The 72089-nt window shown below is 40.0% G+C and overlaps 2 protein-coding genes and 1 long non-coding RNA gene across 10 annotated transcripts in view; 1 reads left to right on the plus strand and 2 right to left on the minus strand.

The window, feature by feature from the left end:
- Nucleotides 1-1642: 1642 nt before the first annotated feature.
- Nucleotides 1643-48550, minus strand: N4BP2 (NEDD4 binding protein 2). Of its 7 annotated transcripts, none has more exons than XM_082051403.1 (21): nt 48198-48548; nt 41503-41617; nt 41073-41246; nt 38248-38365; nt 35646-35984; nt 32623-33850; nt 31661-31785; nt 30367-30455; nt 28536-28612; nt 26461-26616; nt 19532-21861; nt 18090-18175; nt 17320-17362; nt 16094-16338; nt 15831-15854; nt 14545-14663; nt 11755-11893; nt 11464-11649; nt 9088-9256; nt 7183-7306; nt 1643-6364 (listed from the first exon to the last, which is right to left on the minus strand). In XM_082051403.1, the coding sequence occupies exons 5-21, from the start codon at nt 35860-35862 to the stop codon at nt 6319-6321; spliced, it is 5403 nt and encodes a 1800-aa protein (XP_081907529.1). In that variant the 5' UTR covers nt 35863-35984; nt 38248-38365; nt 41073-41246; nt 41503-41617; nt 48198-48548; the 3' UTR covers nt 1643-6318. The 7 variants fall into 7 exon arrangements, 6 of the variants coding, with proteins under 6 accessions (XP_081907529.1, XP_081907530.1, XP_081907527.1 ...); XM_082051404.1 differs by having other exon boundaries at nt 38236-38365; XM_082051401.1 differs by lacking the exon at nt 38248-38365 and adding an exon at nt 39606-39726.
- A 9827-nt stretch (nt 48551-58377) lies between these two features.
- On the minus strand, nt 58378-65419 carry LOC309438644. Its single transcript, XR_014183836.1, has 2 exons — nt 65283-65419; nt 58378-60542 (listed from the first exon to the last, which is right to left on the minus strand). It is a non-coding gene; the product is annotated as an uncharacterized lncRNA (long non-coding RNA).
- Nucleotides 65420-65493: 74 nt separating this feature from the next.
- Nucleotides 65494-72089, plus strand: part of PDS5A (PDS5 cohesin associated factor A) — a 78786-nt gene continuing 72190 nt past the window's right edge. For both annotated transcript variants that reach the window (XM_082050305.1, XM_082050306.1), the window contains exons 1-2: nt 65494-65669; nt 66453-66623. In XM_082050305.1, coding sequence (XP_081906431.1) covers nt 65643-65669; nt 66453-66623 — 198 coding nt within the window. In that variant the 5' untranslated portion in view covers nt 65494-65642. The remainder of the gene's footprint in view (nt 65670-66452; nt 66624-72089) is intronic.

Consider the following 72089-nt stretch of genomic DNA (forward strand, 5'->3'; position numbering starts at 1 on the left):
AGCACAGAGCAGCAAGTATATTTTGAAAACAAACTCCACCCATCTGTAAAGAAGAGAAAAAGGTCACCAAAACAATACTCTGAATACAGTATTCTCCCTCTGAGGAACAAACGAACAGCACGTGATGTGTAACAACATCCTTTAGCGCATGTCACACAGACAAACAACAGCTCCAGTAAGAGCACAGTAAAAGCTGGTGCCACCATCACTCCATGCCATTGGCAAGGGCACCACCTATTGTCGAGCTACCCAATGCATTCCACCAGCAGACACAACATTTCATTATACTTCAATGATTTGAGCTAAAAATTTCTGTTTGCCTCAAGCAAAATTTTGATTTTTACCACACTTCAGTTTTCAGCCTCAAAGTTCAAACCATTTCCATAAGTGAGGACAGACTATGTGGGCAGTGAGGCACTGGAACAGGCTCCCAGAGAAGCTGTGGATGCCCCATGCCTGGGAAGTGTTCAAGGCCAAGGTGGACAGGGCTCTGAGCAACCTGGTCTGGTGGAAGGTGTCCCTGCCCATGGCGGGCAGCTGGAATTAGATGGCCTTTAAGGTCCCTTCCAACCCAGCACACAAAGGAAATAAGGGAATGAACTGAAACAGAAGCTGGTGAATCAGGATGGGCTGTTTTAGCCAGGGCAGGAGATAAGCTGGGTTTCCATGTTGAGAGAAGGCAAGTTCATTAGCAGTACCTCCACTTAAAAACATGCCAATCTGAGAGACTAATCCCCACACTGCCAGAGCAGGAGGTCCCTGTCAGGAGCACACAACTAACCAGACATTCACTAACTCTGTGGTCTAGTAGCTGTGGCTCAGAATCAGCCAGGTCAGATCTAAGCCAGCATCTGCCAAGTTTTCATGTATTCCCAAAACCTGTTTTCCCTGCTCTCTTGAACAGCTTATTAGTCAGGGCTTTGCGGTGCAAATGCACAAACCTGGCTTGGTTCAGCAGTCTATCCAAGCTACAAGGCAATGAAGTCATAGGAGTGACTACAGGAGTTCACTGGGTCAAAGCCAGCTGTCCTTAACCTGAGCTAATAATAAAATGTCCTGGACTCCAGCCAGCACTTTGCTCTCAGGTGTCTTTCCACACTTCCAGGAATATGGCACAGGAATATCTGCACTTGACCTGCAGAGAGCAGGCTTGGGAAAAGCCAGGCTTACTAGCTCTGAATCCACAGCGATACAGTGATTGTGCTTGCTCAGGATCCAACCTGTCTCTGCCCTGGACCTAAAGGGTCTCGATAAATGAGGTCTATCCAGAACAATCTATCCCTCCCCAAACTCTCATCTTTACAGTGGTCTTACCTGCCCCTCCCCTTGACATACACCACTGCCCTCGCTCTCCCACAAAATAAGCAAGGCCTGAACAGCATTTCTTCAGGCCAAAAAAAAAAAAATCTGAAATCATGACCCTCATTTTCAGTAATGTGAGCATTCAGCTCCCACTCACAACACTTAAAATCAGGCCACAAATCTGTTCCTTTTTACGCCTGCAGATGGTTGCTTCATCTCTCTACAGATGGTAACCTGAAGTCAAGGCAAGTGGCTTTCATGCATAACTCCAAGACTAGTATTTGACAAAATCTGATACAAGCTGAAATGCAGTCTTCCAAGGAAAGACAGAAGGCTGTAATTGTGGCAAAAATCCTTTATTAAACTATATTCATAAATTCCTTTTCACATTAGAAATTCTAAATGCAAATTACAAAACTGTATTTCAGTAAAAAAAATTATAGTTAACAGCAAAATTACAACTTTATACAAATAAAAAAATCATTTCTTATTTTAATTTAAAAATAGACATTGATATCTTTCCAATGTACTGGTCCTAACAGATTTTACAATGGGTAGCTGCAATACTAAGTCTTTTCACATGCATATTCACATATAATCATGTAATCCTCTGCACAGTTTATTTAGCTGAAATAGCATGAACACTTGAGCTTTGGCTGGGTTTGTGGTTTGTTTTTTTAAGAGAACACGATACTTGGGAATTGTTTTAAGTCAATGAACTCTTCTTTGTTACAGTGTTCATGCTCTGTCCTCTACTCAGCTCTGCAAAGAGGGCAGTGTTATTCTGGAAATGTGAACTGCATCTGAAGACATAAGCATCACTAATGTCAAGTCTATGTATAATTTCTCATATTACATTTATGATGATCCTTCTTTGCTATTACCAACAACGAAATTATTCTCTTGTCTACCCACCACATTTTGTGGCAAGATTAAATAACAATTCGGTTCCATTTCGCCTCCTCAAGTAAAACCTTCTAGAATACATGTTCTGTTAAGCATGTAAAGATCTTCCCTGACATTGTACATATTCACAACAGTGATGTCCCGAATGTTCTAGGTTATGACTAGAGCATCTGGACATTGTTTAAATGGGGATTCCCAAATCACAATGTTTTCCAACAGCCACAAAAAAAATGCCAGTTAAACTCTGCCTGAAGTGTCCTTCAACAGGCCTACAAAAACATTGTTTAAATAAAATTGTATCACATCCTATCAAAAGCAAAAGCCAAAGTCATTGAAGTATTATCAAGGTATTTTGAAGTATTTTTTTAAATATCACTTTTGCCCTACTACTCTCACAACCAACTGAAATATATTTTTAAACACATTACTTAGGAGAACAACTTGTGTCATTGCACCTCTGGGGCTTATTTTTTTTTACTGTAAGATTACTCGTCAATGCCAGCACAAGCATTAATTTTTTTATTTTAAAAAGATATAATTTTCCTAAATTCTAAATTGGGTTAAATGTTTTGTAAACAAGAAACCCAAAGTCACATATTAAAGGCTACCAGTCATCACAACCACATGCTGTTGAAGAATAGAATAAAAAGTGGTACACAAAATAGGTATTTTAACAGTCGCACATTATTTTAGAGTGCTGGTGGCAATACTGCTAAGTGCTACTTTAATTCAAAGTATAAGATGATACAGAATTTACAGAATACCTCAGGATTCTCACTGATGTAACTGCAAAAGACATCAGGAAAGCTGGAAGTTCAAAAATGTAACCTACTTTGAAATACCATTTTGAAACAGTTATATTTTATATAATTAATCCCACTATATGTTATAAAAACAGTCAAAGAAATACAATATGTCCAGTTTTTTTTTTTTTCTGGACAGTTTGGCAAGCAGCTGAAGGCATGGAGATCCTTACTAATTAAAATCTACTTCTGTGCACTGATCTTCTGCTCCATTCTGTATCCAACTCAGCACAGCTTCTCAGCACATGCTTAAGCTCCTATGAAAGAAAAAGGCTGAGCTCGTATTCTCTGTGAGCTGGAGCTGCAATGCCTCACCCGGAGTTGCGGAAGCTGACAGAGGCTCTGTCGCTAACTTGAGTAAAAGCAAGATCAGTTCTGCCCATGTTGTGATTTCAAAACCTCATATTTCATCAAAGTTCAGCCTGTAATCAAACTAACTTACACTAGGCAAATGATCAACCTATAACCGGACAGGGTATTCTGAGTACCTTAGTGAAGCTCAACATCTACCCAAAAGGACAATGGAGAGATGGAGAAAGAACACTCCAGATTGCTCTTAAGCTACATACTCCTCTGCTGACTTTGACAGACTGGACAAAAACTCTCCTAGTAAGGGATGGAGCTGAGGTCTGAACATCTTGTATGCATTTATCCAAATAGGACTAAGAGATGAAAAAGTGATATGGGACAACATTGAAGCTCAGTGGGAAGAACTTCTTTTCTGAAGAGTCCTAGCCTCCTTCCAGATGCTGTTTATGCACTTTTTTTTTCTTTAATCTTTTTTTGTCCCCCTGATCTTGCATTTTTAGGTTGCAGTGGCAATTTTGAAAGAGGTTCAGGAAGTGGTGACTTCAAGAATACCCCTGAGCACACTGATGAGGGCATTTTCTGGGGAAGCAAGAGTCAAGCACAATCCTCGCCTCCTTGCTAAGCCATAAGAAGGCAAAAAGCTGCGTTTCTCATCTCCAGGGTAAACTTGTCAACAACTAGATTACGACGAACAGATGGGCAAGACAACAACTTTTTCTGCATGTCTTTTGAACTGAAATCTAAGCTGCCTTTGTCCATGTCAGGAATGGTGTGAACACACTGAGCAAATCAGGCTCCCTCCCAAAACAACCAGAAGTGTTGGCACTTCTCCGTTTACCAGCACATCAGTGTAGGGCTTGGACACCCAGCAGCTCAACACACAACTCTTCTGAGCAGACACTGGGACCTTTCCTGAGCCAACCATCAGGGACTACACTTTGAAGAGCTGCACCTCCATTTGTGATAACTAAGGAAAACCTGCTCAGGAGCAGGAGCAAGTTCCTTGGTCCAAAAGAAAGATCGTAGCTCCACTGAGGGAATTCTAGCATCTGCAACCCTGGACAGCTGATAGTCTGAACTGCTGTCACAAGTCCAAGTGCCTAAACGACATCTCGGTCCATTTTAGGCACTGTCAGCAGAGGACAGAGCATGAGCTTCACTGCACAGGACACTGTGCAGTGCTGGTGCTATTTGGGGAGCAGAGAGCTTCCGTATTTCACCCACTGGTTACCAGAGCAGCCCAGGGAGAAAGACAAAGAGAAGTGACACAATTCAGATTAACTAAGTACCCACAAAAAATATAAAACTTACTATGACAGTCTATTATTCCAACAAGAGTCCCTTTCATTAAGTATTATTCAATCTCTTTTTCTACCAGAAATCACCATGAAAAGATTATTGTATCTGTTGAAGCATGACAAACTCATTTTTAAGTCTACCGTACACTACATTCACTATGTATATATTACAGTCAATGTGGATACTCAGGAAACATCATGTCTTTCAGTTTGTCAGCAACTTACACAGATACATTTTCAAGTGAAACCTATTTCTGTGCACAGCTTTTCTCACAGAAGTTCCTTCCTTATTACTACCCATGCACACAAATGGCAGAACTTGCACAAACGTATGGATTCATACACAAATTTTATGTGCATACGGCTCCTTAACTGTAAAAGTGGTTTAAAATGAAAAAAACGACCCCTTACTCCTTAACCTATCAATATTATTCCTAATACACAACTCATACATGTTCTGAAAAAGCCTCACAAAAAAAATCATGCCTTTCAAGAGGCAAAGATGTAAATAAAAGTAGTAAAGCATTCTAGAAGATATTTCTATTTAAAAATGTTCTGATTGCTTACTGGAAACACTTGCCAAAGTTCAGATGTTTAGATTTAATTGAGGGGATTGGTTTGTTGTCATTTTGTATTTTTACACAGATGTTTCTCGATGCTGATGCAACACCACCACCAACAGAATAACTTTTGTACTCCCAGACGTTCCAGTTAGGCAATTACTACTGTAGTATTAGCATTCACTTTGATGTTAAAATATATTTTAAATGTCTCACAGACAATCATATTCTCTGCAAGGAAATCGCTGAGTACAATATACACAGAATGAAGACACCTCACCATTAGACACCTGTAACGTGAAATAGTACTTAATTTGCTCCATTTAAAGATCTATAAAGGAAGAAACACTTTTAGTCAAGTCGATGTTGAAAAAAGGGCATCTCCTGCAACATAACAGTGTTGGATATGTGTTACTAGAGATTGAACTACAGCATAGTCATTTTGCCTTTAATAGATCACAGGAAGTCTGCAAAATTACCGAACACACAGCTGGTCTTAATGCACAGTCCTTTATATGCAACTTCCATCAATATGGAGATAAATTTTGAATGGAGTAAGAACAAACTGGTTAACCCATCATAAAATAACGACTAAAAGGACATCAGACTTCTGAAGAAACCTGGAAATATTTAGCAGCACTCAGCTGTAACTGGATTTGAAATATCAGTAGTTGCCCAGTTCCCACCTCTCCTGTGCTCTTCTGTAGGGTTTAGCACAAAGTTCTGAATGACAAAATAACTCTGTACAAGGTAACATGTTCTAAAAGCACAGAACCCACAACAATTAAAATGTGTGAGGGTCAAAAGACATAAACTGGGTATGCTGAGGAGACACTTATATTTAAAAATTGTACCTTAAGCTCCTTTTAGAAATCATATACTGCTTAGCAGAATTCTTAATCTGCACTTCTGAGACTTCAGATCCTGTAGGTGTCTTCTTTTTGCAGGTTAAAAAAAAATGATCCATTCCACACAAAAATTTTCTTGGAAATAAACTGATAAAACCACTTGTAAATTGAGACAATTTCTAATAAAATATTGTCCTTTAAAATGGATTACAAAATACTATTGCAGTTGTCCAAAATGTTTTCAGTTGTCACCTGACACCTCAGTTTCCATATTCCTCTTCTCGACAAGTCTTCAATTCAGCATGACTTTCAGGCAGCCTGGTTTTATTTCTGTGAACCTGTGGAACGAGGGAAAAAAAATGAAGCTTGAACATGAAAGCTATTGTGCAATGTCATCTCCTTCAGCCCTCATCAAACATACAGAAAGTGATAAGGTTCTCAGTCAAGTATGTGTGCATGTGAGGGTCAGGAAATCACCACCATGTCCTCTGGATGTGACAGGGAAGGAGGATTTTACGGGATCTGGAGAGGTGAAGAGCTGGAAACAGCAGGAACCAAGAAGAAGGTTAAGAGAAGAAAAAAAAAGCTGCCCAATATGCTCCTCTCTTCCTCCTCCCATTTCATTCCCTCTTCTTTCAGAACAGATGTTTGCCCTTGTCTTCCATAGAAAGTAAGAAGGAAATAGGAAATGAAATCTTTGCTATTTCTGAGTCCGACCTTCACAACCACCTTCATAGACCCCTGTAAAGAAAAAGCAGCGAACACACGGATGCCAGCCCGGACTGGCTAAACTGCTGTCCCACATAAGCCAAGCGCTAAAGCAGGTATCGGAGACCGGTAAAAAGCCAGATTAACAACTTTTCACAGTAAATCTAGCAACCTTGAATGGAAATATGTAATTAAACTATGTTAGGTAAGTTTAATCCATAGTGTTTTCATGTATCTCAGAGGAAATGATCTAATATTTAATAGGTGTCCCATATAAGATGGTTTTATGTCACACAGCCGCATTTATGAAACAGCAGACCTACTATGATCTGAAACAGCAGATCTGCCTTAATCTTTTTAGGACTTGAACAGTACTCTAACTTCAATTTTCAGTTAGTTACATGTGGGTTAAGAAAAAAATGTATCAGTAACAAAAATCTAAACTCACCTGAAGTTGTGGCTGGTGAGGTATCTGATAGCTGCTGGTCTGATGCGAGCAACTCCTCCCTGACTATGGCTTCCTCTTCCCGTGATAACATAGAGATAGGGTTTACCACCAGTCTGCTGATGCTCTGTAACAGCATGGATTGTAACGGTTAAAATTGTCCCTTGGCAGACACTCAGCCTTCAGAATACTCTTTCCATCCATTCTTCTGAAAACCCTCACTTAGTGATTTAGAACTTTGCTTTCCCATGCTGGCTATGCATCTTCTACATAAACATAGCCCTTCTTCCCCTCTTCTGAAACAGACATTCTGAAAAAATGCAGTCAAGCTTCTTAAATCCAGATTGCTATATGCATGTTGTGATCATCACAAAAACTTTCTAATTTCATAGCAGCTTTACTGTTTCTATCATATAATCTCCACTTGGAATTTACACTCTCTGATATAAATTAAAATTGTGGAATTAAAAGAGGTAGGTGTAATTTAGTTAATTTTTAAATGACACTTCTATTAGTTTCAAATCTTAAATCAATGCGAATAAAAGAGATAACATTTTATTGGATAAAGAAAGGAAGAAGGAGGAAAATATAAGTCCACACAGTCTTCACTTTTATGTCACACTTCCGTGGACTAACTTCTGCTATTTTGGAGCACGAGAATCAACACATCACGTGAGATTTATTAAGGCATCCAGCCCTGATAACAAAATAAATTGCTGCTCTCCCAGAGATCACAGCAACCTAAATTGATCAAGTTTGAAAAAATATAAATTCAGCTGGATTCTCACAAGCCAAGATTCACCACTTTGAGATTATCAGTTCACGTGGCATCTTTTTTCAACTACCCTCTCTCTTCCTTGTGTTTTATATTAGTTTACTGTTAATTCTGCCAGCACTAAGTGCCTGGTATTGATTCCTTTCCCATGTATGCACACTGAAATAAATTGTTTTTGAGATTCAGGTGAATGGACTGACCAGAGAACCCTGATCATTGCTCCAGGACTCCTGATTTAAGTGCAGCTCAGGAAATTCAGCTCAAAAAAGCATTAGGTTACAGCTTAAAAGTACACAAATGTCATTTTAGGAATAGCACAAGATAATGCAATTTAATTATCTTTGATGTATATTGAAAGAAAAGGGTTATCTAAGGCCCCACTGAACACTTGTTTCTATCATGTGGAGTAGGTGTTTCAAAAAATTAGGTTTGTGCAGTGGTACCTTGTGTAAGAAATATTTTTATAAAAGCATTTTCAGTGTGCTTAGATGTATGGGTAAACTAATAATGCAGAAAATGTATCTTTTTAAAGCAATAACACTCATGAAATACTTGACCACTTCACTGGGGGAAAAAACAAGCCCTCAAGCAAAACTGTGCAGAATAACCTTTATGGAAGCAGCAGTATTCTGATCTCAAGAGATCGTGTTGACAAATCAATATTGAAGTTACTGACAGCTCAAAATCACACTACTTCATGTAGAAGTTGAAGACAATATAATCACTGTGGTTAGAATTCCAACATAACGATTTTTCTTTAAAGATTAAAACAGCAACATAGTTCTGACAAAAGAATGCAAAGATGACACCAATGTTTGAATTACGACCTGCGTAAAAAATGCCAGGAAGGACAGACCAAGTCTTCAATAAAAGAATAAAAAGATACAACAGAAGGAAAAGGAAGATTTACAAACACGGGGGAGGCAAGACAGAAAGCAAAAGGAATCATTGCTGTGTCAAAAGAAAAACAATTCCCTGGGGGAACCTCGAAAATAAAACAACACAAAAGTCAGTTGTTTTTACAGGTTATCGAATTACATTAATTCCCTCTGATATTGCCATATATTGTGATTTCTTAGTAGAAGATTAGGAGAATAACTTTTAGGAGGCAGAAATTATTAGCTTATTCCTACCTTCACTTTTTTCTTGCAGCACTCTGGACAAGTGAGCCACAGCTTCTTCCACGTGGAGACCATGCAGATCCAACACGTTCATGGGCAGCAAGGAAGTATTTGCTCTCTCAAAGATTTGCACAGCAGCAGCATGGTTGGCTTCTTTCATCTTCTGCTCATGAAGGCGACCCTTTATTCATAAGCACAGCAACTATTACATGCCGAGACACAATCTAAGCTCCACACTGGTTGCTGGGTTCAAAATGCCAGTACCGGCAGGGCGCTTTTAGCTCACAGTTTGAAGCGGTAAAATCTACAGTCACAACAGAACTTCTGGAAGAGGCTCAGTGAGACCTACTCACAAGGAGGTTTCATGAAATCTGTTCTTAGAAAATTACTCAAAGCTGGCCCGAAGAAGAAATCATAATAAAAGCCTTACAAGAAACAAAAAAAGCCAGAAAAGGCACAAAACCGTAAAGCCTTTACATAAGCTAGAATGTTACTCTTCATGCTGATTCTCAGACCTATTATCCTAACAACAGAATTTTACTTTCTGAAAGGATTTTGCTAAAAATACAGTGAAAGAATTCCAGAGAAACTGCCCAATGGCCCAGGAAAAACCTGCTGAATGTTGAGATTAATCCTTCTGAAGTCTTTCCCTAAAAATCAGACAAGCCAAGGGCAAACTCCTACCTTTTTTTTCTTTTTTAAATAGTTGCTCATTATATCTGCTAATATTTTTGACAGATCTTTTATGACTGACAAGGTCAATAGAGTTGCTATTGGAATTATGGGCAAGGAGCAATACAGGGTTATTCATATTATACAGTCAAGTACCAAATACTTCCCATGAAACTTGCAGTGATAGTATCTGAGAGAATGAAGCAACAAATCATATCTTCAAAGTTCTGTAGGTACAGTCTGAAAAGAAACTGAAGACTTAACTCCAGGTATTGAACTGACAAGGGCTCAAGAGAACAGAATTGAGTGTCTGTCTTACACTTTCTTAAAATGGATCATCTGAAGTGTATTAGTGTCAGACTAGACACCAGCCCCGTAACTTTCACTTGCAGAGGATTCCCAAGATAGACTAAGGCCACCAAGCATAAAATATGTTTCATGAATACAAGTAGCTCAGTTTGCCTTTTTATTACCTAAAAGAAAATATATAATACATTTCCAGATTGTACTTGTCATAGCTAAGCACAAGATAGCACTTGAAATTGCATTTCTATTTAAAATCATGCAGACCTTCGGTTAGAATCTCTCCAAACTTCAAGAATATATAAACAAAGAACATTAAAAGTTCATTATAAAGACCAATAATCAATATTTCCTACATACATAGCAACAGTCTAAATGTTTAGAGTGATACATTTTACCAGCTGTGTGGAAGCTTTAAGATAATAAACAAATTCAAGTGATTCGCTATTACATTTTTGTTCTGTCAAAATGCAATTCATAGTTCAGAATTAAATGCTTCCATAATGTAACTTCTTACTGAATTTTATATGCTATTAGATCAGGCAAAAGCTACAGCCTTTGAAGATACTTGTAACAGAATTTTTAGGAGTGGTCTGAGTGAAGTTTGAACAGAAGGGTCTCGTGTGAAGGCACCAAGAAACTAATGTACAGGAAGGGTTACAAGAACAGTTGATACTTATAATCAAGAATATGAACAACAGTAACCAAATTGCTATATACCAAGAAACGCGCTTGAATCAAGACCAGAGCACACAAGACTGGTCAGCAGCAGATCTACACTCCAAAACCAGACAGATGGCAAAAAGCACAGCATACCACACCATCTGTGTCCCAACCCAAGACAGACTGTAGCCATAAAGATAGTCAGAATAGGAAGCAAGGGCAGCAGGCAGAAATCTTGCCCAAGATTTATGGAGGATGAAGCCAGCAAGATTCTGAGGCAAAAGATCACATCTTAATACCTTTCTGACTCCTAAAAAGTACACAAGGCGTGTCAAAAAAACAGTTAATCACCAATTACGAGGAACCCAAGGGACATCCAGATGATTTGAAAACTGCTATTTGCTGCTGTCTATGTCACACACAAGTGAACCTGGCCAGACCACAGGGACACATTTTGGTGCTTACAAGATGTGGATTCAAGAGTGAGAAAATGAGCACATGTGACTCAGCACTAATTATCATCTTTCCTGAGGGCTCACACTACGTTTGGTTACATTAGATTCCTGTTATCAGTATCATTACTAGTGAAAGGGAGTTTACTTGTGATTCTCAATACAACACTTATGTAGGGAACAGTAAACAAATTCATTAATATCAACTCTAGCAGGCACAATGTTTTTCTTATCACTTCCAAATCAGTATTTAAGTACCTCTCTAAATTCAGGCAAAAAGCACAATATTTATGTTTACCTGATGTGCATAAAATGCTGCCACAGACTTCATACCCATGCGATAGGCCTCCCCAGCCTTCTTCAAACATTCCTTTCTCTTTTGCTGGTGACAAAAAGCTTCTGCTCTGAAATCATTATATTGTGGATACTCAAATTCTTGAAATATTTCACTCAAAGGATCATCTTCTTCCTTACTTTTTTTTGCCTGTAGGAATTCACAATGTTGAAGCTAAGCGTGCATTGTATGGTGCTTTCGTTAACATAGCTTTGCATGTGTTTGTAACTACTATTTAAAAAAAAATAGAGATACCTTCTTCTCCCGGTTCTTTGCAGCACTGTAGGAAGAAGCAATTTCATTTTGCTGAACACTCTCTTGAGCTACAACTGTTTTTACAGGATCTGCCTCCAGAACACAGTTCAGAAACTGTTCAGTTTGTTCTAAAGAGTAGCTGTAAAGATATAAGTAAGATCTGTGATTTTACAAATACATTAACAGCTGCTACATTTATTCAAACCTTGATATTGTTACAGAAATAGATTACAATGGAAATAGAGCACTGAAATGGAATTTTCCAATTTATAACAAAATGGCTTGCAGACTCACTGTACTGTACTATTGGCATCAACACACATGTAGTCTTGGTTGACTGAAACATAATTGAGGGGGCACTTGCATATTAAAAGGACAATGAAACAGTAAATTGCATCCTACCTTAGTCAGACATTTGTTTAGAATTAAACACTGCTTTGGGGACTGGATAAGTTCACAGAATCACAGAACATTAGGGATTGGAAGGGACCTCGAAAGATCATCCAGTCCAATCCCCCTGCCAGAGCAGGAACACCTAGATGAGGCTACACAGGAAGGTGTCCAGGTGGGTTTTTAATATCTCCAGAGTACGAGACTCCACAACCTCCCTGGGCAGCCTGTTCCAGTGCTCTGTCACCCTTACTAAGAAGAAATTCCTTCACATATTTCAGTGGAACCTCCTGTGTTCCAGTTTGTGCCCACTGCCCCTTGTCCTATCATTGGTTGTCACTAAGAAGAGCCTGACTCCATCCTCATGACACTCACCCTTTACATATTTATAAACATTAATGAGGTCACCCCTCAGTCTCCTCCAAGCTAAAGAGACCCAGGTCCCTCAGGCTTTCCTCATACAGGAGATGCTCCACTCCCTTAATCATCTTTGTGCCTCTGCGCTGGACTCTCTCCAGCAGTTCTCTGTCCTTCTTGAACTGGATGCAATATTGCAGATGCAGTCTCACAAGGGCAGAGTAGAGGGGGAGGAGAACCTCTCTCGACCTACTAACCACCCCCCTTCTAATACACCCCAGGGTGCCATTGGCCTTCCTGGCCACAAGGGCACAGTGCTGGCTCATGGTCATCCTGCTGTCCACCATGACCCCCAGGTCCCTTTCCCCTACGCTGCTCTCTAATAGGTTGTTCCCCAACTTATACTGGAACCTGGGGTTGTTCCTACCCAGATGTAAGACTCGACACTTGCCCTTGTTATATTTCATTAAATTTTTCCCCGCCCAACTCTCCAGCCTGTCCAGGTCCCGCTGGATGGCAGCACAGCCTTCTGGTGTGCCAGCCACTCCTCCCAGCTTGGTGTAATCAGCAAACTTGCTGATAGTGCACCCTATTCCCTCATCCAAGTCATTGATGAATATATTGAATAATAGTGGCCCCAGTACTGACCCTTGAGGCAGATACAGGCCTCCAACCAGACTCTGCCCCCATTGACCACAACTCTCTACATCCTCCGACAACAGCCTTGTAATCTTCCCAAGTGGCCAGCCGCTCCTTCCATGAGCTGTAAACTCTCCTCTTCCACTTGAGCTTATCCTGTTTAACCACACAGGTCTCTTGGCTCCCTTCCTTGACTACCTACGTGTCCGGATGCTCTGAACTTGAGCTTGGAAGAAGCAGTCCCTGAATATTAACCAACTACCTTGGGCCCCTTTACCTTCAGGTACCCCTTCCCATGGGACTTCCCCTAGCAATTGCTTGAAAAGGCCAAAGTTGGCCCTACCGAAGTCCAGGGTTGTGATTCTGCTTGGTATTCTGTTCCTGCCACACGAGATACTGAACTCCACCATTTCATGGTTAAATCTTCTCTGGTTAAGGTTATATGGTACAAACTAGTTTAAAACTAGCTCAGTTTTCTGCAACCATTATGTAGGAAAATCCTTGTATTTCCAGTCAAGCTTTGTTATTAAATTTAATGAAATAACAACAGGACATTGGTTGCCATCAGATTTCTAATAAGCACTCTTTCTTCTTTATTCTTTTTGCTGTTCAGTAAGCAGAAAAGAGGAAGACTGATCAAAAGCACAAGTAGATTTTTGGAAAGGCAGCACCATGAAGAGAATTTAGAATGTGAAAAACAAGAGACGGTGAAGTGTTTGAGCTACAGAGGTGGATGAAGGCTGCATTTTAAGCATCCCACAAGGAAAGGTTTTGATTACAACCTGGACAAGCAGAAAGACTGACAAACAGGTATGCAAACCCGTATGCAGAGACATTCAATTGACCAAGGACGAAAAAAGAAGCTTCTCTTGAAAAAAAGTTCAGTTCTCAGGAACTTGAATTTAAGAAGGTAGCCACATACTCCAGAAATATAATGCAGAAAAGAGAATGTCAGCAGGAAGAGATGGAGAGAAGGCTCATTCCTTCAGAGCTGCTGTGGTAACCAGGAAAACACTCAGAGCTAACAGCAGGTGATGGTAGTTTTCCTCTTGGGCAGATGCCATTTTCTGTAAACCCACTATTACCACCTCCACTAATTTCTTCCACTTGATTTAAACCTCAGCTCTAGAACAACAGTCAGTCAGAGGTCAACAATGAGAGACATTCTTCTCCCAATGAGAGAAACTGTCTACTCCCCAAAAAATAAACAAATCTACACATAGAGTTTTTATGCCCTTTTTGATTTTAAGACTGTCTAGTTTTGCCTTTATTTAGATCTATAAAAAGTGTGCTAGTTTGGAAAAAGCCATTCTTTAGCAGTACCTTAACTCTTTAAGACTGTAACTGTGCACTACAGAGTATTAGTGAATACCATTTTTACTAAGAACTTCAAAGATTTCTTACTTGTTGTCCTTGAAGACATCCATTAAGAAACTTTGATTAATAGTTGGAAACATCTCAAAAAGTTGCTTCTCCTTTAGTTTAGTGGCACAGTCTTTTCTAGCCATAGAAGGAACACGATTCTAGCCAGAAGACAAAGGAAAAATATTACACGCCCTTGATTAGAACAAAATATGGTAACGGTGGATCAAATCCAACTTTACTGTTATTTGTTAATATTTCAAAAAATATCTACTCAGTAGATACGCAGCCACAGCAATGACAACATGGCAGTACTAGCCTGCCACACTGATTTGATGAGAATAAAGGAGGGACAGGTGAGTTGTATTACACACCACTGCAATGCTCTGCAGCCATTTGAAGTGACTCAGCTGGAGCTCCCTCATAACTTGGATAAAGCAAAACGAGAATTTTTTTAGCAGGTATTTAAGTTTTGAAATGCATTCCCTGCCAGCCTATCTAGTCCAAAGTTAAGCTTGTGCAAAGTCCACCTTCTACTCTACTTTGAGGGCCCGGGATTGAAACAACATTTTTTTAATGAACAGGGTAAACAATTTTGTTTTGGTGCATCATCTGAAGCTGTACTGTAAGAAGTACTCATATTTGTGAAGTCCTGCTGAGAAGAAAACAAAATTGTAGTGCAGAATGATACTGGACTCATCATTCCAACATTCAGATTAAAAAAGGCAGTCAAACCAAAGCCAAGCTCCATTAATCCAAACTAAAAATAAAGCTGCAGACATAACAGTTGTTATTATCAGTAAGCCACATACATGCAGTTGAGAGAAAGAATCCACAAGCCATTCTTTCAAAGTGCAGGCTAATCCACCCAACTTCTTATGTCAGTAGAAACAAAGCTCCTCTTTTTAAGACAGCTACTTATCAGAGAGAATTACAAATAAAAACGCCTGTTCTGAACAACTGTCAGGCAGTAGAGGGCAATATTATGCACATGCTAACCAGGCTGGGTATGGGGGCTGTGTAGAAGACACAGAATTCATAAAAATCTTTTTAAAAATTACTGTTTTCTGACAAGTAGGTAAAGAAACCTGTTTCAGATGAAACTCAAGTACTTCTTTTAATGTCTCCTCTCTTAGGAATGTTGTGGGTTCTCCTTACAAAAAATATTAAAATCAGTTCAATCCACATCTAAACAAACACGCCATGGAGCTATGTAAGAACTTTTTTTGATATAATTTTCCCCAAAATAAAAGGTGTGGGAATCACACTGATAATCTTGTTTTTAGGTGAGCAATCAAAAACCATTTCAACCAAACACAAATGCTAACCTGTATAGTGAAATGCACCGCGATCTGTTTGTGAAACAATCAAAATATTACATTTTGAAATGAGATATATATTTTTTAAACAGAAACATCTACCACAAGCAAACTCCTGTATCACAGTAATCAACAATACTAATTGGCATGCATGTGTCTCATGAATTCAGGCTGTAATCAGCAACACAAAAATGAGTCATCCAGATAAGATATATTCTGCTTTACTAACAGTAAAGAATTTAAACTGCATAAAAAACAGGTGTTATCCATACCAGATCCTGTTTCTCCTGCATAGCTATTTCTTCGGAAATTATTTGTCTGAGAGAAACTTTCTGAATCTGAGCATTCCAGTGATCCATAAAAGGAAAAACATCTGATGTTGCTGGTTGTTTAGTCTGTATGTCATTAGACGACCCTGAAACCCAGCTCATTTTTTTCTTCTGTATTTTACCATCTGCATTCTGAGATAACAGCATTTCTGAGTCATCAGTATCTATCTGCTGAATCACAGTAGGACCTTCAAAAGCAATGAAAATGAGGTGACAAATAGAACAATTATTAGGTTATTTATACAAGCAGTCAAAATAATGCAGAAGTTTTTTTCAACCTAGATGGTTTGAGTTTTGCTAAAACAATGTTATTGAGGCTAAACCAGAAAACAACACATTGTTTTCACTTTCCTCACTTCTATTTTCCAAAGACTATCTGATATTCTTTATCTATTTTGTAAAACAAAAGCAGAACCATCAGACTCCCTCACCAAATTTTCAAGTGCCAAGACGTATCTTACAGCCGTAAACTACCTTACACATAGGTTAAGTGGGGAGGTTTGTTTGCTTTCGTAAGAGAATTATTGACTCATGATGATATGCTTACCTGCATTTCCTCTACAACTTAAGGGCAGATGCTTAACAATCTGTTGTTACACTTTTATGAGTTAAAGCTGGGTGATGGTGTGGACTGCTAGTGTGGTTCTACTGTAGAGGGACATTTCTTCTGGGAGCTGAATGAAAACTAGATTGCTAGTGATTTTAACACCTTTGAAACAATATGCTACAATCAATTCCTCTGACAAGGACAACGAAGTGTGAATGTTGTATTCCTGACCTTCTTCCCTCACCTGCCAAAATTTTATTCTGCTGGTAATTCTCTGGCTGCACCTTTTCTTTCCATAGAGATGACAGGAGTCCTACGAAAGAGCTGCCTGATCCACCCAGAGCTTCTATTTAAGTTTTCTGAAGTACACAAAATGAAAGGCTTTTTGATTGCATCTACCTGGGACTAGTGCTTCTGCTTATAATTAACTTATTTTCCCCCACAGCTCTGTAAGACAATGGTAAATGGAAGCAATGGCAATAAATAAAAGCTTAGCTTAATAAATGAATCCATCATTTTTCAATAGATGGTGTACTTGCAACCTTGCTAAAGTTTCAAAGAATTAAATATTTTTATAATGAGAATTAGGTATTTTTACAATGTAGAGAAATACATAACGTACCTTCTGCAGACAACTTACACCATTCATCTCTCCTCTGACGTTTCTAAATAAAACAGTAAAACCACAAACGTTATAAGCAAGCTATACATTTTGCAGTGAAACTTCACAAGTGTTAACTTCTAAGCAAACCAGTTTCAAAATAATGTTTCACAGCATTTCTCAAAGATTGGATATTTTAAAATAAATATATTTAAGAAAAATAATGATGAACTAAAGTTTAAAAGACAGAACTATCTTTCCAAAACCACATCAGACTAGAGGGACATACCCCACTGCCAAGATTTCACAACCTCCATTAAATAACCCAAACAAAAATTTTGCCAAAAAGCATTCTGAGTTTCATAAAGCTATGGCAGAACAGAGGTTAGAGAACTCTCAATTAATGTACACTGAGATGTTTTGTATACATAACTATTCAAAAAGACCTCTTCTTACATGTCAAAAAAACAGTAACAATTTTTGGCCAATGGAATTTTTGGTTAATCTTGTAGTGAAGTTGTGCATTATGATCCTTCTTTTTTAAGAATCTTGGGTTCATGATGAGTGGCTCATGACGTGCATTTTCTTCATCCCTTAAACTGTCTTTCAAGAGCTCTGCTGATTATGACATGCTGATATACTCCACATATTTTACAAACTATTATTGTATTTCATCATTGTTCTTGTAAAGATGCTTACATCTTACACATTTAGACCAACATATAAGGAGACAAATGGTCTGACAAAGCACAAGCATGCCATACCATATCATAAGCAAGAAATCTACTAACCAGAATAGATTCTTTCCATTTTTCATGAATCACTCTTGCCAAATTCAGGTCAATATGAACCACACAATCCTCAACAGTTAGTGATCCTTATGGAAGAAAGAAAATACATTCATTAAAGCATTCTATAAAGACTCATCTGCACAATTAAAGCACAGTAGACTAGACTCATTAATTTGAATTCTGCAGATTCTGCATAAACTATCATGCCTGAAAAAACTTCAGCAACTGCCAATTTGGAAAAAAAGCATTCCACATAGCATTTGTTATGTGGTGTTCAAAAACTCATGAAGCGTAGGAAAAAACAAGTGAACATTAATTTTATCTTGTTGAGATACAACTACCTGAAAAACTACATCTTTCTTCCTTTTTTCCCGTTTTTCTAGGAGAACCGTCTTTTACAAAGCCACTGTTAAATTAATCACACTTTCATTTGTGAAACTCTGATTTCCCCTATTTTATTTCAATCCACAGGCAACTGCTTTTATATAACACAACATAGTCTCCAGGGCCCAACAGCAGTCACATGCCTCCTTTTGCTTTCAGAGAAACAAACTCCAAGCAGCCCCTCTAAGGGAAATAGCAGGAATTATCATGGTATCATAATGATACACCTTTCCCCTGAAAGATCTTCCTGATATTGCTTCTCACTCTTTCAAAAATAAAAGGGCAAGAAGTACATATGTATCAAACAAAAAGGCATATTTCAAACACAATAAAACACCTTTCTGCTATCAAAAACTTTTGTTTTGAGGAGACGTGTAAGGCAAAGACACCAGCAGTTAAACCCAACAATAAATCAGGTATCCAGGGTTTCACATCAAGTAACCTTCAAAAGAAAAGAGAAAAATTGAAAAAAAAGGAAAAATAAAAAAGAGAGAGAAAACAAGCAAGCTACATATGCCTTCCGTTTTCTTCCTTTTTCCATCAGTGTTTAACTTCGGTGATAGATGTTCAAGCTGCTCACAGCCTCCTTCATCAATCTCTCAGCAGAATAGTCTGTTTTAATCTTTTAAGTATAGCTGCATTTTATTTTCTCTCTTAAACCATCCATCTTCTTCCCCAATTTAACTGATGCCTAAATCTTTATTTTTTTTCTTTCTTTCTTTTTACCTAACCAGTCATAATTTGCATCTTTCTTATCATGTTAATATCCTTTGGAGACTGAATATAGGCTCATAAGGCCTATTGCTCAAAATACAAATAAGCCAATATATTTTCTTATGCTTTTAAAGTATGCACATATACAAAAAGGTCAAAGATGGCACTACTGCATTTATACTTTTTGCCATGCTTAGTTCTGTTTCATTTCACAAGGAATTGCGCAAAGCCACTCCCTAAAAATCAAGCATGAAGAGGGAAAAAAATACAGGTAAAGGAAGAAAGGTTTTCTTAGCCAAACTGAGTTATTTTTAATAAGAATATACATATAATTATGCCCATACCTGCATCAATGCCAACAGGCCCAAATATTTCTTTCAACTGGAGCGCCAGTTCAGGAGGTAATGTTAGTTCTAGACAATCTATACTAAAGGCTGCATGTGATGCTGGTGTAGGACTTTGTATCTTCGCTTTAGTTTCATCCCAGCTTGGAGTTTCAATTTCTTCTTTACCGCCTATCTCCCTGGAATTCCCTTGGGTTTGTTTATCTGTCTCTAGTTCTTTATCACTCCTAGGAACATCCAGAGGCACATGATCCATTTCCAGTACCGAAGCAGTCATTCTGGAATTCTCTGCATTGCTTTCTGAAGGGTTAGTGTCACTTTCACTATTTAATTCAGATTTTGAATTGGTAGAAGTTGTGTTAGGATCATGAGGCAAAGTCATGGGTATACATAAATCTGCATCAAGCTGTAAAACTCCTGGCTTACTTACAGCTTCTTCAACAGGACTCTCAGAGTCTATCTTCTGCTCTCCTGAAATGGATGGCTCAATGATACCTGCTGCTGAGCTGCCTGCATCAGTTCTAGGGGCTGCGTCTCCAGAATTTTTCAGTTCCCCCAAACCATGCAATGAGGTAGCTGTCAATGACTCAGACACATCAGCATCTGTCACATCTGCCTTGGCAGCTGTGCATTCTGCAATGCTGAGTGATGAGTTCTTGTCTTCCAAAGGCTCAGAGTCACCACCAGCCTCAATTACTAGCGGCATTTGCTCACAGTCTTCGAGATTCTCACGACAGCTTGTACTTGCCTTGAAATTCAGCTCTGTGACAACTGGCTCAGCCTCTCTTACTTGAAAATATTGACTATCAACATCTTTGCACAACTTCTCATCAGAATCTAACAGCAGACCTGTGGCCCAGTCTATGTCTTTGTTACATCTTTCATACAGATCTTTCAGAGCTTCAAATGAAACAGAGTCAAAGAGCTTACAGAGCATATTTAGCTTTTCAGACTCATCAATATTGACCAGTTCACTTTCCTCCACAAATGTACTTTTATCATACGTAACTCGATACGGTATTTTTTCCTGAGAACCTGAGGCATTATCTACATCTTTGGGTTTGAAGCCGTCTAGACTGCCATTCAATACTTTGGTAGTCTCAGGAAAATGCATTTCGTTTTCTAATCTCCAGAGGACAGCAAAGTCCTGTGATTCAGTCTGTGAACAGCTACTTTTTTGTCTACATGAGCACGTGTCACGTTTCTCTTCTGCAGCGTTAAACACAGACAAGTGTTCCTCTTCTTTGGGATGCAATAAATTGTTGTTTGTGAAAGTGAGGGCTAATTTGTGATGTTTCCTCATTCTCTTATTTTGCTGTGTTTTTTTCTCACCTACTGTTTCACTACCTACTGTTTCAGGTTGGTGCATTTGCAAATTCTTTGTATCCAGTTGCTCTGCAGCGTTCACAGGTGTCCCACAAAGCACATCTACAGTCTCAAGAGCATTTCTATTGATGTCACTATCAGTATTTCCACCTTCATCGGACTGATTTAGACTTGTCTTTCTCATTCTCCGTGACCTTTGTTGTCTCTGTTCTAATGAGCCTGAGACAGGCCAATGTCCTATCATTTGCAATTCTGGTGTAACTTTATCTGAACTAATAGAGGAACAGCTAGTGGCTAGATTTTCTTCCTCATATCCTTTTTCAACAGCACAGGTCGCAGGCAGGCCCACTTGCTCTTTACCTAACTCAGGATGCTGCTGACTGGGAGTTTCACCTTCCTTGTCACTCTTCAGAGAAGATTTTTCTAGCCTTCTAGTTCTTTTGACTCTCTGACCCATTGTTTGTTCTACAGGCCAGTCACCCAGAAAGTTTAGTAATTCTGGTTTTCTTGACATGCCAAAAGCTGAACTGCTTGGTTCTACTACATTACTATTTTGTGTTGATTTTGGTTCTGTACATATTTCATCAGATTGTTCAACTTCAGTTTGAACTTTGAGAATGTTGTTATCACTGTGTTCCTCAACTTCTCCTGTGTGCAAGCACACATTCTCTTCAGTTGTGGTCACATCAACCTCATCCATTTCTGTTTCAGTATTTTTTTCCATTTTTTCTCCCTTTTCTTCTTTCTTCTCCAAGGACAGTTCTTCTACACAGTCTGATAAATACACATCCAAGTCATCTTGAACAGTGAGGTTATCAGGATTGTGTTCCACTGAATTATTTTCCATTTCTTTTTCCTCTTTCTGGAAATGTTCAGGATCACGGTTACTTTCTAATGTTAGAGAACTACTGGGAAAAGTTTTATCATCTTTAGCTAATTCAAGATGCTCTACATCAGAAGCAAAAGGTTTTTCTTCCTGTACATCAGAATGTGCCTCTCTCTTTCTGAAAGACAAATTGGAAAAAAGAAAGATAAACACATTTCAAACCTTCTTTAAGCACCTGTCCACATGTTTAGTTTTGGCTTAGCTATTTAGTATTTTCAACTTACAGACCACAAACCACCTTTCAGGACACAATCATGCATCTGGGGAACTCTAATGAGAGGAAAACAAATTTAATACAACTTAGCCCTAACACCAATACTCCTTTTTAAAAAGGAAGGAACTAAGCAAAGTGGAACTTTCCTTGGTAGCTATCCCTTTTTTACTTCAGGATGGGGCTAGGAATACTTTTCCCCCATTCCCAACATTCAGTTATGTACTGAAACACTCTGCTGCCAGACATCTCCTCCTTCAGATCAGTAAACCTGATAAACATGCTTTTATTTAATGACTCTTGCTCCTCTGATGACTCAATGCTAAAGAAAGTCTAGAAGTTAACTAGGACAGGATGTGACATTTCTTCTCATACCATGTTTCACAATCAACTATATTCCATTATCAGTGCCCACTTCATTTCAAATAAATTAAGCATGCAAAACCCAAATGAAATAATAACTACAATAAAATCTGATTTCCTATGTATTATTATAATACATATAGAGCATCATTCAGATTAGCCACTACAAAAGAGTTGTGTATACAGCCAACATAAATCTAGACAAGTCTAAATTAAATATACTCAAGAACAAGTACATAATTTGTTACTACTGCACACAAAATCCATCTTATAGAATCACTGAATGTTAGGGATTGGAAGGGACCTCAAAAGATCACCTAGTCCAATCCCCCTGCTGGAGCAGGAACACCTAGATGAGGTTACACAGGAACGTGTCCAGGCGGGTGTTGAATGTCTCCAGAGTAGGAGACTCCACAACCTCCCTGGGCAGCCTATTCCAGTGCTCTGTTACCCTCACTGAGCAGAAGTTTCTTCTCAAGCTTAAGTGGAACCTCTTATGTTCCAGCTTAAACCCATTACCCCTTGCCCTACCATTGTTTGTCACCGAGAAGACCCTGGCTCCATCCTCATGACACTCACCCTTTGTATATTTGTAAACATTAATAAGGTCACGCCTCAGTCTCCTCTTCTCCAAACTAAAGAGACCCAGCTCCCTCAGTTTTTCTTCATAAGGGAGGTGCTCCACTCCCTTAATCATCTTGGTTGCCCTATGCTGGACTCTCTCCAGCAGTTCCCTGTCCTTCTTGAACTGAGGAGCCCAGAACCGGACACAATATTCCAGGTGTGGTCTCACCAGGGCAGAGTAGAGAGGAAGGAGAACCTCTCTTGACCTACGCCTTCTAATACACCCCAGGATGCCACTGGCCCTCTTGGCCACAAGGGCCCAGTGCTGGTTCATGGTCATCCTGCTGTCCACCAGGATCCCCAGGTCCCTCTCCCCTACACTGCTCTCTAATGAATCATTCCCCAACTTATACTGGAAACTTGGGTTGTTCCTGCCCAGATGCAAGACTCTACATTTGCCCTTGTTATATTTCATTACATTTTTCCCCACCCAGCTCTCCAGCCTGTCCAGGTCCCGCTGGATGGCAGCACAGCCTTCTGGTGTGTCAGCCACTCCTCCCAGCTTGGTGTCATCAGCAAACTTGCTGCTGACTCTATTCCCTCATCCAAGACATTGATGAATATATTGAACAGTACTGACCCTTGAGGCACTCCACTAGATACAGGCCTCCAAGCGGACTCTGCCCCATTGACCACGACTCTCTGGCTTCTTTCCTTCAGCCAGTTCGCAGTCCACCTCACTACCCGATTGTCCAGACCACACTTCCTCAGTTTAGCTATGAGAATGCTGTGGGAGACTGTGTCAAATGCTTTACTTAAGTCAAGGTAGACCACATCCACCGCCCCACCATCATCTATCCACCTCATTGTATCTTCATAAAAGGCTATGAGGTTGGTCAAGCACGACTTCCCCTTGGTGAAGACATGCTGACTGCCCCTAATGACCTTCTTATCCTTGATATGCCTTGAGATGGCACCAAGGATAAGTCGTTCCACTACTTTCCCAGGGATGGAGGTAAGGCTGACCGGTCTATAATTAGCCAGGTCCTCCTTCTTGCCCTTTTTGAAGACTAGAGTGACATGTGCTTTCCTCCAGTCCTCAGGCACCTCTCCCGTCTCCCAAGAATTGGCAAAGATGATGGAGAGTGGCCCAGCAATGACCTCAGCCAGCTCCCTCAGCACCCGTGGGTGCATCCCATCTGGGCCCATGGATTTGTGGATGTTCAGATTGCGTAATTGTTCCTTAACCCAGTCCTCATCAACCGAGGCAAACTCCTCCATTGTCCTGACTTCCTCTGGGGCCTCAGTGGTACGGGGCTCCTCAGGACAGCCTCCGGCAGAGTAGACAGAAACAAAGAAGGCATTCAGTAACTCTGCCTTCCCTGCATCTTCTGTCACCAGGGCACCCACCTCGTTCAACAGTGGGCCTACATTGCCTCTGGTGTTAGTTTTATCTGCCATGTATTTGAAAAAGCTCTTTCTGTTGTCCTTGACCCCTCTTGCCAGCTTTAATTCTAACGAGGCCTTAGCTTTCCTAGTTGCCTCCCTACATCCCCTAACAACAGCCTTATATTCTTCCCAAGCTGCCAGCCCCTCCTTCCATGAGCTGTAAACTCTCCTCTTCCACTTGAGCTTACCCAGCAGTTCCCTGTTTAGCCACACAGGTCTCCTGGCTCCCTTCCTTGACTTCCTATGTGTCGGGATGCTCTCATCTTGAGCTTGGTAGAAGAAATCCCTGAATATTAACCAACTATCTTGGGCCCCTTTACCTTCAAGCAGCCTCACCCATGGGATTTCCCCTACCAATTGCTTGAAAAGGCCAAAGTTTGCCCCGCAGAAGTCCAGGCTTGCAATTCTGCTTGCTACTCTGTTCCTGCCGCACAAGATCCTAAACTCCACCATTTCATGGTCGCTGCAACCAAGGCAGCCCTCAATCTTTATCACTTCAGCCAGACCCTCCTTGTTAGTGAGGATGAGGTCCAGCAGTGCACCTCTCCTGGTCGGCTCCTCCACTATTTGCATAAGAAAGTTATCTTCAACGCACTGGAGGAACCTCCTGGACTGCGGCTGGCTGGCTGAATAGTCCTTCCAGCAAACATCAGGGAAGTTAAAATCCCCCATGACAGCCAGGGCCTGTGATTGTGAGGCTGCTCTCAGCTACCTGTAGAAGGCCTCATCAGCTTCCTGACCTTGATCTGGTGGCCTGTAATAAACACCCACAACAGTGTATCCCCTGCCAGCCTGCCCCTTAATTCTCACCCATACACTCTAACTTGCTCCTCATCTGTGCCCGGACAGTACTCAATACACTGTAGTTGCTCTCTCACGTAAAGAGCAACTCCACCACCTCGCCTGGCTGTCCTGTCTTTCCTGAAGAGGACATAGCCATCCATGACCACGTCCCAGTCATGTGAGCTGTCCCACCATGCCTCCATAATTGCCACCAGATCATAATCTCCTGCCCGAACACATGTTTCTAACTCCTCCTGCTTATTCCCCATGCTGCGTGCACTGGTGTACAAGCATTCCAGTGAGCAAGCTGAGCATACTGATTCCACTCTAGGGGGATGGGAGGCCTCCCAGTCCCCATCAATTCTAGAATGCTGCCCCACTGATGCAAGCCCACCTAGAACCCCATCCCCCTTCAAGTCTAGTTTAAAGCTCTCCAAATGAGCCCTGCTAATTCCTGACCCAGCATCCTTTTGCCCCTGCGGGATAAACCATTCCCATGCATCACTGTGTGGACTGGTGTCTTATAAATCCAGCCATTATCAAAGAATCCGAAGCCCTGCCTGTAGCACCAGTCTCGAAGCCAATTCTTCTATTCCATCCCACGTTGTCACCCAAAAATGGAAGGAGTGACGAGAAAATCACTTGAGCTCCAGACTCTTTCACCATCCATCCCAGAGCCTTGAAGTCTTTCTTTATTCCCCTCATACTGTGAGATGCAGCCTCCTCCCCATCTGTCTGGAAGATCAGCAGTGGGTAGTAGTCTGTCACATGCACCAAGTCAGGGAGTGCCCTGGTGATATCCCTGATCCGGGCCCCGGGTAGGCTACAAACTTTCCTATGATGAGGGTCAGCTCTGCATATTGGGCCCTCTGTCCCTCTCAGAAGGGAATCGCCTATTACAAACACCCTTCTTTCTTTCTTGTCAGAGGCAGTCTTGAGGTGTGGTCTTCTGCCACAAAGACATCAACTAATAACAACACACAGACTCAGAAATAACAATTTGCTCTTCTGAAAAGCATTTTATAGATTTTAAGTGTTTTTTATCTACAACATACATCCAACAGCACATTTCTAAGACAAGGGAAAGCCAATCAAGATCGGCTTACTGAAAAGTAACATGCAGCCGTGCTGGGAGGTTTCCAAAAAGCATCAAAAGGTTGACTAGACCTCTTGACTGCTCATTTCTAGAAATCCTGAAACTCTTAAAAATTAAGAAAACTATACGGTGTATTTCTTTTTATTATTTAACTAATTTTTTTAACACATTCACTGTTCAACAGCATTATCCAGGTTCCGTTGCTACGAAGCCTTTCATTTGAGCCTACAAAACTAGTAAATGAATCAAACCTTTGGCTTTCATCCTGACCAGGATCTTCACTCCAGCCAGCAGCTTCTGATTTGTCTGGGACTGAAGAATCCAATATTGAACTAACAGTAAGACAGCGTTCATATCGTTCCAACATTTTTTTTATCTTTTCTTTGGATACACCATGAATGTTTCGTCTATGAATTAAAAAAAAAAACCCAAACACCAACATTTCAGACTTGTATATTACAATAAGATAATAGAATAATTTAGTAATAATTTAATGATAATAAGTTTACAGCAAGACTAATCAGAGAATTCAGGGAGCCAAAGTAAAAGCTGTGAAACAGCAGTTCCTTCTGTATCAGTGCCCCAAGGCATTCCAAACAGGGTATCTCAGGCAAATCACTGCTCCACTTCTCCACCCCACCTGGTGGCCCTGCTTTGCAATAGGATGTTTTGCTTAATATACTAAAATCTAGAACTGTACCAATAATGCATCTTTTTCAAATAATAAGTTTCAGAAACACACCACATCAGATCCTGCCAGTGATGCAGGATACGAAACTAGTTATGGAAGATTTCTGAATTCAGTCTTCCTCCTCTGGTTTTGCTAAACGAAGAACTCTTTGAGCCTCCTATTCACCTATTGTTGTGGATACTCTGGCTAGAAATTTTCACTGACTGTTAAACGCTAACTAGCAATGTGCTCTGCAGCAGTTCCACCTAGAACAAGTGAACACTGTCAAGGATGGCGAAACAGAAATTGAAGGTTTAAGTTCTGTGTTAGGAAATAAAATAAGCTTCCTTGAACAGTGGGCAGCCTTTTGAATTTGAAAGCTAAGCATGTAAATTCAGATGACAACATATATTAAGAAATCACAGAAAAACTTACATTGGAAGAGACCTCTGGAAGTCACCTAGTCCAACCTCCTATTCAGAGGAGGTTCAGCTAGATCAGGTTGCCCAGAGCTTTGTCTTGTTAAGCTCTGAACATCATCAATGACAAAGTCTACAGACTCTCTGGGCGAACTCTTCCAGTGTCTGACCATCCTCAGTTTTGTTTTATTTTGTTGAGGTTTATTGTTTGTTGTTTTGTGTGTGTGTATGTGTTTTGATGTTGGTGGTGGTTTAGTTTGCTTGGTTTGGAGGTTTTTTTGTTTGGTTTTCTTTGGTTTGTTTGTGGTGGGGTTTTTTGTTTTGTTTTGTTTTTTTCCTTTATGCAATCAAAACTTCCAAAGTTCTGACTTGCTTACATTTGTTTTGTCTTATCCCTGCACAATTCTCAGAAGAGATTGTTTTAGTCTCTATAACCTCTCACAAGGTAGCTGGAGACAAAAATATGATCCTTCCTTAAGCTTCTTTTCTTAAGGCTGAACAAACTACTCTTTCAAACCAGTATCGTCTGCAAATCTGCTGCGAGTGCACTCTGTCCCAACATCTAAGTCATAAAAAGGACATTAAATAACAGTGGCCCTAGTATTAATCCTAAAATAAATCCTCTTGAACTCTGAATCACTCATCAACCCCTTTGTACCTGGCATCCAGCCAAGTTTCTAGCTACCTTATTACTCACTTACACAGGGGTTACATCTTGCCTATTTTGGCTCTAAGTAATGGCTCTATGACTTTATAGATGGCCCTGCTAAAGAAGTAAACAACAACAACGGTGATGCACAAGGGTTTGTGCCTCTTGGGCCATGAGGTGCTGATTGCCTTAAACTCAGTGACAGCAGAAGCATTTCAAATAAGGCAACAGACAGGCTGGATGTAAAAACTGCCCCAAACTGACTTCATTTTTGCAACCTCAGGAACTCAAAGGAGCAGTCACTGTACATTAAACATAGACGAATTGCAATAATTAAAACATCACATAATATCTATTGCTAATAGTATCTTTTGTATGTAATTAGAACAAAGTGACAGAAAAAAACCCACATAATACACATGATATCCCACAAAAGTTAATACTGTAGAAAAAAAAATTTAAAAGCTACTTATTATCACAAAATCTTGACTGATTTCTTCCTACGTCACCAGCCACTTTTTAAAAATAATATTTTATAGACTGTGAAAGATATACAATCTAATATGACATTTTCTTTTACATTCTTACCTTTCAAGTTCTTTTGGTTTAAACTTCCACCAAGTGTCTGGTTCTCGGAACATGACTTTGTATTTGAACTGCTGAGCCTGAATAAAGCAGATACAAAACAGAACAAGCCAAATCACCCACTTCATATTTCTATGAAAAAGCACACAACATGTATTATAGCTTGCTTCTTTAAAGCTGTTTATTTGTATTTTTCAAAATCAATTAAACATTTGGAATAACAATTTTTTGTTCAGTTTCACTTCTGATTATATAAACGGAGATTTTAAAAAACATGTATATGCATCTCTTACTGTAAAATGAAATGATCGCAGGAAAAAAAAAAATCACTTATATCATCCCTTTAAATGTCCCACCTCCTCTGAGTCAAGACTCAAGAACATCTCTTTGCAGGTACAGTATACACACCTCCACTTCCTCTCCAAGACAGAAAAGTTCACTGCTTACGCACAGAGCTGACCAGATATGAGCCAGCTCCAAAACAACAATCCAGTCACATTCACACAGCTCTTGTCACAGCCGTCCTGCCATATGGGAAACCTGAACGGGTGGCAAGTGAATGGTCCTTACGTGGTCTAGTCTCATCATGCCAGAAAAGGAGCCCAAAGTCTAATCAGGAGAAACACCACGAGTACTGTGCTATTTCTACCTGTTCCCATTGTCAGAAAAAAATGTTATCACCTTACCAAGCCCTGCGCTTCCTGAAAGAAATTCTGTTGCATATTTATTTCAGTATACAGCAAAATCAAGGATTTAATTTACGAAAGAATCGATAATCTGACAATTGTTAATAAATGCAAAGATAATAAAATAAAATTTTTATTAATAAAAATTATCTGTGTTAAGTCCCACTGTTCACTACCCCATTACCACACGCAGCATATGTAGCGCATCTGCTCAAAAGCTGTCAGTTCTACGTACTACACTCCCTGGTGTGCTTATATGCCACAGTAGCAGAAATCCCACGTGTAGTTTATAACATTTCTTCCAATATATTATTTGTTAATCAGAACCAATTTTATAAAATAATGCAGTTCTGTAAGCATTAATATTAAAACTATTAACCAAAATGATGAATGATCAACAGCAAAATAAGAGCTTGAGTCTAGAAGTGGTGATGCCCATTCAGAAGCAATTAAGTGAGAAAGTGAAAAGCTCCAGAAAACTGGAGTATGAGAAACCTATAACAGAATTCACCAAGTTATTCAAAGCATTAAACATAACTTTGGAAGTTAAACGTAGGTTGCATTTCCTTAGTACTAAATAAAAGCTGGTCACTTTTAGTCACTAAATAAAAGCACCACACTACTAACATAAAACCGTGCAGGTGCATTACTTTCATTACATCACTTCAATAAAAATTAAGTAGATCTGCATAACTTCAAGCAAGCTAGCAACATTTGATAACTCTAGCCCTCCAACTGGTCAGCTGGTGTCTGCCTCTAGGTCACACTTACGATGAAACTGAGTTTTCAAGTTTCACAGAGCATCAAACATTACTCTTATTAAGTAGTAATGGTTGTATTTTAAAAGTAGCTTAGGATGTTACTGCTCATATAAAATAGAAACAGAATTCAGCTTCCTCAACAATATTTATTTTTGCTCCCAAGTGCATAGCACTTGGCTTTGTCAGTTGGAATCTAGGCTGGGTCAATACTCAGATGTGCACAGAATATGACACTGGGTAATATGATTCCATGTAACACTTATTTTTATTCCAGACTTCCTTGTGGAATAACAGCTAGACTGAGAAAGATAATCTCATTTTAAAACATATGTTGTCGCCATGCTGGCCAATAAACCCTTTTCACATCGATCAAATTGTAATACTAACCAACGTAACATAAGGCTTCATCTCCCATGCTTGTATGTTTGTGTTGTCTATTATTATAGGTGAGATTCTCATTTCAAATGCTTCTTTGGCTGAAAGACATACATGTACAAGAGAATGCAATATAGTTAATTTAATTATGATAGGGTGGACATGTAATGTTTAGACTAATTCTCTAAATTTGTAATATTTTTAAAGTAGATAACCCATAATAATTAAGCATTGTGTAAGAACTCTTGCCACAGCTTGATCCATTTCAAGGCCCTCATTTATTTCAGAACTTCCCCCTTCACATGTAAAGGTACTGAGACATAGCATTATTCTTTTGAATTAATGCATATATGATAATCAAGGAATGAAAATGAAGATGTAAAATGTACCAAGATGACTAATCAATCAGCAAATTAAACTAAAAAAAAAAAAAACTACATGATCACCTTAAAGTGGACTTCTTTGTTGCATACAAAATTCTTGGCTTTATAACAGTCTTAAGATTAGTCCACTCTGTAAACTGGATAAAATACGAAAAATCAAAACAATTATTGTAATTTAAATACACAGTAATGAAATGTTTAGAATCATTAGCTTTAAGATACAGCACCATGTTTTTGTAGCTATGCTACGACATGTCTGAACAATTAAAATTATCGTTGAATCACACATTTCTTATAACCCATTTCTCCACTGGTTAGAAATTTGCTAGTAGAAAAGTGATCATGGTTCAAATTTAGCAAATAAAGCTTAAAAGGAGTTGTTCCATGGTGAACTTGGGGGAAGCCATTGTCAAGAAATATACCAATTATGAAAAAAAAAAAAAGTTTATTCTGTCTTGCTCTTAGAATTTTGTTTTAGATTTGCCAACAATTTAGCGCTCAAGAGCAAAAAGTAATCAAGAGCAGGAAAATAGCTGCACGTTATTTGCAACAACATCCTCATTACTTATTGCATATGCATATATGATGGCTCATCTCAGAAGAAGTATTTCTAGGAGATGGTACAGACATACAGATTACCACTCCAGAAATGGGACACAAACCAAAATACATACCAAGATGAAATCTGAGGATAAAACAATCTTTTGACAAAGACACAGGCACTTCTAATTGCAAAACACACAATGGACAGATGACTTCTGAGTTTGTGCTCACATTTTTTCCACACACATATTAACAAATACTTCTATGATGGGATAAATGCTTGTCCTGTGACACAGGCATTACAAGACAGGCAGCTTTTTTGCACAGTACACAAGCACTGAACTGTAAACAAGCAAGCTAATCCCTTATTTATTTCTCACCTCGTTTCCTGTTCCACTCATGTGCTTCCCCTAAGCAATCAGGGTCATAATGGTATTGTCCATGTTTAGAAAAGTAATCATCAGTACTAAGAATTATTCCACCTGGGTTATCCTCAAGCAAAGTCCTGTGAAAGATCAAGAAGTAAATAACATTTACCTGTTCTCCTCCCCACCCCAATATCTGCTACCACACATAGATATATTCAGTTTCTTGCACAAAATCAAGATTATTTGGAATGGAAGCAGTAAATTTAGGCAAGAGAAAAAAATAACCCTCAAAGCAAAGATGATGTATAATAATTCTGCTCCATTTCCAAAGGCTGAGAATATCTAGGGGAAAGACCTGACAGAGGTTCCCTACAAATCTCATTTCAAAACACCAAGAAAGGTATTTTTCCATTTACATCTAATGACATACTTTCATGCTGACAAATACGCATACAGCCTTAATTGCACTAAATATTTCAGGTGCAAACCAAAGTAGTCTAAGCTCAATCTAGGCTTTTGGAGACTTAGAAATGAAATCAAGAATTCAACCCAAGAAGCTCCGCATGTACTACTTACACAAAGGAATCCCAACAGTGGAAGGGGAATTTCTGCCTCTAAAGAGCTGGCCTATTTCCATCCATGTTATTGGAGGGAAACACCCAAAACAAACAGGGACTGGAAGAACATGTCAGACCTAACACTACTGCAGTGACCCTCTGCTGACATAAAACTCCTTTGGTCAGTGACAGAAGTCAGAACTAACGCCTTCTGTTTCAGTTTCTACTAGAGGTGCCAGAGCTGCGAGCAACTCAGCTCTCTGCTACTATTACTCATCTTGCTGCACATACCACGTAACCGGCAATTAAGGCATAAGCCTAACTATTTACGCGTGTCAGAAAATTGTCTTTGCCTGCACTACATCCTGCACACAATTAAGCAATTTCTTTTAGAAGCTCACAATATAAATGTTCTACCTTGCCAAATATGATTTTCCTGATCCTGGAACACCTCTGAGAAGAACAAGTACTTGACCTATAAGGTGCATCTTTTTTCTCATCATGTGACAAACAGGTGGCTGCTGTGCTTGCGAGAGGTTCAATTTTGAGTTTCTATCTTGATTTCCCCATACCTTCAGAGAAGGCTTGCTATCCCAGGCATATGAAACCACTGGAGAGGAAAAAGAAAGTCCATTTTCCAAACTCTTATACTCTGAAACAGGTCTCCATTGCCCTAGACTGGCAGCCACAGGAGTTACAAAGCTGTGACTTCCAGTGGATGGATAAAACACGGGAGCCATGAGATTCCAGTGTTGTTGAGGTTGACATGACGGTGTAGAAAAATTTAAGTTACAACCCTGCTGAGTTTGCTGAAAATCTGTAGGTTTTGGTGTTTTGAAACTGGGCATTTCAAGAGAGTCACATGCCTCTGGAAGAGAAGTGCTCTGGTGGCTGTTAAAGGCAGTCACTACTTCTTCGTGCTGTTCCAGGCACCCTGAATTCAGATTTCCAGTGACAGCTACTCCACATTCCAGAGACCTTTTGGAGGACTCACCAGAAGCAGCAGTCACAGTTTGTTGATCCAAACCAGTATCTTGTGTCTGTTCAGAACTTCCACATGGTATTTCTCCATTCAATTGTTTATAGACTTCTGAAGCTAAATCATGTTGAACATGTACTTCTGATGAATCAGAATCTTCCAATATCTGTGCAAAAGCATCTGATGCAGTTGGTGAGTACGTGTGGATGCTCAGCTGACCCACCGGTGGCTGAGAACAGCGAATTTTTTCTAAAACCTCATTATTTGTCCCTATTTGCTGTGGAAAAAGTACGACATTGCACCCTGAATCAGATTTTTCCCACTCAGGAAATCCTTTAAAGCCATCGTGTTCCACAGAGTACTCATGTACTATTTGGTCATTTGCAGAATTGGACAATTCATCACTCAAGGTGTATCTCTGCAAGGCATTTTCTATTAAGGAATCCAGTTCTTCAGTCAGCTGCACATCAGGTGACAGGATCTTTTCTTTTTCTTCTTCAGAATTACTTTGTTCTGCAGCATTTTCCCCCATTCTTTCATTTACAACAGATCTTTGCTGATTAACAAGAGCTAGTGATGCTACTGAACCCAAACCCAAGGTTTTTGAAGATGCGACTCCTTTGGCATGGGTGGACAGCTCTAGCAAATCATCCATAGCGTTCTCTACTGTTGAATAAAGTAAAGAGAATAAAGCATGGTCAAGTGAACAAACACAAGCTGATCTGAATGCAATGTTTTACATGAAGGAGTATTGATCACACCTAAACAGACAACCAAAAGACAGTTCACCACTTCATCCTTTAACACATCTTCTGCAACTCCCTTGATTCATTTCTTACTAGAGGTAAAGACAGAACCCAATAGAGACACATTACAAAATAATAACCTAAGAAGCATAAAAATTACTACGGAAACAGTGTCTAAAATTTTAAAGTTTAACTAGAAAAAAAAAATCAGAACTGGGTATTTAAATGGATACTTATTTCTAACGTAACTCATATAGGTGAAATAGTGTAACATCAACTGAAAAATGCTACTGAGGACTAAAGATATAAAAGTATGCAAAAGATGCTCATCGTGGCTAGGCCCAATTGAAAATGTCATACCTAATACAGACTGAAAAATCCAGCACCTGCATTAATTCTTTGTAAAGCCACTAAATGGAGTTTAAGTTGCCTGTGATCCACATGAACAAAAAGAAAACCTGGCTTAAGTATCATCCAAGCCCTAAAGCTAAGCTGCTGTTTTCCAAAAGACAGTGTAGCAAATATTCTAAGCCCATTGGAGTGCAACTTTTTCTGCACACGTTAAATAAAATCTTCCTTGTTCTTCCATCTTGTCCACTATATGAGAGGAACTTGCTACTCATATGAAAAAATGCTGATTTTTCAATTTGTAAACTATTGTTAAAAGTACAACACAATAATGAACTCAGCGTGATTAATGAATTCTCCAATAAGCTTCTAGATAAATCCATTATTTCGATAGAGGTAAATCTTATGAAGAGTTTGAAGCATGAATCAGTAATGCCATCGATTTCAATTTTAAAAGGAATAACATCATAGCAACAAACGAACAATTTAGGTAAGAACAGCAATAAAAGCAGTCCTTTCAACAGCTGCCTAGCTTTCATACATATTAAAAAATGCTTAACTCCACCTTCTTTGCAAATAGTCTTAGAAAAATCTCAGCTAATGACATGATCTTAAGAATACAGACTGATTTAAATGCTTCATATGTGACTTGTTCTCCTGCCAAGTAACTCCTCAGATGATGCTATCCAGCATATCATCCGTTACTTTTATTATAAGTGAATGAACTTGTCAATAGAATTTCAAAACCAAAAAAGCATGGGAAGGACTGGGCACAGATGTTAAAACAGTCTGCCAGGAGAGGTGGGTATGTAGCTCGGCAGAATAGAGGGGAGAAACACAGAGAATTCAACATGATAAACAGAATTTATCCTGCAAAAACTAATAGAAAGTAACACAAAATCTCAATTTAGGTATTTAAGGAAAAGTAAATGCTGCCAGGACCACATACTGTGCACTACTGTCTTAAAACAACAAAAAAAAGTGATCTAGAACATAAAATACCTCTCCTGCAGAAACAGTTTATGCACCTAGCAGATATGGCACAGAAACTAATTGGAAAAAACAGATTCTCCTCACAACTCTCCAACCGCCTGCACTATGTCACAGAAAAAGACACTTAAACGGTACCTCCATTTATGGAGCACACTGCTACTGCAGATTACACCAGCCTCACAGAAACATTGTCAAACGGGAAAACCTTGCATGTGAAGAGACATAAAATTTCAAAATATTATGACTCACCTATTCATTAAAAGCTAAACTCACAAATACACTTGCAACACCCACATCAACTTTTCTGGAGTCGCCCTAGTTAAGAGCTGTCTGAGTACGGAACAAAACTGTAATGCAAACTGCACATTATTTACCTTTAAAATCACATTCAGACAGAACCATATAAACCACGCCAGGATCTAGGTCAGAAAACATCTCTGACATGCTGTTGAAGAGCTCTTCCTTATTGACACTACGCACTGCTTGTGACACTGAGCAACTTGCGTCCCCTTGGGATACAGCAACAGCAGTTCTGTCAGAATTGCCATTCTTCAAAGAAGGACTCCCACCAGTTTTCCTTCTTCGTGGCATTTTGTTTTCTAAAAATCAGCTTGCTTTTTGTTTTAGTTTGTTCACATGAGGCTGACAGCACCAGGCTCAGAAATCACAAAAAACCTCTCGTAACTGGGATACGTATAACAGAAATAGCAGACCTGGAAAAAAGAGAACAGAGAAATTTTAATAAAATACACAGTCGCATCTCCATGTCTCCTATTTAGATAGCTAAAAGATCAAAAAAATACATAATCATCCAGGAAAGTATTTTCTAGAAGGCTGCCTTATTTTCAAATGGCCGACAGCTAAATAGCAGCCTCATTTTCCAACTAACTAGATATTGAATCTGTGTCTGGAAGAGAGAACAAATAAAATGGAGTTTAAAAGAAAAACAAAACAAAACAAAAACAACCACAGAAAGGGAAGCAATATAAGGCAGCCAGTTCACAAATATTCCCCTGCTAACACCTACTGATGACCAGTTAACATTATGGCATGCTTATATTCTGTTAAAATTCAGAAATATTGCTCCTCTACTAAAGTACTGGAAAACATAACAGACATCTCAAAATCTTCCAGAAGTCCTTCAAGACTTATCCTACAACCCCCAATTTTTTCAGAGGGAACAGCTGAGGTTATTCAATGTTCAAACAATGGTGTACATTGCTCAGAGACGTTGCAATGTCTCCAACAATGCAGATTCTCAAAACCAGACCAAACATGGGCCAGGGCAAACGCCTTCAGGTAACTCTGCTTAAGAGGGTGGGTTGAACCAGATGGGGGACTGGACTAGATAATCTTTTGAGGTCCCTTCCAATCCCTAACACTCTGTGATTCTGTGACCTCCAAAATCGCCTTCCAACCTCAGCCTCCCTGTGGGTTTTTTAATTGTTAGAAATATTTTACAACTTTATAAGCCATAAAGCAAGAAGAGGCTTCTGTCTAACTCCCCTCACTTCTGCCATACAGCCTTCGAATAAGTCTGGTTAAAACATTATGACACCTATAATAACTGAAATCACTGCACTAATCTTGCGTGGAAAAGGAAAGCAATTATTAATTGAAGTACAAGCACACAGTATGGTATGATCTCACTTTTTTCTTTAAATCAAATAACATCAAAGCTCTGGTGTGTTCTAGTGCTGCTCATAATAAACATTTATAATTTTTACAATTATTCACAAGACTAGGAAACCCTGGTAAGGCTGAGAATCTTAAGTTAATTACAGCAAAGAGTCACTATTTAGTGATAACAGTTACTGAGTAGGTAATAAATTACTTGTTTCTATATAAAGATTATTTTGGTAGTGATGACCAATTAAACCTGTGCAGATAAATCAAGCAGCACTTCCAAGTTCACTTAGTCCTCCCCTCCCTGGATCACTGGCATGCAAATGACGATGCCAGATCGGTGCCAGATTCGACCAGCACTTCCCCAGTATTCTCTAGCAATCTCTTCCAGCAACCAAGATAAGTATAATTTAGAAGAGGGCGGACCTTTGCATTCCAAAGTCATAGAAATTTATGTAAGAAAAACAGACAATTCCAGGATCCCAGGAGCTTCTACCATATGTATATGGACCTTAGATAGATGAGACAGATGTCTGAAACAATAAGAGGTCAAGGAAATCTGAAATGCATAACAAAGAAAACAACACAGAGGAAAAGGAAGATATGGACTTCCAAAAATAAAGGAGAAATGACAGTGGAAGATACTAGTTAGCCAGACTGAGTCAGGACAATTGCAGCTCTTTTTCTCATTACACTTTTTTTGGCTCACCCCTCTGATTAACCATCCTTATACCATTCCTTATTGTCACAAAGTATTCAAACAAAACAATTTTTTAAAAAAGTTATAGCAAATCATGTTTTTCAACCCTGTATTTCTAACTGATTCATCCTCCAGCCAGTAAAACAGGTTGAGACCTAGCTTCACACAACGTGTCAGTGCTAAAAAATGCGATTGTTCGTCACTAAAACAGGTTCAGCAACAAAGATCCTGCAAGAGAGAAAGGTGTTCATGCACCTTGATGTCACTGAACACTGATAGCCTTTCAGCAGAAAACTCCAAGTGTTGCCAATGCTTTAATCCAAATCTCTTATAATGACAAACCCGAAAGGACACGCTGCTGAAAAGACGTGCTCTGTAGCTCAGACTTCTATCAATCAATTGCCTAACCTCACTATGCGATAGTCCCTTCCCAACGTATTTCCTGAATTAGACTGTGTATTCCACTATATATTAGGATGGCTTACTCTAATGACCTAACGAAGCCATGCACTTCAGTCTGCATGAATCTCATTCGGCAAATTTACAGTGCATTGCTTCAGGATTATTGAGGCCTAAACTGTTTATCGCAATTAATCACAGAAGAGAAAATAAGGCAGAAAGTAAAAGACATCGGTCACCTCGGAACTTACACACAGGCCAAAACCTTGGTGACTCCCAGTACATCTACGTATGCTAAGGCAATGCACAGATCCACATTTTATCCCATCTCTTCGTAAAGGCTTCGTAAAATTGTAGAAATTGTTAAACCTATCAAAAAGATAGATCAGCATTGCCCGCGATTTCATTTAAATAACGTATTTACTATGGTCGGTATCGCAAACAGGTATTTTGGCAGAATCTCCTTAGTTTACCACAATATTTTCAATGAAATGCCTGGACCAATTCCTGGGCAGTATCTACTTTTATTGTGCTTGTTAATGTCAACAGAAGATAAAAATAGATGCCTGTGCACACACAAAGCACACTGTACTGTATCACATAAGAGATAACACACATTCAAATGAAAGGAACAATTTTCATTTGCTTTTAAGAGCACACCCTGAACTTCACAGAGGATTTTATCTAGGGACTTGCCTTTTCAGATCTCAAGTTTCTCTTTTTGAAAATCAGTTTAGTATGAAAGAAGAAATAACTATGAACAACCCAACAGCCAGACTTGCAGGTCAGCTATATTCCTTGGTTCTGGATAACATAGTATGAATCAATCTGTAGTTTGCTATGGATGAGGGTTGTTTCAAGATGAAAATGGAGTTGTAGTAACATAATGATTTAGAAGAGCAGGGCTGTGCTGAACACACTGATAGGGAATTCTATACAAGTAACCAGAGGCTGCAATATACTTGGAGGTTCACTGTTCAGTTCTGGGTATTGCTGTTTGACACACATCCAATTAGGACAAACAGCTGTTTCATTTCAGCACTGATGAAAAACAACACTCCTGTGGCAGCCTCAACTTCACCTTTAAAAGCTAAGCAAAACAAAATCCATGAGCACCTCCTCACTTACAGTTCTTCAGAAACACACATCTCCTGACATTAAGGATCTCCTCCCAATGTAATTTAACTACAACAACCAAGCATATGTATAAAAATATGCACATATGACCTGGCACAGCAAGAGGATGGACCAAGATGTCAAGCCTCCCAGCATCTTACTAACAAGACTCAACTATGAACTATCGTTTCATAAACTAGTTCTGAGAATGTTTTTGTAATTCCCTCGGGGGGGGGGGGGGGGAGGGGCGGGAGGGAAGACAGAAAGAAGGAAAGAAAGAGAAAAAGAAAGAAAGATGACCGATGTTTCCAATAATTACAAAGTGTCTGGCAGTTATACAGAGAGGAAAAATATGCAAGTTTTTTTTCCTCTTCTCTCCATTTTTGCACTCTCATACTTAAACTGATAAACCAATTGATGAAGTATTACAGTTCTCAGAAAATATATAAGAAAATTCTTCCATAAAGCAGTGAATTTAAATCACTGTACTTACTGCAAAGGAATTCCCTTGCAGACACATTCCAAAAGGTTCCATTTTATTTTCATTAACACAATGGTCCACAGAAGATATTGATTCAAAATAGTGGGAGTATAATAGTCATCCTGGTCAGACTCTTCACATTAAAGAGAAAAAAATGTATAAAAATAAAAAACCTCCAGGCTCCAATATAGGTAATATAAATTCTAACTTAAACTTAATTGTAAGCTGTCCTCAGAAAAATCCAAAGTTTACTTTTTCTTATGACACGTAATCTAAAGAATTAAAAACATTTAAACCATCCAAACAAAAATCTAAGGGAGAAAAAAATCCCCAAGACCCTCCAAAACCAAACCTGTTATTTTTAGAAGATCTAAGATTTCATTTATGTTAGGAAATAATTACTAACACAGACTTGTCCTACACAAGCCATCACATTGCTAATCAGTACTGTTATAGCAGCAAGCCTGCTGTGAATAATTCTTCTAGAACTTTGAAGAAATTTTAAAAAATCAGCCTACAAATACATTTTCTAAAATCAGGCTAAAACGTACACGTTCCAACTGAAATATTTTATTATCTTCTAAGAATTGTATTTTTACAAAATCAAACAAAAGCTACTATAAACCAATATTAGGCACCACCTGATTGTTCTAAAATTACTGGAAAAGCAACATAAGTCTCAGGCTAAAGACACGCATTGTTATTTTGTTTCCAGTGTAATATGAAAATGTATATGCAGTTGCTGAATAAAGATCTGATTAAAGCCTGACACATCTCATATGTCTTTCACACTGGGACGTCTTCTTAGAAATCACACATGGTAGCCGGCATTTTCAAGATGTGTCAAAAAGAAACAGGTAGTATTCAAGAGACAGAACACAAAGAATAAAGGAGGAAATATACTAAAGTACTTTTAAAGTGAGTTAGGTAGTTGATATCAAAAGTATTCCCAAAGCTCTTTTAATCAGGGATACTGCATTAGGAAACAATCAGCAGTAAAGATAGTTTTTCAAAGTCATGATAACTTATTTTTTAAGAAAACAGACAAGAAAAACACTCTAACCACTATTCAAGCTTCACTAAAAGCATTCAGCAGCATGGGACATTTTTGGTTTAACTGTGATCAAGTTCAAATGACAAATAAGTTATTCTTCCTTTTTCAAGGACAAAGGAAGTCTCCAGCCTTGACACAATGCCACATTCAACCAATATGACCAAAGCTGCCCTATTTGTATGTATCTTCAAATTTCTCTGATGAATTTAAGGAAATTTACTCTCTTTCTATATATAAGAGGTTGGGTTTGAAGCTGGTTTTTTTTTGTTTTGGTTTGCTTTTGGGGGTTTCTAAACAATTTTTTAATGTCAGACTACATAAATGTAATGTTCACTCGAATCTTCTGGCTTTAAAAAACACACACACACACATATATTGACATGCTGTTGACTGGAAAAAAAAAGTAGTAATGGCACAGAACTTACATTTTCAGTTTCACTGAATTGCCCCACAGTGGATCCTTTCTCATCTTTCCAAAATCACCACTGATGGCACACTTCATAAAGATCTGCTGTTAAAAAAATATAATGCACTCTTCTGTCAGGAAACCATACTTTCAAACATTCAGATTAGATGTCAGCAGAAGTGGATGCTCCCTCCTGACAAAGGAATGATCAGAACAAATTAAAATTGATATTTTGCTCACAGACTATACAACTTTAAGCAAAGTTTTAACACTGAGCAATACATGTAATTGTTTTCAGTTGATCTAGCACAGGTAACATTTTACTGAAAAGTATCCACCATACCAAGTTGAGCTCAAATATAAGTTTCTAATCTAAAAAAGCTGGCATACATCAGGTAAAGAAATAACATAATGGCAACAGAATCAGGAAAAAAAGTAAGTTTCCTCACTTGTGATTTCACTTGGTTCTTCGCCACAGTTCTTAACCATCTTGAAGAGGTTTACATATCCATGTTGGTTAAGAAAAGATTGGTTCTGTCATGTAGGGAATGAGGCAAAGAAAACCTGGTACATCAAAATCAGATTATGTTATTTACAGAAACACCACTAATTTGCAATGTCCTATTGATGCTAAAAACTGCATTTCTGTTCATTGAATCACTGCAAACTCCTAATCCACTGTGTACACACTGAAGACGTTAGCTCTGCTCAAAGCCTGACTTAATCCCAGGGTACACATTAGCCTAGAGCTCACTTCCCTTACAACAGTCTTGTGCTTTCAAGCAAATTAAAAAACAAAACAAAACCAAAAAAACACACCACCCTATGAGCATATACAACTAAATCAGGCTAATAATTTGGAAAAAAATATTCTGTCACATTCCTAACATGGCAGGCTGATGGTTCAACTACTTTACAGCCATCTTCACAAGAGATGGACAAACCCAGCTCCCATTTTGCATCTAACTTCATTCCACTGCTCCAAGGCATTAAGAATTACCATCAAAACATACGCAGTACTTCACACAAGCAAGAACTTATGATAGTCCAAATTTACAAAGTAACAGGCAGGTTGCAGGCTGAGAACACTATTCACCCCACTCTCTAAAATGTGGCTTCACAAAAAAACACACCAAGAAAGGCTGAAAAGCCATTCAGCAATTTTACAGAACATTTAATCTCTGAATACAAATTCAGCCTGGAACAGAACGGAAAGGCTGAAGTTCACCTGATAACAGTGTAATGCTACACTGTTTCCACTACTCAGATTTCTGCTTTCTGAATAAGGCTCTGCTAACACATGCATTAAAATACAAAGGTTATTGCCACATTAATTCACTTGTACTTTGAAGTCTCATAAATGGAGAAAAACAATTAAGTATTTAAATACAAGCACAAGATAAAGTAGCCAGTGAAATCAAACTGAGACCCAAACATCGTACTCTCTAGTTGTATTTATAAAACAAGAAGCTTCTCTTTTTGGACAACATTCAAGTTCCCTCTCTGAAAACCAGAAGGTAAAAAAAGGGAAGGAAAAAAGGAAATGCCTTCCAGCAGATTTTTCTCAATAAGTCTAAGCCTAGCAAAGGAGACAGTCTGGAAGCCTTTTGTGTTCTTCCATTTGTGCCCGCAGCCAGCAACAGAGCAGGCCATCTGAACGTTTCATTTTTTAATGTGAAAATCTATACCCAGCTAGAGACAAAGTGGTTTTTAAAACACTTTGAGCATCTTTTCTGCTCTTTTCCTTCTCCCAGTCAGTGTTATTCCCACTGGTTGTTCCATGGGGTTTGGCTATTTCAGCAGTTTTAACTCTTTTTCACATGAAATTCTGTCAAAGTGCAAGAGACTGACAATGCATACATCTCAATACACTTGCTCTATGCAATCTGCTCTGCTAGGGAGTTTTCCCACTTTCGTGATTTTTAAGTCTCCTTCTGTATGGCCTGAACCAGAGGCAAATTCTTTTGAGGCAGCTGCAGAATATATACCTTGCTTTGAGGAGTACAAAACAAAAACTTCGTCCATCAACTACACACACAGTTCAAGAGTACAAAATCAGCACAAACTCATCCAAAGTAGATGCTCAGGAAGTAAATGAAACTTTCTGGAAAAGCAGAGCCCTGTTCACTCTGAAGGTCTCTTCTCCACATGCCATGTCATGAGAAAACAACCTGCAGTGGCAGTCGGCTGGTGTTTGACAGGTGACAGAAGCTGTCACACTCCACATCATGCTGTTTCCTTTTAAGCTGGGAAGCTGCTGGTGCTGGAGGTCCTCTGTGCAGGTGAGTACAAGTTCCCAGAAAGGAACTCTCAAAGACAGGCAGATCAGCTGGGTGCATGTGATTAAAGCAGTGAGGTGGGTGGAGGAGAGCCACCAGTGAGCACATCCTCCACCACCAGGTCTGCTTGGCATGAACTACTTTTATACTCACCTTCCTTTTGCTGTGTGCTCGGGGCCTAAGCATGGAACATGGCAAGAAAAGAAATGGGCTTGGGATTATGGATTGCACAGACACACCATCAGACAAGCTATGAAAAAAAAATCAACAAGTGGTTGTTTTCCATGTTTAGGTGGAGAGGGTTGTTGCTTTTTTTCTTTTTTTTTTTTTTTCCAACAAATAAGTATTTTCAGTCCTAGGAGAGCTTAAACATATCAGATCCTTTTATGGCTTCCCTCCTACATTCTTTGGTAGCCTCCCATGCAGCTCACAGTCTTGCTCAAGCATGCTGAAGTAAGGGTTACCCATGCCCATGCCAAACTCAGCTTTGAGGGGAGATCTTCCAGGAGGCAGAGCTCTCGAGCTGCTGGACTGTGACCTATGCCCAGCTTCCAGAGTAATGTTAACAGGCTGCAATGACTTGTGGTTCTAGTGGTGCTTCTGCAGTTTCACACCTGCAATCAACAGTCCTGCCTGACATTATATTCCTGCTCCACATTATAAAACAGCAAGAGAGAGAGGTATTTAGAAAGAGAAAAGAGCTCCAGCCAGATGGAGCTGTGACTTGCCCACACCATGTTTCCAGAGACTTGTCCAAAAGTCAGGCTGAAGGGCAGTAAATAAGCGTAACACATCTCTGCAGAACCACAGTTCCTCAGCAAAAGAGAATTTCCATTCACATCCTCTCCAGATGAGCTTTCACACCTGTTTCTGAAAAGCCTTCAAATAGACGGCAGTGCCTGGATCTTGTAATTCAAGACTTGGTGTCTCTCTGAATTGCTGGAAATAGCTTGTAATCTTTTATAATATAAACTGCAGCTCTGGCAAGATCTAGCTAAGAAGCTACAATATAGTCTAATGCACAAAACATTTGGGGCTGATAAAAAAAGGAAGATTTAACATTATAAAGCTGAGCAAGACTCTCCCAATGAGGTTAATTTTACTACTACTGTATTCTGCTATATTACTGTTTTCTGTTTCTTAAGGTTTGGGTTTTTTTTTTCTGTGACTGAGACCTGGACAAAGGATGAGCATTTATTTTAGTGCTTGGAAAGCACTAAAAAAAAGGGCAGCAGCAAGAATGAGGAATGATTTAATCAATTTGAGAAGATACTGTAAAAAAAGAGAATTAAAGAAAATCACAGGTGATCCTTATTATTATGGGCACACACATGCAGGCAGCATTACGGAGAAAGAAAAAGCAGAACATTAAAAAGAATACTTATTTAGAGTTTTCTGCACTGACAGCAGTCAGGACTGGTAATAAATGCAAATTCTACTTCCCCAAATCTTGGCTTGCTTTAGCTGCTGATGCAAATGAAGACAGGTTTACTTTCTTCTTACAGATGATGCTGCAACTCTAACACAGCTGGAAACAAAGGCAAGTGGCTGCAAAAGACTCAGACTCCAGAGCATGAATCTTCAGACCTACGTAGACATCTAACAGGGCTTCTGCAATGTGACCAGGTCTTGGTTCTGGTGCGTCCACATCCCAAGGCTTCTCAGCTCCACACACGTCCCTTGTGTCTGATATGAAGAACAACTCAAAAGCAGCACTGCCTGGCCAACTTTCTGCAGTATAATGTCTTCCCACCTGAAGGTCAACTTAAAACCTTCGAGTCCAGTGCTGCACTCTGGTGACCCTCAGCTGCCACTTCCCTCTTAGCACACTCACACAGTTTCCAATTCTGTGACCCCAAATGAACATGTGTTGCACACTGGGATAAAGCTGAAGCACAAGAAATTTTTGGACTTCATTTTGTTTCTGTATTTGAGCCCATGCTGAAGATGCACTCGAGTTTGCAGAAAGCACTTGCAAGAACTGGAGACTAATGAGAACATCTTGACTTCCAGAGCACAAGGTGTGTTGAAACACAAGTCAGATTTTTCACCAAGGTGTTATCTATCAACCTGTGACCTCAGAACACTAGTGGACACATCAGGAAGCTGAGGACTCAGGTTGGAAGGAGATGTAAAGCAGTGGTGGTCCACATACAACAGCAACATGAGAACCACTCAAAATTTCCCAAACAGGAACATACTATAGTGAGACAAAACTCACTTAGCCAGTTCACACTGATTCAAGTTGCATCATACAATTACAACTTAAGAAAGCAAGCAAGAAAGCAAATAACATAAAGAAAGCAAGATAGGAATGAGAATAGCTCCATTCATGTGGACATCCTAAATATTTTCTGAGGAAAAAAAAAAAAAATCATGTATCAGGTCCTAGGCTGGCAACATTACACAGAACTGTCAGGATTGTTTTGTCTATTGCATATGCTCAAATGTACTTCCATTGCTGAAGCCACTAGGCCAGGTGAACATAGCATACACACAACTACTAAAAAGATAAAAAATAATTTCAGTTTAATGTAAACCACAGATAGATGACCTCATCCTGAACAAGGTACATCAGCAAAAACTTTACAGCCTCCAAATGACTGTCACTATTTACCTGATAGAGACTTAAGCCTGTCATTTACCTTCATAAAATAGTTCACATGAGGTCACCTTTTATGACTAAAAAACATCAGCCAGGTAATTTTAAATAGTTTAAAATGGTGGTTTGAGTTAACACAAGCAATTTTTTGAGATGGAACACAGATGAGTTACATAAACTAACCCACTAGTAGATAAAAAAATCCCCAGTGGAGTAATGAGAACAAACAGGTGGAAAACTTAACCTCTTCCACAACCACGGCTAGATTTGTATGGAATTATTTAAGTCTGAGAGGCAGTGTAACTGACAGCTAATTAATACCTTACTAACACTTTTATAGTAGCAGAGCCTCTGTAAGAAAAAAACAAAGGAAGCAACTTCCTAAAACTCAAGAGTTAGTAAAATTCAGGAACACAACAAAGTGCAACAGCTCTAAGTATACCATGGATGTTCCCTAACATCACGCCTAAGCTAACATTTTTGTCACATTCTATTGCATTTTCAATTTGAAACACTAAGAATTTCACTTCCCTCTACATCAGTGCCTTCCCCAGCTGGATGCACTGGTGTTAATACAATATAGGGGGAGTTCCTAAGAAATAAAAATACATATGTATCTTAACAAAACCACAAAAAAACCACCACAGGACAATTCCATAGGTTAAAACAAAGGCATGACACAAGAGGTGAAACCATATAAAGAAGAAACTGAAGGATTTTTAAGATGGGCTTTGATGTTACTAAATTCCCTTCACAAGCTACTCACACGGACACAATCTATGATGACGCAAACTATTGCAACTTGAAAGTGCTGCAAACACATGAGGTAAGCAAGCCCTGCCCTACTCGTGGTGACTGTACCCTGATGAATCAGGACTGAAACTCTTACACGTACAAACGTATACCATACTTAACTTTTTCTGCCCTTCTGTACTTTGCTTCAGTTTTGTATCTTAACCTTCAACTCCTGAATCACTTCCCAAGACAGATTCTCTAAAGCTTTTATTCCAGTGAAAAGTGAAATGGATGTAGAGTAGCCCGATTATCTTCTCAGTTCTTTTGCTTTAACTGAAACATCCAAAACACTTTTAGAGGTTTGTGTTTAACTTCTGTGTGAATTATTCCCATCTTTTAACTGCAAGGTCTGATTGAAGGACTTGAGATGCATACTAAACTTTGTCAAGATGCTGCATCAAAACACTTCCGGTGTCTCTTAAGACTCAAATTGTTGTCACTTAGAACAAACACTAAGAAAAGTAAAAGCACAATATTTTTCCCCTCCTGTTAAGTCAGGCTGCCCTAAATCCCCAGCGACCCTACAGCACTTGGTCAGCAGAACTGCAGACCCCGTCCAAAGCACACGGGAATACTGTGCTATGAAGGACACAAGCACACGGTGAACACTTTCCAGCGGTTCTACACTGTTCAAACCGAACAACTCCTTAAAATACTAAAAATATTTTTATTTCATTTTCGCGGGAGATGAATTTATCTTGCTGGTCTATGCTCTTTGGCAGGTGTTTTGAAAGTTCACAGGAAATGCACATCGGCAAAGCGTTTTCATCAACTCTCCAGCCCCGACCCTCCCTCCCGCGGCCGGTGCCTCCACGGAGGCCCCATCTGGGCGCAGGGCAGGGCCGCGCCCTCCCCGGGTTGGAGTCGGCGTTTCCGAGAGGAAGCCCGGGCACCTCGGCCGCAGCCGGGCGAGGCAGAGCCAGCGGCGGGCGAGCAGGCAGGCAGGCAGGCAGGCAGGCGGCCCCTCACGCAGCGGCGCGCCCGCGATGTCCTCCACACAGTGGGGAACGGCGGCCCGACGGCAGCCGGGAGGCCCACGGGAAAGCCCCGCGGGAGCGCAGGCCCGAGCGGCGGCCTCAGCCCGGCGGCGGAGCGGCCCACCCGCCGCTGCCGCTGCCCCGGCCCCTTCCCCACGCACCGGAGCCGCCAGCGGGGCCCGCGACCCACGACCGAGCCTCCGGCTGGCGGGCGGGCCCGCCGCGCAGTACCCTCCCCACCGCCTCCCCTCCCACCCGCAGGCAACACCTCTCCAGTGACGCCTGGGGACAGGCCCCTCAGCGCCACCGTCCCCGCCACCATGCGGGACGCGGCGAGGGGGCCGCCTAACGCCCGCCGGCGGGGGGAGAAGCCGCCTCCCCGCCCCCGAGCCGACGGAGGCCGCGGGGGACCCGCACCCTATAGCGAGCAGGGGGACAGCGAGGCTCCTCCCCGCTCCCGCCGCTGCGTGACAGACCCCGCCGGCCTTTACCTCCCGCCGCTCGCTCGCTCCGCTGGCGGCGGCCGCAGGGACTGGTGAACTGCTCGGCGGCGGCCGGGGAGAGGGGGAGGCTCGGGCGGAGCGTGCGCCGCGGGGACACAGTGCCGCTCTCCGTCCGGCCGGGGAAGAACAGCCCGGGAGGAGGCTCCGTGCCGCTTCGCGTCCCTCCACGCCCCCTGCCCGCCCGGGTCGCAGCGCCTCGCCCGGCCGCACCCGCCGCGTCCCGAGGAGCCGGCTCGGAGGCCGCTCTGGCAGTGGGCGGGGGCAGCGGCTGCTCCCGGCCTCGGGCGCCCCGGGCGGGCGGCGGGAGGCTCTGCCTGTGGCGTCCCCGGGGAGTCACCAGCACCTGCCCCCCCACCAAGGGGCCATTTCAGAAGGAAAAGAAAGTCGGGAGCGGGGCGGGGTGCTGCCTCCTGCCCGCCAAGGGCCGGCCCGGGGGCGGCCCTCGCCACAATTTCCAGTGCTTACTGATAAAACCCACTGCCGATAGGGCTTCACGTGTTCACCTGTAGGTTCTACCGGTTTCGGAAAACCAGTGTGGAAAGACCTTGCCCGTAGAGGGCATATTGCTGACGTACGTGAGTTCAGCAAACAATTGGAGATGACAGAGGTTGAGAAGAGCATAGTTTATCAGCCATACAGCGATAGGTTTTAAATTTGTAACAAAAATTATGAATGTCCAGTTCCAGGTACCGCTGCCCTGTTTTACTAAGCATTTTTGACTGCCGCAGCAGAAGACAAAGCTCCTACAGTCCAGAATGAAGCAGTGGAGGTGCAGGCTGGTGCTGCAGGAGAAATGGTGGGGAAGCAGCAAACGAGGTCACGAGTTTTTGAGGCAGCTGAGTGCGGGGGGATCTGGCTTCAGGGATTGCGGCAGGAGTTGTGAGCTGCAGAGGAGCAACTGGTGAGGGGAGGGCTTCATTATCCGCAACAAGCAACAGACAGACATTTGATGGAGATGGATAATGGAAGATCATAGAGAGGAGGAAGAGAGACACATCTTCTGACAGACTGAGATGATGATAAGTGGCTTTTAAATTAGAATGGCTGTGAAGCCACCGTGAAGGGGAACTAGGCACCTGAACAAGAATTTTGAATAAAACAACACAAAAAAGAAAAGGGTGAAACTCTTAAAATAACATGAAACTCAACACTTGAGGAGGTTCTACTGGGAAACTTTTGTGTAATATTATAGAAGTTTGCTTATCTGAGAAATTTCACGATCAACAAGCGGGTGTTAAAATACATTTGGAAAATTACTGATGAAGTTCCCCCATTACTGATTTCTAAGAACAGGACTTGATTACATAGCCCTAGGCACCCTTGTCAGCTCTGTCTCCCTGCCTGCCCGAGCAAAGTAATAGGCAGGGTCTCCAATTCTTCCTGCTTGTTCATCTGATTCCCAAGAGGAGATGAGTGCCTTCCCATGCTCCATTGTCTTGAGATACCTCCCCCCTACATCCGTATTCAACCGCCTGCCATCAGGCCACAATGCCTCAGGAGGACATTGGCTGGAGGTGTCCCAGTGTGATCTTCCAGGGAACAGATCCAACCACACTCCCATGAAAGAGTAGTATTTTCCCCACCCCCTCCAAGGAGAGCGAGGTTGTCTCCCAGTCAGAAGGTCCCTCACATTGTGATTCAACCCATTCAAGGACCATCAGACATCCCTTAATTTTCCTCCAAAGAGGGAAGTGGCCTGTAGCAGAGTGCTAAAGTCTGCTTATTTAACAACTAATCTTAGTTGTTTCACAAGAAAGACCCAGAAGTCACAGCCAGCTTTGCATCTCCGTCACTGCTGCTTCCTTCTGGGGCCTGGAGACTCCCTCTGCCACCAGAACCGACCTGTTTGCATTAGAGGTACCTTTGGTTTTAATGCCAATAAGCAAGTGCACAAATACTAGGTAGTTTCGAGGTGAACTAATGATGCATGGGTAGCTCACTATAGTTGTCTTGTGAAAACGGCAGACAGGTCCTTAGTTTCTCTAGAGCTTGTGGACATGTCAGTCCCAAAGTGCTGCCTACTTGGTAGCACAGTTTTTATATGTAGGAGTGTATATATTTCACAACAAAATAATGTTAACAGTTTTGAAATTAGTATTCAAAGCATTTAATGTTTTAGGAATTAAACTTATTTAGGCATTGATAATTTGCCTGTCACTTTGCTATTTCAGTGCTTATCTTGTAGTAATATGGTGTGTGATACTTAAATAAACCAGGACTAATACTTACATTTCTAATACAATACATAAAGCGTAAACATGCTCGTCCACAGGATGTGCTGGTAAGTTTCAAAAAAAGCTGTGTCTTGCTATGACTTAGAAATGGAAAATAAATGGTCAATACACTGATATAGTACATGTCCAAAAATCTGGAGAAAAAGTCTTGATCAGAATTTGTGTGTGCACGTGGTGTCAAGTGATGGTTTCATGCATGTACCAGAAACTGTTTCCTTACTTCATGTGTTCAGTGTCTGGACAAGTATAAGAAACAAAATCATTTTTCTTTAAGGGTGTGATGCTGGTAATGTGTTAATCATACGTTTGGAAAAATAAGTCATGTAAATTCCACTCTAATGACTGTGTCTTTGTATTTTAAAGGTTGCCAAAAAAGAGGAAGAGAGGTTTTCAGTATGCTCGAGTCTGATAAACTCCAGGTCCACTAAACTGCATTGCTAGTGGGGTGTTGCTGCTGGCACTTGATGCATGAAACTATGTTGTTCTTTGCCAGTTGTACATATTACAGTATTTGACACCATGAAAATGCCAGACTAATTTGGGTACTGGCAGAATTCTCACTACCATAGTTAACACTTTAAATAAGAGGGATTTTGGTATCTAATTACAATCACTGTAACAGTGGTATGTGTGTGTCCTTTTTTTTTTTTTTTTGAGTTTTCACACAACTTCTTCAAACATACCACAATAATCACCTATTACCTCCTATTGTTTTGTAGGTTGTGGGTTTTTTTTTTTCATTCCTTTGTCTCTCCTTGTGTCTACAGTTGGCTTGTTTTTACTTGGAGTGGCTTGAACATACAGCATGTAATGTGTGCTGTTTGGCTCGAGTGTTCAGCCTGGTCTTCACTGAATGCTTTAACAACAGATTTCCATTTCAGTTTCTACAGTGCTGCCTTCTCAAAATAAAAAATACTTCTCCATGTTCTTGCTTATAACTCATATTAAAATAGTATTATTACCAAAGTTGGGCCATAAAAACAATGAAATGTCAGTCCCTTTCTGATTATATACAGCCTATTTGGCAAATTGTGCTTTCCTTTCTTCTATGCTCAGATTGGTTTTGAGGGACTATAGTTTAAAAAGGCTAGATTAGATTTACATTTGGAAGAACAATTTGCAGCTCAGCTTTTGGTTTGATGAACGTTTTGCTGTGGCAAGAAGGACATGTTTAACTTTGTCAGTTGTAAAGACTTATCTTTACTTACAGTAACATACTGAATATACAATAATAAATACTGTAGGAAAACGCCTGAGAAATTAAGGTGCATTAAAAATTCATGCCTGCCTGCAGTAAATCTGAAATATGTTCTCTTTCTATGAACTTAAGTATAGTTTTTATTATTATTCAGAATTTTACTTTGGTCCATTAATATATATAATCAAAGCCCCAAATTATTGTGGGTTTTTCCATCATTCAGAGAGATTAAAAGAACCCTCATCTAGTTCCTGCAGAACACATTTTGACAGAAGTTGATTCAGTCCCTCCATGCTATAACCTTTCCTCTTCCTCAGGAGCCTTCCACATTCTATGGCCTGCTTTAGGTTTCATTTACAATTGGGGGAAATAAAATGTGTTAGCTTTTCCCTTTTTTTTTTTTTTTCCTAATGGATTTACCTTAATGCTGATTTTAGATGTTTAGCTTGGCTTCTTGGAATGTCTCTAGTTAGTATTACTTTGTCCATGATCTTGGAGGTTGTGTTACTGCAAAAGATAACTCTTTCCTCAGCCAGAATTTGATTTCCAAAGCAGAAATTCAATTCCTTAAATTATTTTAAAAAGGGGGGGGTAGGGGGAGAGGACAGACAGAAGCTTTATACAAATAAATGTTATCAGAATAAGTCACATAACTGTCTCTTCTTCTCCACCCCTCTCCAGATATAAGTCAAGCACATAGTGAATTGTGGTGTTTCCATAAAGGAACTCCACATCTGGCTTCTATAATTGAATTATATTGATCTTCTGTTCCATATAGTTATTGATTCTGTAGTTAACTGTGGAAACAGGTATAACTGCAGTAATGTTAGTTAATTCACATATACATTTTTGCATTCCAAATAGTACATTTTTACTACATCTGTATTAAAATAACACCTCATTTCCTTTTATGCAGGGTTCTATTTCAGCATTATTTTTAATGAGGAAAAAAACAGAAGCAGCAAAAATCTAGATCATGGTGCAATTTTTGCCCCACTGAAGACAATAGCAAAAATTCTGCTGTTTTCACTAGGATTAGGTTTTTAGGTGACCAGGTCACACTAATTCCAGCATTACCACTAATTAATTGAGAAGTTACTTAACAAGTCAGTACTTTGAGTCACCTACCCATCAGTAAACTATCAAAGGAGTTTAAAAGGTTATTGCTGAACATTAATAGTTGAAAATTTTCAACCTCTTGTGGAAACGCATTCTAAAGCAGCATATTACTAGCCTTCATTTAAAGTACTTGTACTTTAATGAGATACTCTAGATATACTGCAGAACAGAAATAAAATATCATACCTGATATACTAAACATGGCCAGAATACATTAACTACAAAGATGCTTGGGTTCTTGGAAAGCAGATGTGGAGAGATGATGACAGTAAATGCTGTAATCCAAGGAGTAAAGAATTATACTTAATTGTATCTTCTCTGCAGGCAAAGAATGAGGTCATGCTTATATAGCTGTCAGAAGCTTCACTGCTACAAGGACCTTCTGAATTTGGAATAAGCACACACTTCAGTTTTGATTTGTGGTAAATCTGATTCCTGTATTGGATCTTGTCTGCTATGCTGTATTTATCATCCTGATGTGTCAGATTTTATATATATCAGAATTCCATCTGATCTGTTTAATCTGCAGAAAGGAAAAACAAACAATGCTTAATATGCCTCCTTGGCACATGATAAAAAGTAATAAGCTGACTTTCATTGTAACTGTCATGTTATATATCACTGCCTTTATTTTTAAAAACTGCATTGATCTCTCCTACCAGAGATCTTAGAGATGAGGATGTTTAAGACATGGTTTAAGAACAAGGCTAATGGTAAAGCTGCATATCTATATTCTTTTTAAAAATCAGATTTCACTTATATCACTGTACTAATTAGACCAAGCTTAACAGAAAAAAAAAAAAGTTTGATACTCCTGTAATTTTTACCATCCCCAAAATACCTTGTAAGAAAATAATAATTAAAAAAATCTTATCCAGAGTCAAGTCCCTAACATGAGTGGTGGCTACCAAATCCAAATCATCCTATGTTGGACTTTGTCTTCACTAAGGAAAAAATTGGGCAGAGGCAGAAAGGGAAAAAAGTTCATTTATTTTAGTTGGAAAAATATCATGTTATATGTATTAGAGGGTTAAAATAATCTTATCTTCCTACCTATTTACCATGATAGCATGTAAAAACTACAAACAACCATGCCTGTATTAGGATTTTATCACATTAAGGTATACTGTATTGCCTAAAGTAACTGTTTTCCTTAGAGCAAAACAGATGCATTTCCTCAAATATATGAATTCCCAGGTTTACTAAATAGGACCAAGTCATGCTGAGATGCAGAATTAAACACTTGAAAACAAACTATTTATTGAAAAAGCTAGTTGCACATTATAAAGAAATAAAATCTATCAGTTATTTTCTGTTGACTATGTAATATTATTTCAACTAAAAATTTGGCTTATTTTCATTCATATATTTTCGTATTTTATGGGGTTTGTGATGTTGAAGATTACCAGTCCATTTCACCTTACTAAAGCACTGGAAAAAAATAATTCAAATTTTTCAGTGCTTCTAAACAAAACCCAGTATTTTCATTCTACTGGAAGTTTTGGGAGTCTATTGTTTGCTCCAATTCAGAAATTTTTAAATGTTAAAGCATTGGACCTTGCTGCAAAATGGAATTTCTTAATAGACCTAATGTTAAGTATAAGCCTGAATTTCAGGCAAGTTTCAATCATCTATTAATGTAACTTCAAAGAACAAATGCTTTTTTTACCTGTCAAGACAGACTTTACTCCATTGTCTGTAGAATTCATTTACCAGAAGTTAATTGCTTGCCAATCGCAAATGATTAACTAATCCATTTACCTCACAATGACTGACCTTCAATTAATAAAATATTTTTAAAATATAAAAATCCATTTTATTCATTTCCTCAAAGAGTTTCATAGAACCCTTATTTCGAAGTATGGATCCTATCCAGACCTGTCTATTTTACAAAATTTTCTGATATCACAAGTCAAAATTCTACAATGTACAGGTATATTGCAAGTATCCTGCTTAATATCAATTTTCCTTCCCCCAAAAGCTGGCTAGCTACAGCAACCCTTGCATTCGACTTCTGTTGTGAACGTCTGCAAATTACTCCAACAGTTTATAAAAATAAATTAGGAAACTTGTTATGGTCTAAACCCACTAGCACTCATTTACAAATTAATCTTGCTAACTAGTTTCTAACTTGAGTAACTTGCATGTTGCATGTCTTATGCTGAAACGAGAAGCCAAGTAGATGGGGGAAGGGAGCAGGGAGTGATGTGCATTTGAAAACAGCTGTATAGACTACTTTTTGGGTTGTTTGGTTTTGTTTTTTGGTTGGTTTTTTTTTTTTTTTTGTTTTGTTTTTAAGGAAATCCTTTGTAACTGTCACATGATAGAATCTAATTATTTAGATAGGAAACGACTCCATGGCTATTTCATTGCTGCTGAATGGGGAACAAGGCCTTCTTTTCTTTTCCTGTAAATTCTGATTTTTTTTTTTAATGGCCCCTTTCAAATCCACCCATCACTTCTACTTCTTAACATTTCAAATTCTCTGCCACTGGAAATGGGGCCACATTCTTTCCCAATGAATAACACCAGCAACAAAAGAAACTAAAATTTAGAAAGCTGCAGGCAGCTTAAGGACCACCTTACACCTTCAGAGACATAAAAGGACAGTCAGTCCTTGTAACAGGAGACTCTACAGTTTCCAATATTGGAGAAGTAGGTAAAAATTAGTTAGCTTAGACCTGCCAAATTCATGTCAATTCCAAGTCTAGGGAGTGAGGGAGATAGAACTTCAACGAGCTCCACTCCGCCCAGCCCCAGCTCATGATATTCAGATTGGTATCTGTAAGCAGATTTAGCTCACACACACAATTCAGGATGCAGGAGAGGTGGTGCAATTTGGATCTGGACCCATCTGCAATAGACAACTTATTAAAAACCAAACCAAACCAAACAACAGTTGGTACAACCAGCAAGAAAATGCGTTTGAGCTTTCTTCAAATAGATGATCTAATACTGAACTTTTTCAATTACTTTATTCCTCTATTTACATTCCCCAAAACCTGGAAGAAGGAACACACTAACTTGAAAGAACATTGAGGTGTGAGTAGTTCATATTTTCTATTTCTGAGCTATGATTTCTTCTTGTGTGCAGTAGTGATGGTTAGGAGAGAACAATGCATTCCTCAAAACCCAGTAAGAATTTTATCTTTACATCAGTGTTTGTTATGAACTTGCCTGTTTTCCATGTACAAAGAATAAAATATAGTACTGAAGAACAGAAAGTGAAAAGGTTAAATAGTCAGAAGAAAAAATTGCCAGTTTTCCCCTCATCCATACACATGTTGGCAATTATTTTCCTCACCAGTATTACGCAGCTTGTGACACTGTTGATTCTTAAAGGCAAATGTTTTGGGACTCTCCTAATTGTTGCTGGTTATACATCTACTTTTCAAATTCAGCAGTCATCAAAGGCACACACAAGTAAATCCCTATCTGGATTATGTTTTAACCTATTATTAGGATTGAAACAGAAAACAAACAACACTTCCATAATTGAAGCTTGTTTCATTTACCTCTCAACACTCTACACTGTCAGCTTCACCCCTTTGTGGATGATGGCAGGTTGTGTCACTCCCAAGTGCAACTGCAGCCACTGTCACATGTATGTTCTTCCCCGGGCTCAGCAGGTATTTACTAACCATGGCAGCATCAAAACAGCAGGCAGGACATATGCACGCAGAAACAAAAACTCCCAATGTAGTTTGATGTAGCTCTCCAGGTGACCTGAACTCCCCTTCATATGTAAGCAGTGGCAAAAGAAATCCACAACCATCTCCCTTTTAACTTTGAATTATAATAACACTCTCTTTAAAAAATCTTCTTGCAAGTTTGTTCAGCTAGTTTTAGAAAAGATTTTTGCAGATTCCAAGTATGCAAAGCCAAAATTGAATCTGAAAGAAGCCTCTATATTATGTAAGTATGAATTGTAGGTGTAACTAGTTTTCAGATATATAACAGAACAGTTAATCATTTTGTTTTCAGAATTTGGCTTCTCCATTTCAGTTTGAATTTGGCAAAATTGTACTTACTTATCACAAATAATGATATTTAAATATACTTGCAGTTCTCCCAGGGCTATTTATTTAATGTTCTCTCTCTGCATTTTTTGCTTGCTCATGTGAAACTCCTTAAGACCCAGCCAGCTGCAGATTCTCTACCACGTGTTCATCTTTGCTCCTTCCCATTTCTGCTGTTCAGTCATACCTGTTCTTGTGTTTCCATTTCTCATACCTGGCAACAGGCCAAGGAACGAACCTTTCAGAAATGAAAACAGAGACAAACACCAAAATAAGGGTTTGGTAAGACAAACTAAATAGTGCTGCAAATTCGCTTATATTCAGGAAATGGCAAAGCCCTCGGGGTTTTTTTTTATTCATAGATTATGTCAGCATTTGTGTACTTCCTTTAGTGTGATGTACTTGCTATATGAAGCTGCTTCCTTAAGGGATTTAAGGACCTACTGCTGCTAGATAAAGTTTTTCTCCCCTAGAAGTAACATTGTTCTGTTCTCTCTTAATATATTCAGAATCTGATAGACTTGCCAACATATTTTTTCATTTACATATTTTTTACTATGAAGCTGTGTGAGAGAACATATTGTTACAGTTTTTGAAGGATACATGTCTAACAGTGCATCCAGGCAGTGTCAAGCTAAATGATACTGAAAATGGATGAAAAACCTGGTTCACTCACGTTTTCTTCTCCATGCGCTGGATTAGAGGCAGCTGCTGAGCAGATCTTGAAGGGAGTTTAAAAAATATTGATTAAATACATCTGAATGGCATTCCATAAGCAAAAATCTGAGTACGTCTAAAGTAGTAACTTAAATGTTCACATGCTGGCCAAAAGACTTTGTCTGCCTTTTTAATGGTCTCTGATAAAGTTCATAATTTTAGTGTGCACTTCCCTGAAAATATAAATTAGGTATAAGTATGCAGTGTCTGGAAGATAAGAACAGTACAGAGATAAACTTGAGAAAGCAAGCATTTATGTGCTTGGTACAGTGTAGTTATATTATAGCATATTACACAGAGTACACATGAGCTGCCTTGCCAGATTCAGATAGGATATAAATAGTGGTATTAGATGTTGGTGAAACTGTAAGTGCGTACATATCAGTCTACTTTACAAGTAGTAATCCCTCTGCTGGCATTTAATATCACCTTCAGCCATCACTCTACCATCACGGACTTTTTTATATTCTATCATGGAGAAATTTGGGTTAGAAATCTGACTATTGTGAACACAGCTTTGTGTTACTAAGCATTCATGTTTGTCAAGACTATGCTTTTCTCATATCTCTATTTGCTTTTGCCTTGTCTAGCCTACTTCTGTCTACGCAATACTTGATAGCCTGTCTTCCCTTTAGACACCAGTTCCTTGTGTTCTTTGTTAACCACCCATTCAAGTACTGGCTCAAGTAACCTTAGTTACCTTCTCTGCTGCCACATACACTGAATTCAAGAAAATCTTCCACTGATACTCAGTATTCCCTGCTGCTGGATCACGGTGTTGTCAGTGAGTTCCTTTGTCACCTTGGCTGATGACCTGCATGGATGCAAACATCCAGTGTGTTCACTGAAGTAGAACTGTAAGGATGAAGTGACCAGAGCTGCACAATCCAAAGAAGTAATTTTATTTGGTGACTTCAAATGCAAATTGTTCTTTACAACGGTTTGAAATTCCAACTTTCATATTCAAGTCCCAAAATGGTGTTGTGGTGTAACATTTTAATGATTATCCCCTCAAGCCATTCACAAAACACATTGATTGAATCATCATTAGTTGCTTTCCTAGCAACATAAACCTATATGATCAATATATTTCCTGACTTTGTTCAAAGGCAAATCATGATGATTCTATTGCTCACAGAGACATACCCAAACACTTTGATGCTTCCCTGAGTTTGATAAATGCAACCCCTTTTTAAGCCTCTGTAGAGTACACCACATACCTATCCATCACTACAAAATGACCCCATCATTACAGGACAGCTCTGAGACTGCACATCCATTCATCAAACATCTTTCTTGGACCATAATGGTAAACTCCAAGTTCATATTAATTTGTAATGTTTCACATCATTATTTACTGCAAGCAGCAGTGATTCTGTGAAAGAATTAGGAAAAGCAGCATCACAAATACAATCGATACTTTTCACAAAGGAGCTTCTTAATCAGGATTTGTTAGTACCACATATCTTCTCATTTTTTAACCAAACATAGGACTTTACTCATCTAATGTGACAAAGGGAGAGACTTCACTCATACTGTCTTCCCTCCAGTAGGCAGCCACCACAGGCTAAATACATTACCAAACTTCGCCAGTTTCCTCAGCGATATTTCCCAGCAATCCCATACACTCAGAAATTCCTCAAATCTTCCCTGTTATTTGAAAAAATATCAAGCAAACACATAGAGCGATATGCTACTACTACAACTGTCTGTAGGTAACTGCAGATTTCCTTGCAACCTGGCCAGGGAAAAAAAAAATCCAGGAAGGACTTTACAGAATTGAAAAGTTGAATTTGAAATGGACTCCTTTCAGGTGACCTTGGGCTGATGACATAATGCTCTTTGTCACAACCCCTTCTGTTGTGCAGCAAGTATTAGAGAGCCAATAAAAAGCTAATGAAAAATACAGGCTATTCTTGAATATGCCATAAATAAAGCAATTTTACTTAATTAATAAAAGTAGAATATGAACTAACTTCATGCTTAATGGTTAGCAACAGAGACTTCATTAATTCAGTTACCTGGGATCAAATTTATCCTATTGGAACTTGTCTGATAGAAACTGGTAAAATTGGAAGAATAGTTTATCCATCCATGGCTTCCCATATAAAAGCCTTAAAAAACACCCATTTCACCTCAAAAAGTAGAAATATTTGGCTGGTGAAATACTTAATTTTTTGCTGTAGCAACTTAGGAATGTGAATTCTGAGAAATTATTGATAGTGACAGGAAGAAAATTGAAGCTTTTGAGAAGTAGTGCAAGTGAAGACGCTTGCATATCTCCTGGGCAGAAAAGATTATAAATGCTCATATTAAATATATTATCAGAGAAAAGTAGACATGGTTGTCAGAAATGAATTGGTGTAAATGTATGTGATTTGGACACATCAGAAGTAGAGATGGAAATAACCTTGAGAATGTAATTATGGAGTGAATAGTGACAAGTCATCATAATAGAGAGCAGCTAGAAAGGAGGTGGATAGATGGCACACAGTGGGCTGCTGTGACTTCAGTTTCTGGATGCTCAAGACTAGCAACAGAGCAAGGAGGCTTCTAAAAATTCTCATATGAAACCACCAATATGCAGGTGCCAATAACTTTACTTGCAAGCAAAGGAAACAAGTGTAATTGTTCTGTCAATACAATACTTTGTAAATTACAAGTGTATTTACAGGTATCCACTTTTCCACAATGGCTTAAATATATTGACAACGACAAACCTTTGCCATTTCTGAACGTGCCTTGATACCACAACTGCCCTATCTCCGAGACATTTTCAGACAGCACAGGAGAAAGCCCTCCTTACCAAAACCAGAGCAAAATAACATTTAGACAGATTACAGCGAGTGATCAGTTTCAAAGGAGTGTATCATCCATACAGCATTGGGTCCTTCCCTTTATTCAGAACTGGTGGCACTCCATGAAGTCAGCATGTCGTGGGATTCCCCTCTCTTTTCCAAAGAAGGCCTTTGTGTCTTCATGGGATTGTCTTCATGAGATAATACACAAGTCCTCCTCCACCCTTTTAGGGATTTGCTTTGTCAATCTAGATCATGGGAGACACACATAAGTCCCTGTTTCAGGACAAAACATGCTTCTTGATCTGTTTTTTGGTGAGAGTAATTTCACTGCAAATACCCTCTGGAATAGGTTACCTTTTGGAGCTCTTTCATTTTGGCAACCCACATTGCAAAGAAACCCACCTTTGATTTAAGTGAGTGTAAACACTATTCTCAATTTACACAGATGTAAAAAACATCAATTCTTTTCTAAAAACAGGTCATTACAACAATTAGGAACTGTTATCAAAGATATGATACACTGCAAAGTTTAATTAGAAACCACAGGGATATCTGAAGATCCAGTGCAGGAAGCTTGGAGAGATTTTAACTGGAGGAGCTATGTGCAACTGCACATGTGAGAGAATCAACAGAGAGAAGGAAAGATGACCTGAAACAAAGACTAATACTGAAGTAAAAAAGCTAAGAGAGAAAGCTTCTGTGCAGAATGGAGGACAAAAAAAAAAATACTTTCCAGGGTTTGATTTTTGCTGAGTTCAGAGGAACCGGTGTATTGCAGGAAAAAATGCATATCATTGAAAAAATAAATAGGCTTTCCTAAGTGGGGGGGGGGGGAGCAGCTTTCATTATTAGGAAGCAACCTACTACATATCAAAAACTGGCTAAATTCTGGAGTTGAAAACAAGTAATTAAGCTTTCCCCCCCCACACACCTCCTTGACCTCTTTGACTGTGACTTAAAAAATTCCATGGTGAAAGACCACACTCTACCACCTGGTTCTGCAAAGCAGCAGCTTTCAAGAGCATAGCTATTATTAGGAAGACAAGTGCCTTCCGAACCCATCAGATAGGATTTCTTACTTGTCTGCCCAGCTGACTAACAGATAAAACTTGTTCCACACTTTGTGACACACTGTTGTGTCTTGATACGTTCTTGATCATTCTTACTATCCATGCTTACTGTACTAACAAAGACCTGAGGACAACTGTTTCACCTGAAAGCTGTTTTGTTCTGAAAAACTTGTGTTTACTTATTTCCCTCACCAGTAAAAACACCACTTTATTCTTTTCTTGCTACTTTCCTGTAACCTCTCCTGCCATAATACAAAGAAGGACCCCACAAGACTGCCCCACAAGAGTGTTCAGCACCCTTTATTTCTGTCAGCTTGTAAATTACACTTGCAATGGTAATCTAAAACATATTAATAAACAACCAACCAACCAAAAGATTGGAGTAAATACATTCCAATAAAAATATCAGGGGTAAAAGTAAATAAATTCCAACATAAATCTGTCCAGGTAGGGACTCAATAAAATCTGGGGAAAGACTAAAGGATTGGTTCTTATAATTAGGCACAGCCATCCATTAAAACCAAAGGGATCATGTGAACCTGGCTACAACTGTACAAGAAGCAGAGTCCAAGTCAGATCTCAGCTGCTTGCTGAAATTAGAAGGGTGAAGGTCAAACAAGCAAAGGCAACAAACCAGACACTAGCTGCTGTAATCATATCTGCAGGCAGATTTCAGGACAATTCAGATTAAAAGTACCACAGGTCAGATTATCTGAAGCTTTTATGTTTGCACATTCTGAAAATGCCATGCATATATTCAAGCTAATTGGCAGTTAAGTGCTCATTCATACCTCCCTTAATTGTGTGTGTGATATCAGAACCACACGCTTTGTTTTAGCCCTCTGGAATTTCAAATGCTGCAGAAGTACAAACCCCGCTGCTTCTCTTCTGAGAAAGATGGACCATTGCCTAATCATCCTATGATTACACAATTGCACCTACTCCTCTCTCAACCATTTTGCTAATCATTATTTTTCTCATTCAAAACACCATATATCTGACTAAGAGCATCTGAACTAATGGCTATCCTAAGAGCACTGACAGTTTTACACCAGTACGCAGCAAAGTTGTGTTGATACTAGAACCTACAGTCAGACAGCAAATGATACCAGGAGTGAACAGTCTACCAGTAGAAACTGCACTTGCATTTAATAGCTAAGGACACCAACAACATTGACACTGAGGGGTGGTCAAAATTTTCATATCACTGACTAATCATTGCCTGTGAAAGCAGAAATCTAGCGTGAACTCAGCTTTTTACTGATGTATTATTTCAGGACTTTTTCCATGTTACATTACAGATATGAAATCCCAAGACCTAGAAGTCTTTAAACATTACACCACAGTAATTGCTAACTTCACTACCTATCTTAAGTCTGCAAGAGACCAAGAGCACTCCACAGACAACTAGACGAAGATGAAATAAAACTTTAATTGAATGAGGAAACTTTGCCTGGCACTTTCAAGTGAAATCTTTTAACTGCCCCATTCAACTACATGTTAGTTACAGTGTACATATGCCTTAGAATGCAAGAGTTCACCTTATTCTTCTGTTGACAATAAAAGTGACTGGAGGTACATACTGAAGGCTCTGCACTGGGTTTGACTGTAACTTAGACTAAAACCAAGTAGCCTTTTAATTCCTATTTCTACTTTATGACCTGCTGTATAAAGATTTCTAGGTAAAGATGGTGTTCCTTTGTAAAAAGCTTGTAACCACAAGATTACAAGAAAACATTATAACACCGTAGGTCACATTAATAATAAAATACTGCTTTTCAATAACAAGAACGCAATATTTAAGAATAAGCATTAAAAAATTAGGAAGTTCAGAGTCTTAGGTCAGATTTCTAGAATATGACACCCATAATACAATTCTGTTCAAAGAGAAGCCTGCCTAACATCTTCCTAGCTTTATGCTTGGGTCATTAAAAAACTCAGCAAAGGTCAATTAAAATTTATTTCTTGCATCATTTTTACTAACTTACATTATCTTTTTTTAATTTAAATTGAAGACAGCTCATATAGGTTTTTGATACATTTTTTTTTAGTTACAGAATATTTTTCTACAATTTGTTTCTGATTTATTGTGTTAATACAAGTGTATTAAAAATAAGGAATCTACACCAAATTGCTTATATTAGTAATTTCATTTGGGAAACAAATGTGCCTAATGTAACAAATGCAATGATCAAAAACTTCAATTTTAAAAAGTATAATAGTTCTGACAGTACATATTATTTTATTGACAACAAATAAGGGTTGATAGCTAGTCTGAGTACTTCAGCTCTAAGGCAAATCTAAACGGCCACTGAACTTCAGATTAGGAAAAAGATTAAACACTTGGTGCTGGCTTTTTTTATTAAATCAGTAAAACCTTGTTAAAACTGAATTGTGTATCCTATTCTTATGGTCACCTGTCCATTGTGAATGCCCCAATCCGTCAATCCTTAAGCCTGGAGAGAATAATTTTATCTAAGCCTGGACTCACAGCCACATTTAAATGCCTTCCCTAGCAGCACCCTTCTACACTTCCAAATCAGTATCTGAAATCTCTTAGGAGTTCCTTCCAACTCTTAGTCATTTTCACTGTAATCCTTCTGAGCTGGTTTCATAGAGGCTATGGACATCCAAGGCTTTAACTCCCCTAGGACAAGCCTACAGGGAAACAAGGAACACAGGTGTAAGAGAGAAATTTCCTACCCACATACTACTACAGCAGAAGTACCTGAGAGCTCCTTAGTGTTTGTATGTTTTCCTCCCACACCTTGTAAATCTGGAATTCGGCATAGTTTATCATCATCTTACTTACTTACCCCTTTCCCATCCCCTCACGCACGTTTCCTGCATGACCCACAGGCCACACCGGCCCCTCTGCTGTGCCCAGCAAGGCCCCGTCACACAAGCGCAGCCCCTGCAGAGAAACCTGTCCCTCCACGCAGACTGCTCCCAGCCACCTGCCTTCCATTGGCTCTATAGAAAACTCTACTTAGAGACTTTCAAAACTGCCAAGAAAGATACTTCTAGCTGGCTCGAGTAACCAGGAATAGTCATCTGACTATAGTCAGATAAAGACCCTAAATTGTTCTTGATCAGTTAAAAGTTATCTTTTGGTTGTCATGCACCTTCTCTGAGCAGGTCAAGCATCTGGAAAACTTCCTAGCCACCTACAGTTCAGACATGCAGGGCACATAATGCAAATTCAAAACAGACAAATACATCCCACTTTGCTACTGACTTTCCAGACATAGCCCATCTCTTGGAAATATGAAAGAATATTAAATTACAAAGACATTTTGCATGGAAGGATTTCCTGAGTTGGCTGGCAATGGTTCCTTCGGTCTGCATATTTAAGTTACTCCTGGAGACTTATAAATACATTAACGTATGAGAAACTCATCTGCCACCGAGAAGAAAAATTTGGCCGTCGATGCTGCTCTTCCCCGACGCCTCCCGCCCGCCACAGCCCTCTCCGTGCCACCCCACACACCGTTTCCCCCCATTTTGTTGTTTATCACGCAGACCAGGCCTCACCACCGGCACCAGCTGCCCGAGGCACCGGCAGGACGAGCCCGCGCAGCCACGGGCAGCCCGGCTCCGTCAGGAAGCACAAACATGTCTCTCTCCTTCCCGCACACGGCGCCGCCGCCCTGCAGCCGGGAACCTGCCCGTCCCCTCCCCGGCAGCCGGCCCCACGCCGCCCAGGCCTCGCCCTCAGAGCCGGCCGCTGCCCCCCGCCGCCCAGCACAGCCCCGCGGGGCTGAGACCCGTCAGGAGAGCGGCCCTCAGGCCGGGGCCCGCCCGGCACAGCCGCCCCGGGGGTTTTGGCGCCAAGCGGGAGGCAGCGCTGCGGCGGCCGTGCCCGGTACTGCCCGCCGCCGCCCTGCGCGGGGCTCGGCGAGGTAGGAGACTTACAGGCCGGCCTCGCCCCTGCCCCAGGGCTGGGGCTGGGGGATCCTAGCTGGGCGGCGCTGCGGGCCCGGCCCCAGGCCCGAAGGCGGGCGGGCAGGGGGGCGGCGCGGAGCCTCCTCCCGGGCTGTTCTTCCCCGGCCGGACGGAGAGCGGCACTGTGTCCCCGCGGCGCACGCTCCGCCGGAGCCTCCCCCTCTCCCCAGCCGCCGCCGCCGCCACCGAGCAGCCTCCCCCTCCCCCCACCCCTCCCCGAGCAGGAGCCGCCGCCGCACCGCGGAGCAGGGAGGCGGCGGGAGCAGCCAGGGCAGCGGCCGGCCGGGGCAGCGGCGGAGAGCGAGGACCACCCGGCACGGAGGCTACTCAATGCTGCACCTTCCGGAGCTGCATGAGGTAAAGGCGGCTCCAGGTCCCGCTTCCCTCCGTCCCCGTTCCCCCCCTCCCGGCCGCCCGCGGCCGGCGGGGGTGTGTGCGCGGAGCTGGGGGTGGCTCTTTGTGGGCCCGGCCGGGTGCGGGGCGGCGGGCCGAGGAGGGGCTGCGGGCGAGGGGCTGAGGGGACATGAAGTTGCGGGAACAAATGGAAAGTGGAGAGTGGCCTGGCCCCCTCCCCGGGGGGGCTCCCGCCGCCGCGGGGGGTCGGGCGGGGGGCTCGGGGCCGGGCGGGGGGGCCGGCGGGGGTGTTTTGTTTGTGCCCGCCGCCGCCTCCTTCCCTCCCCCTCCCCTGTTGGTTTCTCTGCCTCCTGATAGTTTTGAGGCCTAACTGTTTAGGCCTCGTCTCCCGGCTCCGGGGCCGGTGTGCCGGCTCCGACCCGCCGCCCGGGGCCGGGAATTGTACCCTCCCGTCCGCTTCTCGGGCCGTAACGGGCCCTCGGCCCCGGGACATCCTTCGATCGAGCCCGAAATTTCATTGTAAAATCGTCGTTTCCGAACTAACAGTGTTGGGCTGGAGCAGCCCCGCAATGAAAGGAGGCGCCGGGGGGGAACGGAGGGGCCGGAGTTGTGAGGAGCGGCCGCGGGCCCGGCCTCGCTGCAGCGCCGCCCGGGGCGGGGGATGCGGCGGGGGGCGCAGCCCGCGGGGTGATAACCGGGGCCTTCTGCGAAATGAGGGTGAGAAATGGAAAAAGAGGGTTAGAAAGTCGTTTCCATTCTGCTGAACTTTTGTTTTCTGACCGATAGAGGCCGGTAGAGGACTGTGGAGAAGGAAAGTTTATAACCAGCAGCGCCAGGATGGACTTCCCTGCTACCCAACCAAAACCTGCTGCCGACGGTAAAATCATCTACTATCCTCCTGGAGTGAAGGAGATTACGGACAAAATTACCAACGATGAGGTGGTTAAACGGTTAAAGGTGAGCAATCCTGGCTACCATCACCTTCTTGCAACTTTTGCTTCTTAGAGTAAATGTTTCATCACGGAAAAGGAGAACTGCCCAGAGAACTGTCTCCTTGTCATAGTTGAAATGTCTCCTTGCCTGCAGACCTTTATGGGAATGCCACTTCCTTGCTTTTCCTTAAAATAGGAGGAGTTACATTTGTAATTTGTGAATGTACTTATATGAGTTCTCACAAAGCTGGAGCTGATACGTTAAGTTGTTGATTTGTGTGTGAAATACGGTCTCAGTTTTGGGGAGAGTTCTGAAGTGGAATCATAAGTAATAATTCCAAGATAAGTTACTGAAAATGTTCCGTAGTAATCTAGAAGGTTTTTGTGGGTTCCAGCACTTTGAGGAGGCATAGTTGAACAGGGTAAGCAGCAGATCTAGTTAAGGGTATTCTTGACTGAAAAGATGGCAGCGTTCACAAACAGCATGGATGAAATTCTGGAGTTTGTAGATGGAATTTTGAAATTGTTTCCTATGTAAAACTTGCCTCAGATTACGTATAAATTCATTCCTACTCAGTATAACTGATGCTTGGTGAAGTTGATAAATTTTCATAAGCAAAAGGGTCTGTTACAAGAGCATCTTCTCTGCTTGCTTGACAGCATCCTGGGGGACTGTGAGGCTTATCTATTTTTTTTTTTTAATCCCTTTTTCCACTTAAAACATGAAATACTAATGTGATACAATGGTAGTATTTCTTAACTCTTTACTGAAAATAGAGAATAAAGTTGACCATTGATCAAATATTGGCACAGCTCGTTTGTTAACACCATGGTCTTTGGACCAGAAAGTTGTCGTAACCTGGGATTTGGTCCTATGCCAAGGGTGGAGATGTAGTAATAATTTTTTAGAGATTGGAAATATTCTCTCATCTGATTATGTGTTTCCCATCATAACAGTGACCTCACAAAGACTGAAAAATAAAAATCATGGTCTTGGCTAGTCAGATAGTACATCAAAAAGTCTCTTACCTGTAAATGTGAAGAGAATGTAGGCTTTGTGCTTTGCTTTTGAAGCAGCCAGACAAATGTCAGTTGTTGATTTGAAAACGAGCCTTGCTTTCTAATTACAATTTTGGAAATTATTGAATGGACAAGTCCAGACTAGTATTTTCAGGATTCCAGTGGAATATTGTCAGTGGCAAGGGAAGATCCTATAGTTTTGGTTGTTTCAACAGAGACCTTGAATCAAAGTCTGTGTGGAATGGGATAGAGTACACTTTTGAGGTGCTCATTGAAATGGGTATTTTATCCCAGTTGGAGAACTTGGAGTGGTGAGCTTGCCATTCCTAGATAACAGGAATTTCAAAATCATGTGTATATGTTTTGCTGAATTCACATGTGTGTGCTGGACATAATTTTCAGGCTAAGAGCGGATTTTTTTTTTCTGTCATTTTTCCATGAACTAAGCAATTCAGGTGACCTCAAGACTGTAAACTAACTTTAAATGGGAATACTTTTCTAGTGGACCTACTGTCACTGAAAAGGCAGAGGAGGATCCTTCTTATTGGTACTGCTTTATCTGAGTTTGAGGATTTTTTTTTATCAGATATTGGCTTTACTGAAGTATCAATAAAATCAGAAGTACTGTACACTTTAGAACTAAACCAACAAGTGTTTTTTCCCTATGTTTTTGCGTAGACATACATATAATCTTCATTTATGAAATAAAAATCTTTTTATCAACTTGGATTTATAAAAACTAATTCACTTTGGCACATGGAATATTATAATGATGTAGTGCTTGGGATGGAAATGTGTGAAAAAGTTTTGTTCACTTAAAGGATACCTTTGCACAGCTTTAAATAGGGCTTAATGTTAAAAGCCAGCTTTAGCAGAATGTACACATTCAGGCATGAATCAATACTTGAAGTAAGGTGTTTGCCGCCTTCTTGGCCATGGATGATCTAAGGATGCTCTATGTGTCTCTTACTGAAGATTGTTGTTTTGGCTGTCAGGCTTTGGGTCAGTTCCTGCAAATTTTTAATTCTTTTAGCTTACAGAAGGTCATGGTCAACTTAATTGGTTACAAATTTGTGTCCTTATTATCAACTTTTCTGATATCACATCGGTATTTTTGTGTCTAGGCCTCTTCTCTTAATGAAGGGTTTTCTTATTATTGGAACTTGAGACATTCTGGGCACTTGTCCCAAAGTGCCTGAGCAGCAGCTTTTGTGCCAAGGACTTCTTTTTAAAAGAATGTTTTTCTATCCTTTCCCTCCTTCTGCTTGGAGTTGTGGGTAATAAAATGTAGGCCAGATTAATTTACAGTGTTTTGATATATCTGTATGGTAACATTAGCACTGTCTTGAAAAAGGACAGTTGAGAATTTTAAAATGAACATGTACCTTCCAAGCGACTTAGAAAGGAAAAGCCTCTGGATTGCATATGTATGATGAATGAAACACTAGTTCGGTGCTTAATGGAGTCAAAGGTGTTTTCTTGTGTGTTAGATTGCACTGATGGGTCGGTGCCTTCTTAGAGTGGGTCAATATAGATGTATAATTTCAGCTATGGAAGAAGTGATTTTAACTGTGGTGTGCTGTGGGTGGGGACAAGTGTCCATTCAACAGATCCAATTAAGTTTAACTTAACTAGGCAGCTAGCATATAGCAGAGTTGAAGCTTGCTGCACTTAGACTACAAAACGTGATTTGTTTGGGTTTTTTGTCTAATGTTCCTCTTTGCACCACAACTGTTCATATTATATAGTGTTTGATTTCAGGGCTGTAAGTCAAATACTTGGCAATTCAGTAAGGCTTGTGAGGAGAGGTAATAACTTTTATTTAACCAAGCAATAGAAGTAGAAAACAACAAACAACTCTAATGCACAGAAGTAGTCCTTGAGTTCCAAAATTGAGCCAGCAACTCAGTACAAGTTGAGAACAATTGTACTAGCAATATTGTATTTCTTCCCATAAGATAGTTGAAGGTTGAAAGAAGTTTCAAAAACTTAGCATCTGCTTTGCTGCAGAGCTTCTCTATTGATTTTTTTTTTTTTTTTCCAAAATTGCCTGTATTTTACTGCCTTGTCAAACTCTAGACTTGTATGCTGTTGTCAGTAAAATACTAAATCTCAGATTTCATTTTCTTTGGTAAGAAGATAATATTTTGATGTCATTTATATATAAACTTGTAATCATTATTCATAAGATTATTAGTAGTGTACTAAATTGTCAGATATGCTAAAAATAGCCACATCAATTCAACACACATAGTGTTTCTCGGAGCGTGACAGAACAGCCTTTGTAGGCAAAGCCAGAACTGCCACTGCTGCTTGCCCCAACCTCTGTTCTGTACTTTCTCTACAAGCATTTTGTTTTGCCACATGCCAAAACAGGTGGATGAACAGATCTGGGTTAAAACTTAGGAGGGAAAAAAACCACCAAAACCTGTGTTAATTTTAGCCTAAATCGTGTTCTTGCCTGATTTATTGTGAGATCTCACAAAAATGCTTGTGCTGGCGCAGGGGGAAAAAGTAACTTCTTTCTGTGGCAGTGTTGATGGAACTTCAGAGTTGATTTAAATGTGAAAGGTTGGAACTCTTTCTTTTGAGAGAGTTTTGCAGAAACAATGCAAAAGTGCCCATGTCTATCTGGCCTGATAGTTTTTTGTTTGTGTTTTGTTTTTTTTTAAGTAAAATAAATAATGTACAATCACAAGTTGAGATACAGCTTTATACCAAACACAGTTTGGTAAAATGTATGACAAGTTTGTAGAAAAATTGATAACACAGTGCAGAGTTTTATTTTACCTATAGATATCAGTATAAGCAACGCTAATTCATAAAAGCTGAATTTTAATCAGAAGCTGAAGATATGAAAGTGCTTCCCCCCCACCGCGCCAAAAAAGGAGGACGTTTCTGAAACTGTTGAAAGGAAAAGGAGTGATAAATTAGCTTCAGCACAGAAATGTTTAACAAAGGTTTAAGGCAGTGTAAAAAAACCTGTCTTTGTGAAATTAGGAGTTTTATAGGCTATAATTTATTGAAGTCAATGTAGTTCTTCTTTATCATAGCTGGGGTTACTATTGTGTTTCCTGTTGCTTTTAGTTTTATTTTTGTTTGGTTTGGGGAGTGATTTTTTTCCTTATGCTTTTCAATCTGTCCAGTAGTCTTGTTGCTTTTCCCATGGTGACAGTTTGGCAAGGCCGTTTCTGTGAAAGTCTTTTGATTTCCAACCCCCCCACACACCTTCTTCTCACTTCTCTCCCTGCCACCCCACCCCGAGGCCTAGCTTGTGATCACCTGGAGAAGCTGGCGCTCCTAGTGTGCCTTGAAGCCTTCCTTATCTTGTCCCATGGCATTTCTTAGTTATCTGATATGTATTTGTGCCAGAGTCAAACAAACACTCCCTCTCCTTCTTCCCATTGTCTTTCTGCGTGTTCCTCTGGTTATGAGATGTTGGCCTCTTTGTAGTTGGGCCTGCTGGGCCTTTATCTTTGGAAGATTATCCTCCTATCACTAGAAATAGCTAATGCTAGTAATTCGTCATATTATGCACAGGCGTTTTTTAGGCATCTGTTACATGATGTTATAGTAGAGAAAGGTTGGGGTTTTTGCTACTTAAATGTTTTGGTGTAGACTGAAGGTATGTGAGAGGAAAAAAAAACTTGCTTTTTACACAAGCTGGTATTTCTGCATGAGTTGATGGCAGCTCTCTGAGGTTGTGTATTTAGATGGACCTGACCTGACCTGGCTATGCTTACGTAGTTATTTTGAAGAAAACTAAAAAGGATAAATTAGAGTATGATCTGGGAGAAGAAAATCTGTTTTATGTTGGGTCATACACTAGAATTTGGTATGCATGAGGGAAAAGGGTATGCATATTAAGTATGTTGAATTGTATTATTTAATAAATACTATTTGCTGGCAGGACTTAGATGACGTGTATTTTCATGGCTTAGACCTCTGACTTGCATGTACTTACATGCTTACATTTAAGAATTATAAGTATTTTTGTGGAGGTCATATAGCCAGGTTACAGAAATGATCCACAGTTAATTATTCTAAAAATTTTTAAATTTCCATTAATTGTATTTAACTGCAGACTGCAGTTTGCAATGTTCTTGAGCTATTGCCGGCCACATAAGCCTAAAGCCAAATTTCTAATTTGATTTTGCTCATAGTTTAATCATTTTAATTAGTTTGACTCTTGTAACAATCAAGTTTTTCATTAACTAGGACAGGCCACTAGTCAGAGAAGAAGAAATCTTGTTCCGATTTTTTTTCCAATGGAATAATAGCTGTTTGCTTTGTGAATGTCCCAATTTAATCAATCCTTAGAGACACGACCACGTAGGCTCACCCAGTTCACCCAGATGTTACTTAATTTCAAAATGATTGATGACGAGACCCTTTGTTTTTGTGTCTGATAATTTTCTTTTGTTACAAGTGCATCAGTAATTAATGGCAATCTCACATGTACAATATTATT

The sequence above is a fragment of the Streptopelia decaocto genome (genome assembly GCF_964273445.1).
Source record: "Streptopelia decaocto genome assembly, chromosome: 4".
Taxonomy (NCBI): Eukaryota; Metazoa; Chordata; class Aves; order Columbiformes; family Columbidae; genus Streptopelia; species Streptopelia decaocto.

Bases quoted from the DNA above. Each gene is read 5' to 3' on its own strand.
- N4BP2 (XM_082051402.1), bottom strand. From the start codon at position 35,862: ATGCCACGAAGAAGGAAAACTGGTGGGAGTCCTTCTTTGAAGAATGGC. The intron at 21,862-26,460 runs GTTTGATTCATT...TTTGTCTTTCAG, and splicing joins GGTCAGGATGAAAGCCAAAG to AAAGAGAGAGGCACATTCTG. The intron at 6,365-7,182 runs GTGAGTTTAGAT...CTCGTTCCACAG, and splicing joins CTCACCAGCCACAACTTCAG to GTTCACAGAAATAAAACCAG.